General features: G+C 33.3%; 2 protein-coding genes and 1 long non-coding RNA gene across 11 annotated transcripts; 2 read left to right on the plus strand and 1 right to left on the minus strand.

Moving 5' to 3' along the window:
* Positions 1-9,749: 9,749 nt before the first annotated feature.
* Positions 9,750-24,134, plus strand: LOC18443910 (cyclin-A2-1). Of its 9 annotated transcripts, none has more exons than XR_016051323.1 (12): positions 9,750-10,014; positions 18,108-18,534; positions 18,979-19,366; positions 19,458-19,600; positions 19,744-19,878; positions 20,029-20,162; positions 20,317-20,392; positions 20,659-20,735; positions 20,841-20,874; positions 22,734-22,886; positions 23,115-23,249; positions 23,543-24,134. XR_016051323.1 is itself a non-coding variant. In XM_020673372.2 (12 exons), exons 2-12 carry the CDS (start codon positions 18,139-18,141, stop codon positions 23,597-23,599), a joined length of 1,686 nt encoding a protein of 561 aa, XP_020529031.1. In that variant the 5' UTR covers positions 9,750-10,014; positions 18,108-18,138; the 3' UTR covers positions 23,600-24,134. The 9 variants fall into 9 exon arrangements, 3 of the variants coding, with proteins under 3 accessions (XP_020529031.1, XP_020529032.1, XP_088717046.1); XR_016051324.1 differs by having other exon boundaries at positions 23,549-24,134; XM_020673372.2 differs by having other exon boundaries at positions 19,744-19,836.
* Positions 24,135-43,361: 19,227 nt separating this feature from the next.
* Positions 43,362-45,918, minus strand: LOC148782904 (uncharacterized). The gene is made up of 2 exons (XR_016052567.1): positions 45,656-45,918; positions 43,362-43,752 (listed from the first exon to the last, which is right to left on the minus strand). It is a non-coding gene; the product is annotated as an uncharacterized LOC148782904 (long non-coding RNA).
* Positions 45,919-49,046: 3,128 nt separating this feature from the next.
* On the plus strand, positions 49,047-52,425 carry LOC18443909 (transcription factor EAT1). The gene is made up of 4 exons (XM_088860921.1): positions 49,047-49,171; positions 50,207-51,143; positions 51,562-51,990; positions 52,175-52,425. Exons 2-4 carry the CDS (start codon positions 50,238-50,240, stop codon positions 52,268-52,270), a joined length of 1,431 nt encoding a protein of 476 aa, XP_088717047.1. The 5' UTR covers positions 49,047-49,171; positions 50,207-50,237; the 3' UTR covers positions 52,271-52,425.
* Positions 52,426-69,712: the final 17,287 nt, after the last annotated feature.

Genomic DNA, 69,712 nt, shown 5'->3' on the forward strand with positions numbered 1-69,712 from the left:
GATCTGTGCCAAATTTAATAGTGATCCTTTTGTGTCCTATACACATGGGTGTGGAAGGGTCTCATAGGATCATTACTATATATATATATATATATATATATATATATATATATAGGTGACACTTATAATGAATAGTAATATAAGTGAAATATCAGTCGTTAGATCTTCTTCTAGTGGTTCAAAATACATATCACTATCTGAATTTTAATCATTTTTCTATAAATAAGATCGAGATGAAATTTTGGGTGTGTATACTTGACACTAACATGCACCATACTTTCAAGAATTTAATATGACCAAATCACCCAAGCTATATATATATATATAACTGGGCACTTTTGACATTTTTCCACAAATTGTTGAAATCTATGTGGAGAGGTGCATACTATACCAATTTTACCTAAACTACTAGATATTGCAAAGCATTGATATGCTTATCGCTTGCTTAAGTTTAGATCAATCTTTGTTGGTGCTTAAGCACCCTACATATATAGAATAAAGAAAAGAGTGCTTTGGGCCCTAATTTGGTCTGCTCCAACCTTCACATGCTTAACTCTTCTTTCATGATCCCTTTATTTAGACGACACCCACAAATACAAACTGACATTAGCAAGGTCAATAGAAAGAGCTCATTCTTCCTCCATTCATTATAGGAAAATATATAATGAGGTCATTTATCTTTGGTACAGGGTGGTCATAATTAATTTTGACCAATGGATGTAAAATGATTGCATTTATTCCATTGACCAAACTCAAACTTCAAAATAAATTTTCTTAAACTTTGTGTTATACTCATGCTATCAAATTTAAAATTTTATAGTTATAACTAATTGTAACCTCCTTATACCAAAGATAAATAATCTCATTGTATATAATCCTATTCATTATTAACACTAAGAATAAATACCTCCTACTAATGAATAGGAGGCGCATGCAAATGGGGCTTTAGCATGTAGCCAAATAGAGATGAGGCAACTAAATGCTTTAATTTTATTGCAAAATCGTGCTCATTAATGTCGTAGCCAACTGGAGTTTAAATCAACATATATTTTTTTAATGTCTAAGAGCTTGCCAGCATATGCATGGGCACACATTTGAAGATGGAAATCAGTTTTTTAACAAACGAAAGTTATTCATCAACATCAAAATATTTAATCAAGCCTTTTCCATTAAATTGTTTCCTTTATATGCACAAACCTTTTAAGAACTAAGTGGGAATCCTTTTTATTCTTGAGGCAGATTAACATGGTTCTTGATACATAATTCTTTCTTGGAGGTTCCCTAAGGGAAACATTTGGAAATTTTATAAAGTCTCAAGTTGTAAGAAAACAATTCATTTTATGTGAACAAAATCTTTAGAATTATAATTGAACAAGAATGACAAAGAAAAATATTTTCACTGCACATGTCATCATCATCAGATCTTTTTTCTACTTAATTGAAGTCAGCTACACAAATCCTGGTCCGCTATTCTGCTACGCTAAGGGCCGTACCATTAGTATGTATTCTAAAGGAGACGGTTTAAGGTACATCAAGTTATAATCAATGGTAGGACATGTGTCATTCGACTAAAAAGAAACCCTACCGAGAGAGTTGGTTTAAGGTAGTACATCTACTAAGAAGGGAAAGAGTTAAGTTTTAAGTTTTTATAATGATATGATATTAGGAGCTTGAGAATAATGATAACTATAATTGTAGTCCTAGTATGAAAAATCTATTTCTTCGATAAGTTGTTTATTTTATTTATTTTCATTTGTCATGTTTTTTCTTTGAGGGGGCCACTGGAATATGAAAATGAGAAGGGGGGTCACCGTCAAAATAATATTGTGAAGAATGAGAAGGGGGGTCACCGTCAAAATAATAATGTGGTGTGGCGTGGGAATTTAGTACTTGCTATTTAGATGAATAATAATATAGATCTCATTGAGAAACGATCCCGAGCTTATTTAATTAGTGCTTGACAATTTGCAATGGTGCATCCTAGGTCTCCCAAGGTAAGGGCCCTCTCCCCATCGTCTCACATTTCAAAAAAAAAGAAGAGAAGATCTCATGCCTATTGTAACACGCATCAATTTCTAAATAAATTTAAACATTATTCTTCATATACGTTAATGGTTCTCTTTACATTTCACAATCGTTTTTTCACATTCCACAACGGTTTTTCCTTCCCTATATCTTCTCTCTACTATAGGTCTCATTCTTATTCTGATATATATAATTCTGATTTAGATAATTTCCAATTATTTTTCCTTTATTAGATTTTTCTCTTTGCACTCCAATATGGTTTTGTTCTTTATGTACCCTCTCTCCTAATTAAATATATTTCTTGCATAATCCATCCATCTTTAAAAAAACTAAACAAGAAAATAGTTTATATAAAGGGAACAATTTATATAGAGTGTGGCTCTAAACAATCAAATTAGAGTGTACATCAAAAATTTCACTAAAAGAGGTTGTTTTGATTCCCAAATGTCTTCAAATTGATCATCTCAACCTCAAGATGCATGGACATGAAAAAAAAATGGATTTTAAGTTTTGAAAATAGTGCATCTTGTACCACAGGTTTATATTGTCAATTTTCAAGATTTTCAAGTTTTCATAGATCTGTTCGATCTATACTATGTTTTAAGCTTTAAATTTTATAATTAGAAATAGAAATATATTTTAAGGCTATCACAAAGATTTTGAGTATTGAAACCACGTTTCTCAACACGATTTGAAGATTGCACCCTTATATAAAATATTAATATTATATCATGGGAGATTATCCATCTTTAAGAACCTAAACAAGGAAAAAAATGATATAAAATGTCAACCTTATACAAAGGGAGTGAGGTGCACCTAAATAACCCACGGGAAAGGGTTGTTCTAACCCAAAATACCCACCAATAAATTATCTTGGCATTGGATGTAGAGATCTGAAAAAGAAAAAAGGTTTTCAAGTCTTAAAATCAATGGATCTTGTAATACATTACCATTTCAAGATTTTCAAGTGATTATAGCACCACCTCGATCTACACCATTTTAAAGCTTGAAATTTCGTAATTAGGATAGAAATATATTTCCAGGCCACCGTTCCTACATGATTCGGATGTGTGCCGTACTTTGATTGTTTAAGGTGAGCGCCTTATATAAACCCCACCCATTAAACAAATGTTTAAAACACCATCAAGGCAAATTTACATATTTAACACTTAATCTTCTTTTTTATTTATTTATTAATAATTATTCTCCTCCTATATTTTCCTTGGGTACTAAAGAAGATGTATCCCGTATACATGATGGCTGGATAAAAGAGATAGCAGAGAGCTTGGTAAAGTCCCTATTATGAATGGAGGATTTGATTTCATAATACTCCCTTGAAATAAACACTTAATTTACTTTATCTTTTGTATGAATAAGTGACAATTCCATAGGATAAAGAGTAATTTAAAAAATTACGTATATTTTAACGGATTGTAATATGACACATGATAGAAATGATTCAATTATTTTTGCAGAGTCTATAGTCATAGCATTGCTCTGTGGTTTTGATGGCATGTCTGTTCAGCGTGCAGCTTCGGTTACACTCCAAGGAGTGTGGTGGTGACCTCCTACTTTATTTTTCTTTTTACAAGGTCAAATAACTTTTATTGATTGGAGTTATAATAATATAGAAGGATGTGGTTTCTATTTTTCTTTTTACAAGGTCAAATAACTTTTATTGATTGGAGTTATAATAATATAGAAGGGTGTGGTTTCTAGAACGTTGTAACTTTAAACAATCCAATTAAGACGCACCTCCAAAATTTATCATAACATGTAATTTTGATATAAAAAATTCTTACGATTATCTGAAAATCTATTTTTATATCTAATTATAAAATTTTAAACTCGAAAAAAAGTTAAAATCAAGTAGATCTATAAATATATGAAAATCTTGAAAATTGACGGTCTAGATAATGTGTTGTAGGATGCACTATTTATGGGACTCAAAATCCTTTCTTTTTTCTTCATATTCATACATCTTGATGTTGAGATAATCAATTAAAGGATTTTTCAACATTAAAGAAACATTTTTGATGGATTTTTGAGGTGCATTGATAATTCTAAGGACCCTTTGCTCCCTTTTACACCATTTAATGGCCTTGAGAGAGTCTCCTTCTACTAAGATAGCCCCCATTACACCTTTACTCTAAATGATATCTAGGCCTTGTAAGTGAGAACTCAATTCTGCATAATTTGCGGTTGCAATCTTGCAAGGACTAGCACATAAGTATAAGAAATGTTGTCATGATTCCTGAAAATCCCCATTATACTAGCTCTCTTTGTTCCAAGAGAGCTTCTATCAAAGTTGAGTTTTAAATAACCTTATAGTGGTAGTGTTTAACTACCACCATGTCTTTTCTTGTGAGCACCGTCGATGGCCTAGTTGTACGATGTTCGATACAAATCGAGCGACGTTGTATGTACTAACATGCTACACTACATAAAGTGTGTGAAACTTAATTTTTTTGGTGTTTTTAAATGGGTGTGATTTATATAAGGAAAAAGTTTATATAGAGTCTAGGCTTTAAACAATCAAATCAGAGCCTACCAAAAAAATTTCCTTAGAAGAGGTTGTTTTGATGTTCAAATTCCCTCAAATTGATCATCTTGACATCAAGATGCATGGACATTAAAAAAAATGGATTTCAAGTTTTGGAAATCATACATCTTGTAATGCATTTTGAGACTGTCAACTTTCAAGATTTTCAAGTTTTTATGGATCGGCTCGTAAGCTTTAAATTTTATAATTAGAGATGAAAATATATTTTGAGGCTATCATAAAGATTTCAAGTATTGAAACCATATTTCTCGATACTATTTGAAGGTGGGCTCTACTTTGATTGTTTAGAGCCTCGGCTCTACACAAACTGCACCTTTTATATAATGTGTGACGCTAAACAATCAAAGTAATTTATACCTTCAAATCTTGTTCGAATATATAATTTTGATGCATGAAATCTAATTTGCTTTTAATTATGAAATTTAAAATATCTAAAAATAGTGCAGATCAAGCAAGATTCGTTAAAATCTTGAAAATAAATGACCTAGATAATATCTTAGGACTTGTAATCTATATAATTGTTTGTCCATTTTCATACATCTAAGTCGAGATGCTTAATTGAAAAGTTTTCCAACATTGAAACAATCGTTTTTTATGAGAGTTTTTTAGGTGCACCTTACTTCTATATTATAAGTCTGATGCCTTCTAAAATATATTTGTCCTTCTCATTTTATCGCGACATGAGAAGTTGATTACTATTTTTTTTTTTTTTTGTAAAAGTTCATATTTATTGCTTACCCTCCAAGCACATTTTATACTTCGAGAGTGTACACTATGCTCCCGTAGGAGCAAACTGTGAATATGCTCCCTCGCCCAAAACACCTACATAGGCTAAAAAAAAATTTAGCCTCAAATTTTGGGAACTACATGAGAGTTACTCGATGATTTCGAAAAAACTTAAATTTTGAGTTTCGTGACACCTGGATCTAGCCCTTTAAAAATTTGACAATCTCTATTCAATTTTGAGGCATTGATTTTTTCTAGTATATAGAGTTTACTCTACAAGTTGTAGATATTCATCCCTAAAGTTTGAGACCTAAAAAGTGTGCATAGCATGTGTTTTGTAAGAGGGACAAAATAGATTACATACTTCTGTGTTAATGGGAAATCTTTTCGATTATACTTTTATTCATTATCATTTCAATTTTATGTTATATATAGTTGATGACTAGCATATATTTGTAAATGGGATTGTATACAATGAGACTATTTGAAATTTTGGGTTTATTAATAAATAAAATCTAAAAATAAGGAATATGGAGATATTTTCCCTTAAAAATTCATTAATCTTTATCAAAAACATTCAAATTTTATAAAAAAACAATTACGCAATAATATCATAATTTTTACCTTTCTATGGGGGATTTTTTATTTTTTTATGTAGAGCCAAAATTTTCTTGAAATTCATCCCAGACACCACTATAGTAGGCAAGCTTATCTCGCAGTTATTGATTTCTTTGAATTCTCACAGCCTTTTTGTAAATTTTGATAAACGGTTATAACCGGTTTCAAATAATTAACACGATATCACAGGATTTTCAAATCAATTCACTGTGAGTATCAATAGAGAGAGATCTATATGCAAGGAAATTACTAATGAATTCAAATTACTAATTATTTCTTTTGGGTCATTACTGATATTAGTTTGCTCTCGAATTATCATGGATACAAATTCAACCATTGTTGAGTGACCACTTGAATAATGTGATTTCTTTTGTTTTGCAGTATCTGCTCTAGTGTCCATCATATACCATTTTGTACATTTCTTTGTTTTTTTTTGTGTGTGGGGTTTTTTTTAGGGTTGCAACCTTAAACAATCCAGTTAAGGTGCACCTCCAAATTTTATCATTATATGTAATTCTGATGTAAAAACTTATTAGGATTATCTGAAATCTATTTTCATTCTCTAATTATAAAATCTTAAACTCCATAAATGGCTAAAATCAATCTATAAATATATGAAAATCTTGAAAACAGATGGTCTTGATATTGTATTGCAAGATGCATTATTTTTGGGACTCAAAATCTTTTTTTTTTTTCATAATCATGCATCTCAATATCGAGATGGTCAATTAGAGGGTTTTTCAAGATTAAAACAACCTTTTCCAATTGAATTTTGAGGTGCAACATTAATTCCACATTTTAGGATTGCAACCTTTTATATATATATATATATATATATATTGGCCATATCACTTGCTATAATACGTACAGGCAAAGATTTCATGCAACCGTTGGATAGTAATATGATGCAACAACTTTAAAAAACCATCTTATGGCCATTTTTTTTATCCAAATTTTGAAATATACACTATTTGAATTCTAATGAACAATCACAAAAAAAGAAAAAAATTGAAAATACAACCTAGAAAGTACTTTTTAGCCCAATTAACATAGGCCGTTCATTTTGGTGAGATGCTTAGATCTACGACTTAGAAAGGTTTTTTCATTTCAAAATTTTTTAAATGGCTTTATTATTAATACATGAACAATGTTAAAAAAATAACTAAATGATTTTAAGTGTATAAAGGCTAAGATATTGAAATTCTCAAAATGAATGGTCTAGATTCGTTTTTGGATGGGACTCATTTTGATCAAATCTACGGTTCAAATTAAACTTTTTCTTTTTGAGAGGATTGGTTATTGAGATGAAGAGAGTGTTTGTGCAAAATTTGGGGTCATACAAATACCACAAACATGATTTTTTAGAAATGTCGTTATATTATACTATGATACAACCGTTGCATTTTATCATTGCTCAATACATATTTCTTGAAGAGATAGAGAGAGAAAGAAAGTTATAGTTGCCCCAAAAATCTTGGTTCATAAGATAACGAGTCTCATTCCTAAATTTTTGCAATATAGATAAAGAGCTGATATTGTAAAACTTATAATACAACATATTTTTCTATATATATATATATATATAGAGAGAGATAGATAGAGAGAGAGATTCATTGTAGGATAAGGGAATTAGAGAAATGGACTTTGGTAGGGACCTTTAGTCGTCCTGATCGTGAGTTCTGTAGTCCAACTCCGGTGAGTTAAAAGTCAAGCCATTGAACTTTTAAAAATAAATTAAAACGAAAAGCAAAGAAAAAAGGTGAGTTTTGACATCTTTTTGTTTTTATTAGAGGTGCATGGCATTAAGTAGAGGTGGTAAGAATGGTGGGTGCCGCATCTGGAAAATACTTCAATGGCTCTTGATTTGATTTGGGTGAGTCCCAGATCAGGCCTGTAGATTTTTTTATGGCTGTTTGGTAATTTGGTAGAAAGACGACGAAATGATTAAGAGGAAGTTAGATAATTTTTTTAAAGGATTGTCCACAAATAGACCATTTATTTTTGATATATGAATGTTATAATCATTTTTGTCCTTTAAATTTCAAAATGGGGGGTGTAAAAATGTCATGGAATAGACATAAAGTTCTAAAAAAAAAAAAAAATTCTTGGACTTTAAGACTCACCCCAAGCCATCCAATTTTAAACCTATTGAGTAAGAATGCTTGTGACTTTCATGTACAAACGATAAATGATCTATTTATAAACAATCCCTTTTGTTAATTAGCTACTATTTTATAAGCAATAAAAATAGACCCCAGTATAGAGAATGAGACAAGATGGGAGAGAGCCCTCTAAAGACAGTATAACAAGACAAAGGCAGAGATCCAAGGAAATAAACACTTGGGGCAAGTTTGTTGGTCAATTCATCTTCCCCAAACTGTAGAACTCCTCCATTTATCATTCAGGAGTGGAATATTTATTTGGAAGTCGCTGCTTCCAACATCGCTAAAATACAACATCAATTGATGTTTTCCATGGAGGATAACAATTCCATGATAACCTAAGGATGCTGCGGCTTCCAAACTTTAGAGGAAAGTCCACGAAACAAACACACCCTAGTATTTTCACAAATTGTCGTGAAGTTCGAGCACCAACCTTATGGAAGTCCACAAAACAAACAGGCCCTTATATTTACCCAAACTGTGGCGAAACTCCACCACTAACCTTGGGGAACACCCATAGAGATAGCTCAAGAGAGAAGCCATAACAGAAATAGACCTCCTCTCCCTCTTTAAATGGCACCCACGTCACACAATCGTGCAAATGAGTTGGGTCAACTTGCCTATGTGGTGGGTCCACTGGATCAAGGTTTGGGTTTGGATCCAGGTCTCGAATCCAGGTCAAGTCCAAGTCCATCTAATTTGCATACTTCCCTTGATAGATCTAAATTTGGATACATCCTGGATTTTACTGGTTCAAATTTAATCCACGCGACCTCATATATATATATATATATATATATAATTTAAAAAATTAATAAAATATGCTTAGGAGATAAACAATTTAACATTTTATCTTGCCTTTTTTCAATAATCCCATCAATATACATACGATTATGAGTAAGAATAATTTTGAAAAATAAAATGTTAAATTTTGGCAATATAAAATATGTATAACAAAACAAAAAGTATATAAAAAGATCATTCATTTTTTTTACAAGAAGATCACAATCACGTCCATTGAATTTCAAATCAAGTGATTGTGAATATGCCATTGACTAGACAAAAAAATTTAAAAAAATCTTGAAATTTGTGTCGTTGTTCAAACCATCTAATTTGACATCTGACCGAGAAACACAAATAACAAATAAAAGAACATTTTAAACACCATACACCTCAACCATTTTGAACCTATCCCCATTAGAGAGAGAGTGTTTCTCACTCTAAACCTCACCTCTTTCCTCCTTTTTCTCTCCTTTTATTACCCTCTTTCCTCCTTTCTCGCTCTAGAAGTCGTTCTTTTATTACCCACTTTCCTCCTTTCTCTCTTTAGAAGTCGTCATTTTTTTTGAATTTAGTACAGACCATAAGAGAGAGAGTACTCTCTCTCTCAACAACACCCCTACCCACCCTCTCTCTCTCTCTCTAGGTAGTGCAATGGCTGGTATTTGAATTTTAAGACACTTTCTCACTCTAACTTTGGAGGACCTCACCCATGTGCCATACATCCATCACAACGGCACCACAAACACGCATTCAAATTCCATTCATTTTTATCAAATAAAGTGAGCACCTGTCAGTGCCACGTGGCTCTATTATTAAATTTGCCCCTCAGCATTTTCTCTATCTAAAAAAATGTAAAAGCTGGAAATCTTAGTGAGGGAAAATTTTATTACAAAACTCACGTGAGAGAAAGTAGGCATTAAAAAAAGAAGAGAGAGAAATAAAATGAAGAAACACCCACCCCGTTTCTTTGCAACTTTCAAACAGCCACCCTCCCGCTCACTCCCACCTCTCTCTGTATATATTTCGGGGGGCTCTCTCTTTCTCTCTCATCCCCTTTTTCATGGTTGTTGGCTGGAGGCCCCACTCTCCAGCCATTGTTGGCCTTGGAGCAGAGAATGCAAAGAATCTCAATGCCAGGTCCATCTCCATTATCTTTCCATTTTCAGGAATTTTTCTTCTTGCAGTTTCTTCTTGATTTCCTGTCTGTTTTGATTTCTGGGTTTTTGGATGAATGGGTGAAATGGGTTTGTAGTATTCATGGCTGTAGGCTTTAATATTGTGTTTGGTTACGTTTTTCTTTTCTTTTGGGTGTGTGTGTCTCTCTCTCTCTCACTCTCTGTGGGTCTTGCATTTGTTGTGGTTTCCCCCTCTCTTGAATTTTTGTTATATCCCTATTTCATTGTCACGCTTTCTCCTCTTTTAGCCATTTGGGTGTTATTTTTTGGTTATGAACATGGATTTTAGTACGAGTTTGAGTCTGATTATTTATGTACATATTTTTTGACTCTTGGGTTGTTTAATGGATATGGATCTGACTATCTTTTTTTTCCTTTAATTTCTCTCTCTCTCTCTCTCTTCTCTCTCTCTCTCTCTCGGGTTTTATTCCGTAGGATTTGAACCCAAAATCTGATGGTTGAATGGATATCTTCATATCAATTGTCAAGGGCAAATTCCAAACTGAGCAACTTGTTACATATTTATTTACTTATTTTGATTTTCTTCTTTTGTTGTTTATGGGGTTTAAGTAACTGTTTACTGGGGTTTATCAATTGGCGACATTATTAGTTTAGTCCACTGATCTTATTTGTTACGGGTTCCGGCTCTCTGGTCTGTTGTTTCTTTCCTGCACTCTTTCTGTATGATATTTTCTTATGCAAATTTGAATTTGAAGTAGCCATCAATGAGATATGCATTTGATGTTACACTCTATAAATACGTTAGATATTTATATTTATGTATTTCTACTTCACATTTCTGGATTTGATTCTTGATTTTCGATTGCGTTGATTATAATTTCTTTTTAATATGTTTTTTTGAAACCAATAATTTCTTTTTAATATGTTGTTTCCATATTCAAATTTGATTTTCCATTTTAGGTTGGCTAAGTTGGATTTTGGACCTTGGTCATTATTTCCATAGCCCTAGGCCCTTAACCAATCCAAGGGGTTGATTCCTTTGATGTGTTGTTTTTATGGCCTGCTTTTGAAATTTGGTTGTTTACTTGTCCATATCTATTCAATTTTGGAAAACCAGATATTTTAATTCTTGCTTACATTTAATGCTCTAAATATGTCATTATTACCGTTCTGCATTTTTCATTTTCTTTTTGAGGGATCTTTTATTTATTTATTTGTATATCTAGTTGAAAAAAGTTTTCAAGCTCATAATCTTGACTGGAAGGTGCTTCTTGTTTCAACCTTTGAGATTGTAAGGTTGAACCCAGCTTACCTACCAAAAAGAAGCCTGTTTTTTTGTTTTTTCCAGTTTTGCTTTCTCTGTCTTCGTTGTTGTTGTTCCTTTTTTTTTTCTTTCTTTAATGTGATTTCTATGTTGTTTTTCCAATTATCTTGCTTGATGTTCTAGGTTTTAGGTATGAAGTGGATGTTTGCTTAGCGGATAATTAAACTTTGGGTCGGTAATTGATAGTTTTTTAATTTGTTGGACATGCTTTCTAATTTGTTGCATTATGCTTTTCCTTTTTAAGCATTTCATATAAGAATGTTGCAACAGGTTGAGTGGTGGTTTATTTGTATATAGCAGGCAACTTGCTTTGTAGAAGTCCAGGGTTATGGTTACCAGGACCATTTATCTATATATTATGTTTCTTTTCTCTTCAATATTTTCATTTCATGTTATCCATTTGTTAAATGGATTTTATTTATTTATTATGAGATAAAATTTACTTTGATGACTGAGCGAATGTGAAAGATTGTGAGTGCATTAAGATGTGATAACAGTGCCATAGTGTTAATTGTAAGAAAAAGATTAGAGGGTAACCGAATTTTTGATCCATTTGAATGATTGATTCTAGACAAAATAATTACGAATACGTCTTCCATTACTGAAGTTCAAGTAGGTTGCCTAAAGTGATCTAAGAAGCTGTGTTTTGCTTTTCTATGGAAAAGTGATTCCAACTTTTGCTGTAACGCCATTCCTTTTGGGATCTACATTTGGAGATTGGATTAATTGGCAATAGTATAAATCAGTGCTTTCAAACTCAGACATGCGATTCGAACTGGATGGGCCGAGCCGCTGAGCCTGAAACTGAGCCAAGTCCAATTTGGACTCGGCGAATGTTTTAAAAAAATGACAAAGAAACCTTGGGAGCCTGTGAGACTCAGCTGGTTCTGAGGCTTCTCCATTTGGATCTGGGTTTAAGTAAAAGGGCATCGTCTTAGTTGAACTCAGCGAGCTTTAAGAACTGGTATGAAGTAAGTCAAGCTATGATTTTAACTAAAGGCTGTTCACTGTAGTGATTTTGACCTCATGAAAGTTTCGATTGTTGGAATGGACATTCCCTTTGTCATTCCTTTCGCTACTCATGGTTTGGGGAGGATAGTAGTCTTGTCCAATGCATTATCGTAACTATTTTGGTTTCAATCCTAGAATCTTGCGTGGAGTTCAATAGTTTTGGTTTCTAGAATCGTAACTATTTTGGTTCCAACTCGTTCTGTTAGCAAGCCGATACTTTTTTCCGTAACTCTACTCTATCGACATAGGGGGCGAGGTGAGATAGACAGATCCTATCTTGACTTGGGTAGGACTTCCCCTGCTACGACGGGCTGAAGAAGGCTCATCATCGTCTCCGGTCAATGAAGATGCGCGTTAGCACAATAGCTTTTGCGCTAGCCATTGCTTCTTGCTTTCGAACCGTAGTTTGTTGGGCATGCTAGCTGTAAAGAAAACTATAGTGCACTAGCGTACACGTAGGCTTTCGAGCCAACGAATACAAGCAAGAACATGGAGTTGAAAAACAACAGAACAGTGAAAATAAAGCTAATTTTTTTTTTTGTGAAGTTTATCCTTTGACCTATTCAGATACACTAAGCCTAAGTGCACATGAGAGAGTAGGCTTTAAGCCTATGATTGTGTCGTCGGTGGAAGTGAGTTTGGTTCTCACAGCAGCCCTTTGAATTGGTTCGCCTCCAACGCTTTAGAGAGAAGACGGTGGGTAAATTTGGATACAAATTCAATGTAATTCACTTATTTGCTTTTGATTGAAATTCAATGTGGATTTCCTCATTCGTTAGGAATGTTATAACAAGGTTAGGGGTATTATGGTTATTAAAAAAGGTATTTGAAAAATAAATAAAAAAATGGTGAAAAGAGACCTATGCCAACACATATGAAAGCTATATAGACTTTTTGCTAGTTAAGGAGACAATGATCATCATGTAAAGACTGTATGGTTATCCCAAGAGAGAGTTTCACAATGCAACACAAACTCATGGTTATGGATGTTTGCATTTAGAGATGGAAGAGAAGGAGGAACATTAGTAAGTGTGCAAGAACTAGGTGGTAGAACGTAAAAAGGGAGAAAATAGACTTATTTATAAATAAATTGATGAAAAATAGAAAGCAGAATACTGGGGGACCATATTACATATTATATGGAATGAGATGACTAATTGTACTAAGAAAGTGTCAAACAAAGTTTTAGGAGAATCTAGAGGGAAATACCTTCAGATAAAGAAACTTGGTGGTAGAATGATGAGCTTCAAAAGACTATTAGAGAAAAAAAATCATGTTACAAAGTTTTGCAGGGGAATAGAAGTGATTGAATTTCGAAGAATATAGAAATGCCAAGAGGAATGCTAAGAAAATAATGAGTCTAAGCTTAAGAGATATGATGGTCCATACAATAAATTGAGAACAAAGAAGGTGAGAAAGATGTCTTCAAACTAACAGAAATGAGAAAGAGGAAGTGTAGGGACCTAGATTATGCTAAATGCATTAAGAGTGAGGATCTGAGGGTATTGGTGAAGGATGATGAGGTCAATGAAAGGTATTGAATCTATTTTAAAAAATTGTTAAATGACGACTACTCTAAAGCCCAATGTTGCGAGAAACTATTGACACAAACGAGGTTGGAGGTCAGATATTTTCACAGAATTAGGATATCTAAATTGAAATAAGCTTTGAGAAATATGAAGATAGGAGAGGCTTTAGTACCAGATGGTATACCAATAGAGGTTTGGAAAAGCATAAGAGAGATTAGCGTATTCTGATTAACAAGTTGTTCAACAAGATTTTAAGAACAAAGAAAATGGGAGATGAATGGAGGAAAAGTTTTATGGTACGGATTTTCAAGAACAAATGGGACATACAAAGTTGTACAAATTATTGAGGGATTAGACTTATGTGTCGCAATATAAAGTTGTTGGAGAAAGTGATTGAGCAATGACTAAGATATGAAATGAGTGTATTAAAAAATCAGTTCAGATTTATACCAAGGATGTCAACCATTGAGGCAATTTTCTTACTTCGGCACTTGATTGATAGGTTTAGGGAGAAGAAATGGGACCTCGATATAGTCTTTATTGACTTAAAGAAAGCATATGATAAGGTACCTAGAGCGATAATTTGGTGGGCTGGTGGGCACTAAAAAGGAACGGAGTCTCAAGGGTATATAATGACATGGTTAGGGATAGGTATGAGGGAGTACTAACTAATGTGATAACAACTAGTAGAGAGACAAGTGAGTATTTAGTAACAGTAGGCCCATATCTTTTTACTTGGTTATGGACGAGTTACAGGATGAGGAGTCAAAAGTAAAAAGGGGAAATCAATCAAAGAAGATAAAATAGAGAAAAATAAAAGGAAGTTACTAGAGTAGTAAGAGAGAGAGGAGGAAGAGAGACAAAAAGAGATAAAGTGACATGAGAAAGCGTGAGGAAGAGAGGAGAGAAGAGGAGAGAGAGAGAGTGGTGCGATAGGTCAAGTGACCATCACACACCCCTTTTTGTCTTAATAAAAAATATTAAATACAATATCCCCCATAAGAAGTGAAATATGACATGTAAGTCCTAAAAAACAATAAAAAGACATTCATACCCCAAACATAAAAATAATCAATTATTTCCATTACTCCCCCTCAAACTAATGCATAGATATCAATCATGCCCAACTTGCTTGTGATATCTTGTAATCTTCTCCCGTCCAACAACTTTAGTGAAGATATATGTAAGTTGATCTTTACACTTTACAACAACCTTGAATGATCTTGACAACATCCTTCTCTCTGATGAAGTCAGAATCTACGCTAATGTGGTTTGTCCTTTTAGGAAATATAGGATTCTCAGAGATATGAACGGTAGCTTCATTGTCACAGTAGAAAGTCATGTGAAAGTTAACCTTAACCCTCAAATCAGACAGACATTTTTGCCCGTATCGCTTCATATGTAGCATGAGCTTGTTGTGCTTTGATACCACTTCTTGTGCACGGAAGTTGTAAACCCGACGGGTTTATTTTTGGCAAATAAAGTATGAGAAATAAAACATGAAATACACACCACAAAAACACAAAGATTTATGTGGTTCACCTAAGAAGGCTACATCCACGGGCACGACAAACGGAAATCTACTATACCAATGAAAGTTACATCAAAGATTTTGGAACAAACCTCGATAAAAACACAGTCGAGCAAACCCTTTAAGCTTGCTCTCCCAAACGGCACCATGTCGATCTCTTATCTCTATTCCATAACTAGACCACTGTCTAGGAAGAGAACAACTTTGAGAGAAAACGAGACTTTATCTCATTAACAGGGGAAACAAACCAAAATCTCTATGGGAACTGCTTCTCTAGAAGAAACCAACTTTTCATTCTACAGGAGTCTTCAAGAGGCATCATCAATGTTTCTCTTCATAAGAAACTCTCTTCTCTCTAAGAGGAAATTACATCTTATGCACAGGAGGCTCTATCTCCCCCTCTCTCTAGAGGAACTGCCATTCCCATATGGTGACCCAAATACGGCACACCAATTCTCCACACTTTCATCCCATTATATAAAAAAAAGAGACTCACCAAAAAAGGCTCACGTGATAACGAACTCCAAATCCAAATAGAACTTATCCCAATAACCAACTCCTAAAGATTATCTAATTGGTTAATAGCAATCCCACATAATATGGATCAATCTCAATCAATCCCACAAAATATGGGATTTCCATATGTGGGTGATTATGGATAGCACCAAATCCAACAGAGCCATAGCCCTGTATTCAGCTTCTACAGTTGATCTTGTTACCACATTTTTTTTCTTGCTTTTCTAAGAATCTCGATTTCCTGAAATAAAGGTGCAATAACCGGTTGTGGATCTTCTAGAAGTTTGGCATCTAGCGCATTCAATATCAGTGTAAATGGTGGCATCATAATGCCCTTAATTGGAGAAAAATATCCCTTTACCTAGAGTAGACTTGAGATATCTCATTATCCGATACACTCTATCAAGATGTTTATGTGAAGAATATGACATATTAACTACAAAAATTTCTAGTTGTTTAACTGTGAAGAATATAAGCTTGCCCACTATTTGTTGATACTGGTTGGATTTTCATGTAACTCTCCCCTATCTCCCTTAAATTTATGATTAACTTTTATCGGAGTATTAGCTGGTCTAGCTCTTAACTAAAAGGTGGACTATGTGAACAGGCAAATCAATACCAATTAAAATTTTCTACATTTTTCTTATTGTATTACCACCCAAGTCACTTACAAAGTTTACAAATACAATATAAGTCGAATAAGATTGTCAAGAACTCTCACTTGCTTGCCATTAAAACAAAAATACAGATCTGAAAATAAAAGATGCAATGGAATAAAGAGAGTATAAACCAAGAGAATACCTTATACCTTGCTTCAGGTTACTCCCAAAGACTTCGTACACCCAACAACGGGTCTCCTCCACCACTGGCACATGGGATCTTGGTTCAAGATCTCATCTCACAACTTGGGAAGCCTAGGCAAAAACCACCAAAGAGCTTAACAAATTTTCCATGTTTACCATTTGACTTGGAGTGTGGACAAAACCAATTGGTAGTAAAACTTTAGATCTTTTGTCTTTTCAGAAAGCATGGGAAAGCAATAGTTTCATGACTAGTAGTCATTTCTTGCAACTGCATGATTGTTTCATTGTCTCTAAAATTTCAAATACCATAACTGAGCCTCTTTGGGAATTGGAGGTCGTTGGTGATCTGGCTGCATTACCTTTAATGATTATGGTTGGCGTCTAAGGTTATGGTCCTAGCAAGAGACATGCAAGATGTTTACAAATAGATGTTTTCATTCTGGACAGGCTAGAACGTAGCCTAACCTAGAAAGGACTGAATTATAGTCCTCTCCTGACCATGTCTATTTGGCTCTCCAGGGAATAAAGCTCACAAGTGTATATTAGTTGAAATCATTCAATGGAATTCAACATGCTTGTGGAGAGGATACTCTTCTCCTTATTAAGAACCTTGTCATGTTATTCTGAAAGCTTTTCAATTGCTTTATTTTCATAAGGAATAACATTGTTATTATAAAAGTTACCCAGCACATGAATTTGTTAGGTTTACTTAAATCATGAAAATGACCTGCACATTCAATTATTCCACTATTTATTTTGTTATAATGCTTTGCGAAAGAAGAAATATTTGGTGATCATGTGCATAGGGATTCTTTTCTAAATGTCATGACTAGAAAGCACAAAACTTGTGATGTGTACTTTCTACATATGATTACTAAGCACAAAATTTGCAATATATGTGCTGTGATGCATTGCATTGACAACTTATAATGGTCATAGCATGAACTTAATTATTTACGCCTTTTTGTTTGGGAACTCAATGGGATAAGTCTCTACTAACTAGGCCCATCTATAGTCAGTTAGTTATTTTGGGAATGGTTAAAAAAAAGAAATGGCTATTGTTTGTACCATCCCTTTCCAGATCCTCCAACAGTTAGGGTTTATCATTTGAAGGAGAGTTTTTAGATTAATATACAGAAAATGCTCATCTGGATCATTGTTTATGAAGCTTTATAGCAACTCATACATACATGTTGGTCATATAGAAAAGGAAGCATAGAAGCCTAAGATATTCTTGAATCCCTTGCATCTCCAATGCTAATGAGTTCCCTGTTCCACATCATATTTGTAATAAGTCGAAGTCAGAGCTCTTAGTAAAAAGTTTATGGCAATCTGCTAATGGTTGGTTTGCATCAGTCTGATGAACTGAACTTTGTGCAGGAGCCTTACTTTTGTTCCTCTCTAAGGCCATATGATTGTGGTCATGAAGGAGAATTCAGTAATGGCTGGAAATCGGGAGCCTATGGGAAGAATAACTCGTGCTCGTGCCTCAGCATCAGGTTTGAATAGCGGGCCATTACTCTCAGAGTCCCCAAATGTACAAAAAGAAAATAGAAAGGGCCTCAGAGGAACTTCAAAGAAAGCAACCTTGGATGAGAACAGCAATGTTTTTCCTTCCAAACCCAATTTGCGACATGACAAGAAATGGGATCTGAGGGGAACATCAAAAAGATCAGCTTTGGATGAGAATCATGTGGGTCCTTCCAATCCAAGCTTGCAGTATAAGAGACGGGCTGTTCTCAGGGATGTGTCCAATATTTGTTGTGAGAGTAGATATATGAAGTGCATGACTGCAGCCAAACCTCAGGTTGGAGTGCATTCTCATTCTTGCATGTCCTTGAATTTGAAATATTTTGTGCTAGGAAGGCATCCCAAAATTTGCATTTCAGATAACTTGCAGTCAAATTCTTTCAAGAAATTTTTTAGAATATATATATGCTTGAGATCCAGATTTACTGCTGAGTTTTAAAGAGTTTAATCAAACTCATTTTTTCTTTGAAAATTGGCACCACGCTTTCCAGATAAATAATACTCTGTATGTTTGAACCTGCTGAAATTATTTGAATCTGTTGATCCTCCCAGATATTGGTCTAAATTTCACCATTTGGTAGAAATTATAGGTTATTCTCGTCCTTGCTCTTTTAACCTGGGCCAAGGCCAGAGACTAAGGTTTTGGCCAAAATCCAATCAAATTAGTTGAATTTTCAAAAATGACCTGAGCTGTGTTTTTTCAAAATTGTTTGGATTTCAGATTGTGAATCGTAAGGAAAAGACTAGAGTACCACCCACCAAGGGAAGGAAGATATCAAATGCTGCAAAAAGCTTACCACCAAGCAAGGGAAGGAAGATATCAAACGCTTCCAAAAGCCAGCTGCAAGTTGTTCCTGTTAGTTCCCATGTCTCTGATAATCGTGCTGAAGAACTGAAAGAAGTGCAGGATGATTTGAGATCTCATATGGCCATAAAGGATTATAAATCCAAGCTGCCTGAGAAGCATGAGAGCACTTGTGCTTCACATATTACACTGACCAAGCAATTGGCAGGGTGTATGGAAATCGGCGAGAGCATACCAGCTAATGGTGGTTCTGGAGATTCTTTAGTTGAGAATCTGGAGGAGAGAGAGATCTCTTCAAAACATTGTTAGTTGGTTTCTTTTGTTTTTTTTAGCAAATTTAACTGTATTTTTTAGTTTACCTGATTAATGTTTTAACTTGAGTTTTGGATTACCAGGTAACACTGCCAAGGGTAATCTTTATGAGGATTCAGGAAGTTTGCATAGTCGAGGCATCACAGAGATTGATTGCGACTGTAATGATCCTTCTATGTGTTGCATGTATGCTCCTGATATATATAATTATCTACGTGTTGCTGAGGTATGGTGAATTGTTCACCCAAGAAAACTACCATCTCTCCCTCTCGTCGCCCCCCCCCCCAAACAAAAATCACTTCTCTTCCTCTATTTCTGGTAGTCTAGGGGTGGGCGAACTTGAATTTGAAATTTATGCAAACTTTTCAGCGGAACCGAAGACCAACATCAAATTTCATGGAGACTGTGCAGAGAGATATCACTCAAAACATGCGTGGAATACTTATTGATTGGCTTGTTGAGGTCTGAGGGATTCTTTGTATATTCATCGCTCTTTCTGTTTTGGTAAATCAGTCATTTAAAGACTTTTATTTGAGGAGATGATGTTGGCCTTTTATAGATTCATGTCTCCTTTCTTTGCTATGTTGGTGTCTTTTTTATGGATAAAATTGCTATTCGGGTGACTTGGTCACTTAGAAACATGAATTTTTGCAGGTTGCCGAGGAGTATAAGCTTGTCCCAGATACTCTGTACCTCACTGTGTACCTTATTGATCGATTTCTTTCTGGGAATCTAGTGGAGAGACAGAAATTACAGCTTCTTGGCGTAACCTGCATGCTTCTTGCGTCGTATGTCCTTGATTCCATTGAAGACCCATCCTATCATGTTTATTAAGATCTATCAATATTTAAATTTTGATTTTTTGCATTATAAAGACGACATATTAGAAAAGAAAAATTGGTCTATGAATATAAATGATTTTTTACTTTTGGTATTTTGCAGTAAATATGAAGAGATTTGTGCCCCTAGTGTTGCAGACTTCTGCTACACCACTGACAATACTTACTCTAAAGAAGAGGTACAGAAGCAGCTATGTGTTTTAACATGTGATATCGAATGTTAACAAATTGAGAATGTCTATAAGCTGACCCTAGTTTTAGTGTAGCCTGGAAATAAAAATGGGTGCAGTGGGATGGAAGAAATGCTTGCTCATACTATTCCTTTTCTGATAAATAAAAAGTTCCACTTAATGTTAGCCAAAAAGTATACGAAAGTTGATTGATCTGCCACCTGACTATGAATCGATGTTCATTAGAAGAGCTCATTATGAGGACATTGTAACAGGTGTTGAATATGGAGACCAGAATCCTTAACTATTTAAAATTTCAACTGACTGTTCCCACCACAAAAACTTTTCTCAGGTGAGTGAATTTCAGATGCTGTTCTTGCATTAATGGGGTTTCTCATTTGTTTTGACCTTTGGAAGTATAAGTTCTCTTATCCACCATGTCTTCAATTGATGGCAGGAGATTTCTTCGAGCTTCACAGGGTACCTTTAAGGTACAAAGTTGCCTATTGTATGTTTTTACCGAGATAAATTTGCGTAGTTTATGTTTGTGTGTGATTGTCTGTGAAGGGCCTAAGGGCTAGTGACCATTGCGGTTATAACTGGGACATTTGAACCATAGTTAGCAAGTCTCTATTTAAAATATGATTTTTTTTTTTTAATTTCCGATTCTTTAAAATTTGTTAAGAATTCCTAGTTTTTCAAAAGATCTTCAAAAAATCATGTTTTTTTAATGGAACAGATGTAAACCCGTATTTATCTTTTTTCAAAAGAACTTTGCAAAAAAATTGTTCCCTATAACTTTATTTCTTTATTAACTTAGTATTATTGAATTTTAATTTAAAGATAAGCCCATTAATAGTGGGATTAAATTAAGAATCTCGACTTAAAGTAAAATTCCATAAAAAAATTTACTAATAAATTCCCCTAAAAAAGTATATAAAAAAATACAAGCAATATATTCCCCAAAAAATAAGATATCAGAACAATCGTATATCTGAAAATAATAGGATGACTTGGAAGAGTAACCCTATGAAACTTTTTTTCTTTTTTTTTAAACTTTGAGCGTCCCTATAAAGAGCAAGAGAGATTCAATGATACTAAATATTTAAGCAGCTAGGAATTCAGTGTGAGATTTGAATTTGCTTAAGCATTTTGTTGCTTTCTTTATGCAGAGAGAAGTTTGATTAATTGTATATTTTTATTTTTTATTTTTTTTAATTTCATTGGGGTATACAACATAGCTTTTTGGATGGACCTCTATTTTACAAATTTGAGTTTTTGTGTTTTGTTTTAGTTAACTGCATTCTTATATTGAGGGATTTTTTTTTTGTCTTTTTTTTCTTTGAACAATAATCCTTTACCTTGGTTTACAATTCTTGTTATTTACTAATGTAATTCTTGTAGTAAGTATTACTGTTGTTGTTTCATTTTATGCTCCATCATGTTGTGACAACTGAGTAAGCCCTGTTGTTGGATTTATTGAAAGTGTAGACAATAAATTGTCAAGTATTACTCTAACGATACTAGGCAAGGCCATAAAATTATTGTTCAATGGCTTTAATGTATATGTACAATAATTGCAAATCATAATCCTCTATTAGTCATCTTTACGTATCTGATTTTTCACTCCATTTTTTTGAGACAAATCCGAAATATTCACAATTTTATAACTTACCTTATATTTTGGCGATCTGTATTTTTGACCGATTTTTTCCTCTGACTTTTTGAAACAAAACTGATTCATTACGTATGTTTTGGTTGTCCGATATATTATTATTCGCTAACTTGCTAACTATGGTTTAAACTACATAATTCAATGAAATTGATTATTAAAAATAGGAAGGATATTACGGAACAAAGAGATCCATGGAACAAAGACTAATAAGCTCCAAGACAAATTGTCAAGAATGTACTCCAACGAAAAATTATCAGAGTTATTCAGTAACGAGATTTATAATAGTCTGTTTAATTTGAAAAATAATGTGTTTTGGTTCATTTCGTATATTAGGTAAGTCAATTGATTTTAGAAAGATCAATTTGGTATTTGGAAAGATTCCAAATAGTTGAAATAAGGCTTGGATGATGATGATGACGAATTGATTTTAAAAAGATCAAACTAGGATGTCTACAAATTGAGGAACACTAAAGGTACTCTAGAATCCAGTCTTTCACTTCTAGGAGAAAACTTGCAAGTGCATGGGATACGTGGCAGAAAAAAAAAATATTAATAAATGCTTTTCTGGAATTTTACCCTAAATATAAAACCATTTCATATTACAGAGGTTTTGGGAAGGTCATCTTCATCTTTCTGCTATTCATCTAACTAATGTGTTGGATTCGTTGATTTCAGGAGGTTTCCTCTCTCTCACTGGAGTTCCTGGCAAACTACTTGGCAGAGCTGACACTAATTGAATATAGCTTTCTGACGTTCCTTCCTTCTCTCATTGCTGCAGCAGCTGTGTTCCTTGCCAGATGGATGCTTGATCCATCAAGGCATCCCTGGGTTTGCGTTCTGCTCCTTCTCATTTAACCCATAGATTTTGAACACACTATGTTCTTTTTTTCTGGGTTATCTTATAAACATGGTACCCCTCAATGGATTTATAATTCCAAAGATATAGTTTGTAAAGAAGTTGGAATATTTTAACACAATCAATCTTTATGATCAGTGTAATACGCATCCTTAATTAGATTTATTATCTGTGGTTTGAGTTTTTTATATGATTTGCAGAATCGAACTTTGGAGCATTATACTGGATATAAGGCATTGAATTTGAAAACCATGGTTTTCGCATTACATGATCTGCAAATTAATCGTAAAGGCTGCACTCTAAATGCTATCAGAGAGAAGTATCGTCAGAGCAAGGTAATTTGTCTATTTCCTCCTTTCATTTAATTTTGTGCTGTAGTTTGGAAAGGTGGGATATGAGTCCATAAGACAGAATACTGAGAGATGGGATATGAGTCCATAAGACCGAATACAGAGAGAGAGAGAGAGAGAGAGCTCTTTGAATGACAGCATTGTTATTTCATGAGAAAGAGACGCACTTTAAATCACACCCATGTTTTTCTATCAGGATATGCCTAAGGTTGTCCTGTTCTCTCTCTCATGCATAGCCTTGTTATGCATATGTTGATATTGCTGCTCTTTGTTTATAGTTTCAGTGCGTGGCCAATCTTCCTTCGCCAGAACTTCTTCAAACCCTCTTCTCATGACACTAAATATCACTGACTCTAAAGCGACTCTTCAGTCTTTACCTCATTTGAATGAATCAAGAAGCAGGCCATGTTAAAGATTTCATAATGACTTCTTTGGGTTGAAAGTTGAAGATTAATTTGATCTTCAGTGTACTGATTACACTTGTCTATTTTCCTCCCTCTAAACTTGTCCATTTACACTAGACAAACTCACCATAGGAAAGACTTCAAAGGTGATTTTCAATTTCTAATTCCTGAAGGGTTATTTATTCAAGCCCTTTAGCTGATACAAGTTCTTGCGAAGCAGCAAAGAAATGTCACATTTGGTGGTTCTCTGAATAACTGTAACTATGGATAGGTCTCTATTTTCAGTTATTGGGTCCTGAGTTGTCAAATTATGCAGTTTCAGTGGTGCAAGCCCATCAAGATAATGCTGTAACTTCAAGGCTCTGTTAGTATATTCTACTGTTTATAATATTGGCATTTCTTATTGCATTTCATGAATGACTCATGATATTCGGAAGTTTAAATTGGATCTGAAATTAAACCCAAATTTTGGGTGAAGTTCCATTGCCCTTTTATTTTTTTGTGAATGAAGGAGCACAAGTAATGCTGCCAATTCGATCTGCAATTCAAAATTTTGGTTTCTGTACCCCTTTGTAGACAGAGCCTGAATTCTGAAGGGAAACCTTCTGAATTATACGTCACCTCAGAATTCAGGCTCTGTCTACAAAGGGACGGCTAATAAGCGGAATTCTGAATTATACGTCACCCCACGTCCCACTTATTCAATCTAAATGGACGGCTAGGAATGCCCTTGTCACTGTCACAACAAAACATTGTTTGATTTTAGTTTTTTTTTTTTTCTACAAAAACCTTTTTGAGTAAAATTTGGGGTGTTCCATCTTATTGGGGCTCACCTAGCAAAACAAAAAAAATATTTCTCATGAAAATAAATGGCCAAAATGCCCCCAAAATTTCAGGGGTATTTTGGTAATTTTCCATCAAAAAAAAAAAAAAAATATATATATATATATATATATATATATAATTTTTATTGTGTGAAACCCTGTTAGATGGGTTTAGACTAATGCCAAAATGGGAGCTTTGTATGTGGGTGGGTTCACATGTATGTGGGTGGTGGGTTCACATGTACAGCTTTAGACTAAGCCAAAATAGGAGAAAGGGTCTAATCGCTTGTTCAAATGTTTACTTTGTCATGTAACTTTTCATTGTTTATCATGTTTCTTGGTTGACTATGAAATCTTTAATCCTAGAAATTGTTTGTGCTTTTCTTTGGGTTCTAGATAGAGGCTTCCCACAATGAAGCTAATTGGGAGAGGCTATGAAACAAGTTTATTCTTGTCACTAGAATTATTTCGTCCTGTAATTTTGTTGTGTTTTGGATGAGTGTAGTTGAGATGAAGGTGTTATAGATGGATGAGTGGGGAGACAATAATAGATAGAATTCGAAATGAATGCACTAAGATAACTTATGTGTTGCTGCGATAGGTGATAAGATGAGATAAAGTAGATTTAAGTTGGTTGGCCATGTGCAGTGCATATCCAGTACAATTTCTATTAGGAGGTACGAGTTGATTCAAGTGGAAGGATAAAAAATGGCAAGGGGTAGGCTCAAAAAGACATGGTTGGAAGTAGTGAGAAAAAATATGATGACTTATAGACTCACTGAAGTTATGGCCCTTAATAGAGCCTCTGTTGATGATGAATTTTATGGTGTATTTTGTTTATAACATTTTAACGAGGAGGCTAACTAGGAAATGTCATGGAATGATTAAATTCCCTTGCCATGTGATCCACTTGTAATATATGCATTATATGTTGGGCTATTATCCATCTATTCAAAGATTGATCCTTATGTCATGTGTCTTTTGTGATGACTTCCTTCAAGTTCACTTGGGATATATTCGATTGAATCAATGTCTAAACTTGGGACTGATTGAAGGAAAAATATACAAAGAGACCATTTGCTTTTAGCACAACGAGGTCACAATGACTTTCGTCCATTAGATTTTAAATTGGGTGGTAGTATATGTATCATTGACTAGACTTAGAGTTAAAAAAAAAACAAAAACCATTTACTTTTAGCACAACGAGGTCACAATGACTTTCGTCCATTAAATTTTAAATTGGGTAGTAGTATATGTGTCATTGACTAGGCTTAGATTTAAAAAAAAAAGAAAAAATCTCAAACATCATAACATACCCCAAGCCATCCAATTTGATATCTAATGGCTAAGAGTGAATGTGATCTTCTTGTAACAATAGTAAATGGTCTCATAGTATACAATCACCTCTTTAAAGTATCTTCAAAACAATTCCATAAATTTTTTGACACCAAAGCCAACTTCGAAGTCATTGCGCACAGTTGCACGATGTTCATACTAGCTCAGATTAGGAAGTAACTACTTGGGTTGGTTTGTTAGGGGGTTTCCACCATTCCTACTAGTTTGATATCCAAACAACAACAAGAGGTTAATAGAAGTCATCGCTTGAAGATTCTTATCTGTTGTTGCAACAGGTAAATGGTCACGCAAAGTCCACATAATCTCTCTCTCAAAGTTCATATAATTTCTCTCTCTCTCACTCTCTCTCCACTTCATTCAACAATGACCATGAGTAATGCTATTACAAGAGAAATTATCAAAATTCAAAACTATCTTTTTATTTTAGGTTCTTGGAAAAACATCCCAAATTTTCTAAAACCCCATTCATACACCTTTTCATCACGGTTAGCAATTTTGTGACCAAAATATCCTAATGTATGTACTAAATAAAGAAACCATCACAATAGTGTTTGGGCTATGACATAGTATCACAATTGTGCTACTATCGCGATGCTTGCATTTAAGAATCACAATTGAGTTAGAACACAATACCCATAACTTATTTAAACCTTTGAGAATAAAACATTTAATTTTTCAAAAGATATTTTTCAGAAAAAAAAACAGACCCTTAGAGAGGTTGAACCAGAAGGAGGAGTTTAAGGCAGAAAGCGATCTAATGGTTCTAACATCGGACCGCATGTTCACTTAAAAAATTCAACGGAATGTGATCAGATGGTTCTAACATCGGGCCGCTTGTTTCATAAAAAAATACAAAAGAGTGCAGTCCGATGGTTCGAACATTAGACTGCTTCGTTTACATGAAAACTATAGGGGTTATCAAGTGGTCCAGTATTTACAACATTGGACTGGGGGCAAACTTGTAAAAAAAAATAAAAAAATTTGAAAATCCGCTTTCCAAGTAATAACAACGTATTTTTGGGTCATTTCATTATAACGGTAAAAATACATGGCCCCAACATAAATTTCCCTATTAAAAAACTCAAAATTTAAAGTATTAAAATCAGTTTTTGAAAATTCAGTGGATTGGAAATCATGCTTTTCGTTTTGGATCGTGTACTCGATCATGATCAGGCCATGTCCCCCCTTTTATGCCCCTTTGAACTGGGTGGTCCAGATCGTTCCTCACTGGTTCTCTCATAGAAGTGGCCAGCTCTATCTGATTCTATTAGAGAAGCAGTTTAATTAATTTTTAATTTTTAATTTACTATTATTTGTTTAACTTTTTATTTGTAAGCTCATTTTTAAATATTTTTAAAGTTCTTTAGTACCGGTCATATGAGAAGCAGCTGGCTCTATCTGATTACTCTATTTGATTCTGCAAAAGAAGCAGTTTAATTAATTTTAAATTTTTTTATTTACTATTATTTGTTTAAATATTTATTTGTAAGCTCATTTTTAAATATTTTTAAATTTCTTTAGTACCGCCGGCTCTATCGGATTATGTCAGAGAACCAATTTAATTAATCTTTAGTTGTTTTAATTACTATTATTTGTTTAATTTTTTATTTGTAAGCTCATTTTTTAACATTTTGCAATTTTTTAAAAATGAAGGGCGGTGGCCCACATCATATTTTTTTAAAAGTCTTATAAAAAAACCTCTAGATACTAGTAAGCCCTACCTGCTCTCAAGTCAGCACCAGTGTTCACAAAACTGGCCGATCTAACCGCTAACCGTGCGGTTAAATTGAAACTGGATGGTTTCTGTTTTGGATGGTTTTGGTGATCAACCGGTATTTAAAAATATATATATAAATTCTCAAAAATAAGGAATTTGATTTGTAATGTACCTTTAAATATTATTTACATTATGGTAAAGATTACTTTTTTTTTGGTCATTAATACTCACTTTTTATATTTTCTCATATTTTTAAAAAAATTAAAAAAATAGCCCTAAAAAAATATAAAATGGGTTAAAATCTATTTTTTGTCATTAATTTTTAAAGGGAAAAGTTTATATAGGGTTGCAACCTTAAAATGTAGAATCACAGATGCACCTAAAAAATCTATCTGAAATGTTGTTTTAATGTTGAAAAATCCTTCTAATCAATCATTTCAGCATCGAGATGTATAAATATAAAAAAAAAAAAAAATTTGAGTCTAAAAAATAGTGCATCTTGCAACACATTATCTAGACCATCCATTTTCAAGATTTTCATATATTTATAGATCAACTTGATTTTAACTATATTTTAAATTTTAAATTTTCTAATTAGGTATGAAAATAAATTGTAAAACAATACTAAAAAAATTACATATTATGATAAAATTTTAAGGTGCGCCTTTATTGGATTGTTTACCGTTGCAACCGTATAAAAACTGCACCCATTTTCAAATGAATGGGTTTTGTTTTAAAAAAATTAAAATTTTCAGTACTTTTTTGAGTCTCCAAGGCTTCCTCGGTTAACTCGCCTAGGGCCATGTCTGATTGACCGGACCGGTTTGATTTTGTAAAAATCGGTGAGCACACATGATGGATGAGCACGTACAAAACGAGACACCTTAAGGGCGGAGTCTGAGGGTTTTATGGAAGGTCTTCCTCCTTTGTTTTATGGATAAATAGGTCCCGCTTCTCTTCCCCTTCTCTCGTTCTCCCTTTCTCTCTTTTCTTTCTCTCTCTCACTATAAAGTTTGTTCCACTAATAATTTTATTTTTCTATTAAGTAATATAAACAAATAATCTCAACTAAATTCTCTCTATATCTAGTAAAAGCTTATTCTATTAAATTTGCTTCATATGACTTCTTTCAAAAATCAAAACTATTAATTTAATGCAACAATTAAATAGATAAATTGAGTTAGAGAAATTCATTTTATGGTCATGCTGTATTTTAAACATTATTTTGATTATAAAATAAATATAATAGACAACAAACACTCAACATGAGATATGTTCTCAGTATTTACATATTTTTGACATAATAATAAAATGTCATATTGCATTTTGAACATTATTTTGATTATAAAATAAATTTAATAGACAACAAACACTTAATAAGAGATAGGTCCTCAGTATTTATATATTTTGACACTAATGAAAAACCATAGTAGAACTGTCACTATTTCTTGTAAAACGATAAAAATAGGTTTTTGAGAAATTATATTGTTGTTTTTTTTAAAAAATAAAATTAGGCCGAATCTCTTATTTGAATTGCTGATCCACCGATCCAACACGGTTTTTAGGGTGGCCGATCCAGGTCACCGATATGTTTTTTTTTAAAACGGATCGGTGACCCGGATCGTCCGCACCCGTACCCGTGTCGGATCAGTGGATCAATATGTCAAATCAGAGAATCAGTCAAATCGACAAGTTTTGTCCCCAAAGTTTTTAAAAAAATCACTATAAATCTCTAAAAATAGTGTTCTTTTAGCTTCTAAAAGAAATTAGGAGTGGTGCATTATCTACTTCTACTACTTTGTAAAAATAGGTGAATACTGAGACATGGTTTTTTTTGTTTGGATGTCTGTATAATTATTAATTATAATATTGCATCAAAATAATTTAAAAAAGAATCAATTTGAAATTTATCTTATAATACTATCTAATTTAAAAATCTAATTTACAACTATAAGAAAAAATAATATCATCTAATTTGAATTGCTTGAATTTATAATAAACGTAATTGGTTCAAAAAATACTTTAGATTGTTAGTATATTTTGAAAGCAATATTTGGGTTGCTAGTATACTTTAAAAAACAAGCAGTATTCTTACATATATATTTTGCCGCCCAAAATATATTTTTCTCAAATTAGTCTTGTATTTGAGTGAGTACGTGACCGTAGAATCACACTTGGGTTGAAAACAAGAGAAATAGCTAATGGTTGGGTGCATTTCCGCCATTAATAATAAAGACTAAAGGTATTCACATCATTTTTAGAAAAGTGAAAAAATAATAATATTTGGGTTGAGCGGATGCTTTTGTCCCTTTGTAGTTTAAACGCATAAAGGCAGTGAGAAAATTGTCCCACATCGACAATTTTGGAGAGACTTCACTTGTATAAAATGCTTAAGCTCATGTTTTAAATTGCGTAGCTAGTTAATATGAGTTGCCGGCTCGTTCTTGTTTTGTCACAAGACTCGCCTCGGAAAAATTCAGTTATTTTTTTCTAAAGGGAAAATGATTTGATTTCTAAAAGGAAAAAAAAGAAAAATGTTTTGATAGGGCTGATATAGAGGGATTCTTCGACTATTCATTTCTAAATACTATGGGAAAATATTTTGATAGGATTGCGGCGCTATCAAAAAAGTTAAAGGCTCACCTCGAAATTCACATAAATTTGAAGTTCTAACGCTTGAAAACCTTTGAATCGAACATTTCGACTTTGATCTTATGGCTATGAAAAAAATATTAGAATATCAAGTCTTAAAAATAATATATATTATAAAACATTATCCGAACCGTCCATTTTGCCCAAAACGATAAGTGTTCATGACCCGCAAGATTTGTAGCGTGCCTTCCCCGAGCCTTCTTCCTTTCTTTTCTCTATGCACTGCGCTTCCTTCTGGTCCTTACTGGGTAATACTACAACACGTGCAAAATAATAAGTTACAAGGTCAACTAGCTTTTCTTTTAGTGTTTTTCACTTTTCAGGTTCATCTTCTATATCTGGATTCGGCTACTTCTTAATTCGTTTTTTTGTTTAGTTTTTGGTATTTTCTTCTTTCTGTTTTTGTTTTCTACACATTTGTAAAATTTTGAGATGTTACAAGAAAGCTTGATTTTATTGGGATTTTGGTATTTTTAGGCTGCATATAAGATGACAAAATTGTTTTTTGTATGGAGCACAGTGGCTCTATTGGAAAATGAATAAAACAAAGAATACCACAAGAATTCCTAACTTTTTTTACTTTTTTTAGGGAAAATATATCGGAACACTCTTTTTAGGTTTCATTTTTCAATAGATCCAAGGTTTTAAAAATAACTGGCGGCATAGAAATCCCATATATTATCTCTCCTCTCCTAGACCAACTTTACCCCATCTTTTTAGCCCAAACAAAAGTTCAAAAGACATTATTTTTTCTATGTCTTTCTAAACCCCCTTTTCTGTTTCTCTCCAAAACTCTCCCTTTTTTTTAATATTAAAAAAATATATATATATTTTTTCCAAAGATATTTTTTCAATATTAAAAAAAGAGAGAGGTTTGGAGTGAAACATGTGAAGAGAGGAAATAAGGTTTATAATAGAAAAAACATGTATTTTGAATTTTTGTTTGGGCTAAAAAGATGAGGTAAAGTTAGTTCAGGGGGTTAAAAAATATAATATATGAAATCTCTATGCCACCAGATATATGTTGAAAGCTTAGGTATGTGAAAATAAAACAAAAAAGACGGTGTGCGGAGAAATTTTCCTATCCTTTTTATTCTTTAATGATACTTGAATCCACTTTATTTTTTGTTTTCTGCTTGAATTCTCTTTGGTGCTTGATGATTCTGTTGGGTTTATGTGGCCTTTAAAGGCCCAATGAGAGCTTGTATGAGCATTTATATAATCAAACATAAATTCAGTGGAAGTGTGGTCATCTTGTGGATCATACTAGACAAATGTGATTTGTCGATACTCGGATAAGACTCGACATGCTAGGCCAGCCGAGTTTGGAAAAACCCAAGATACATGGGCATGATCTACTGAGAAGGGTTTAGTAAGTTATCCCTTGATGAGGTCAAAGTATACCAAGATAAGAGTCCTCGTCGAAGTACGCCCAGATGAGAGCTGAGGGACTATGTAGCCATTGCGTGATGAATAGCCTTAGGAAATATGGCTAAAACCTCATTGTTATATCATCACATGATATGTACATAGATAGTCATTTTGATATTCGCCAATAAGGGTGAAGTGTCTACATGTGGGAGAGATTACCCATATGCACCATAGAGTCATGGTTGTATCATGGTCTAGAGGACCATGATTTTTTTGTCTCTTGGGGAGAACTGGAAATTCATAAACTGGGATTGCGTCTCTTAGTCTATTAGCTGACTTTGGTGGTCCAATCATAACTCCTGCAGTGGACTGTGGGTCATGGGAATTGATAAGTCAGTTTGAGAAAGTTAAGTCTATTGGCTGACTTTGGTAGTCCAATCATAAGCGCCTGCAGTGGACTGTAGGTCATGGGAACTGTTGGGTCAGTTTCAGAAAGCTAGGTGGATCGTGGTCCACAGTTGAAGGTGGAGTGCTCCGGTATATTAATAAATTCCTAGATTTAAGGAATTCGATTCCGATCAAAATTAATTAGTTTTAATTAAATTTATGATATATGATTTTTGGAATGTTTATTTGAATTTTTGTGAATATTTTGATATTTTATTTTTGTCATTTGAATTTATAAAAAAAAAAATTTATTTTTTCACTGTTTTAAATAAAATATAAGATTTAAAAATTCTAAATACAAAATAAAATATTTTCTAAAATTATATGGGACCCTCCATACATATGGGGGCCCAATTTAGAATACGTGGGATTGGGTGGGGCCCACGTGTTGCCACCAAAGGGTAGCATGCCCCACCTATAGGGACTAACTTGTTTTCCAAGATTAGGTGATAGTTTTCCCATTGTTTATTCGCTTATCTTTTGGGTATAACCAACTTAGGTTGAATATTTGAATTATTTAGTAAATCTTTGATTCAAGATTGCTTGATCCAATGATTAGATATATTAAAATAGAAAGTAACATATATATTTTTTTTATTTAAAGATTTGATGATAATAGATCTAGAAAAGGGATGATAAGGCTTTAGCTCATCTCTTTTAATCTTGATGGTGGATTAAAGAGATAAATGATTCAAATATTTCACCCCACAAGTCTCATTAGATCGACGATCAAGACCTTACGAATTAAGGCAAACCCCAAGGCAAAGAAAATCTATATAAAGAGGCTTTCGCACCTCATAAAATCCTTACAAGTATTTTCTCTTCTCTCTCTAAGGATTTATTTCACTCTCACAAATATCTCTCTATAGGTGGCACGCCCCACCTAAGGCTTCAAGATCTCTCCCAAGTTTTTTTAAGGGTACGCTCCAACCACACTCAGCTAAGGTTAGCTTGTTGTGGTTTGATTTTTGGAGCTAAAGTTAGCTTGTGGTGGTTTGATTTTTTGGTAGCTAAAGTTAGCTTGTGGTGGTTTGATTTTTGGGTAGTTAAGGTTAACTTGTGATGATTTGGTTTTTGGGTTGGAAAGTAGAGGATCCTCTTGCTAGTAGATATCTTCCTCTGTTTGATCTATCTCTTATCACTCCAAAGATCAAGACGAGCAATACTAAGGCATCGAGGCCTTAGGTATTTGATTTGAGATTGATATCCATGCCTCCAAAGATCAAGCCAAATGGGCTTGGGCAAGGGTAAGTCATTGAGGTTTTAAGTTGGTTTTAGATCAAGATCTATATGACATTGAGAGGGTTTTGCCATATGTATGAGAATCAAGAGACCGATCATAGATCCCGAGCACCATCAGAGGGATAGATCAAGATCTACATGACATTGAGAGGGTTTTGCCATATGTAGAAAAATCAAGAGACCGATGATCCCGAGCACCGTCGGAGGGAGGAGACTCGGTGTGGGGTGTACTGAGCCCAATCGAGGTAATCTCTAGCACTCTCTTTTTGTTTCTTGCCAAATTGTGGATATTATCTTTTGTTTAAAGAAAATTGGTCTTTGAAGCAAAAATTAATGTGATAAGACTACTTGTAAGTGATCTTTGCCAAAAGAAAAGAAAATATGTGAATATATATATATATATATATATATATATATATATATATATATATATATATATTCCCTGGCAAGATATACATTAGTTTTTCTTTCATATTCTTATGGTATTCTTTAGATTTTTATATTAAAAGCTTGTCAGGTTCAATCATGATAATAATCATTTTCTTACGAGATAAATTTTTTTTTTTCGGATAGTTCAATGGGAAAAGGTTCCCCTATCTATCTCAAGTATGATTTTTCTTTAAAGCAACAAGTTCCTCTTTCATAATAGTTCTCTTTGAATTAGCTTCCTTGAAGCTAGCGGGTTCTTTAGTTGGGAAAATTTTGGTAAAAAAACATTATATTTAGGGGATAATTTCTTAAAATCCATCTGTTTTTCAATGGGATAACGAATTTTGTTATGATTGCTTTCCTTGACATGGCATGTATAGTAATCCTTCAAACCATGAGGAGGTTGACTATACGACCAGATCGTCTTGGCTGAAAGCCTTGAAGAATTATTTCCCCTTAATATTCATTTGATTGAACCTCCACATTGGAGTCTTGTGGTGTTTCAAGAATGGACTCTTGAGGTATTTCTTGATGGGAAAAGTTTAAATAGAGCCGAGGTTCTAAACAATCAAATTTGAGCCTACCTAAAAAATTTCACTAGTGATGCCCAAATATCCTCAAAGTGATCATCTCGACATCAAGATGCATGGACATCAGAAAAAAATGGATTTCAAGTTCTGGAAATAGTGTATTTTGTAACGCATTTTTTTACCATCAATTTTCAAGATTTTTCAAGTTTTCATAGATATGTTGATCCACACTATTTTTGAAGCTTTAAACTTTATAAATAAATATAAAAATATATTTTAAAGTTATCACAAAGATTTCCAGTATTGAAACTACATTTCTCGACACCATTTGAAGGTAGGCTCTAATTTGAGTGTTTGGCGCCTAGGCTCTATACAAACTGTACCCTTTCTTAATTAGGCATAGTATTCTTGATGCTTTCGACTCTAGAATTAAGACCATCCATTTCTGAGAGATCTTCTGTAGAGCTTGTCTTGCTAATCTCCCTTTGAGGCTTATCAGTTTGAGAATAAGGAATTTGTTTATTGAATTCAACATTATGTGAGACATACATTCGCTTGTTTTTCTGATCATAGTATTTGTAACCCTTTTTAGTAGGTGAATATCCGAGTAATATAAATTTAATGGATCGCTTAGTAAGTTTGTCTTTATGATTTTATGATAAATGCACAAAGCATTCACATCCAAATATCTTCAAATGATGAAGAGTAGGAGGGCAACCATGCAACATTTCATAAGGGCCTCTATTATCCAAGATTCTACTCGGCAGTCGATTTATAAGATGGTAAGCCGTAAGAATACCCTCAGACCAGTATGATTTTGGCACATTTATTGGAAAAAGTGAGGCACGTGTTACTTCAAGGAGATGTCTGTTTTTCCTCTCAGCAATTCCATTTTGCTGAGGAGTTTCCGCGCATGACATTTGATGAATGATCCCATGATCTATCAAATACGAAGAAAAAGATTTATTCGTATATTCTGTGCCATTATGAATTCTGAAAATTTTTACCTTAGCAGCAAATTGATTTTTTATCATGGCATGAAATTTTTTAAAGGCAATGAAAACATCACTTTTAAACTTCAATAGATAAATCAAAACATAACAAGTTCTATCATCGATAAAGGAAATCACATATCTAAAACCAAAAAAATAATCCACTGGAGTATGTCCCTATAAGTTTGAATGAATCATATCAAAGTTAGTTTTATTGATTCTATCAGAATTTTGAAATAGAATTGTGGTTTGTTTAGCATATCGACAGACCTCACACGTTACAAAGGATGCATCAATAATAGAAAACAACCTTGTCAACAGATAAAATTGCAAAACAATTATAGGCTTTTGTGATTTGACTAACTGACAAAAGATTCGAAGGGAAAGAAAGAATATATAAAAATTTAAATGGCTTATCATTAAAAAAATATTAATATTTTTTACTCCACAAACTGGTACCATAGTCACATTGGCAAATAACACATGGCTCCTTCAGGCGTATGTTCAAACCCTTTGAGTCCTTCACAATGACCAGTCATATGATCTGTAGCTCCAATATCAACACTCCAAGTATGACAATTAGTAAAGGATAGGTGAGCAGAAAAATTACCTCAGCATCTCAAAAGAGGAAGCAATGTTCGCCTTCCTAACTTATTGACCGGAATTTCGATCCCCATTTTAGAAGGAAAGGGTTAGACATTAGCTAATTTAAGGCAAAGAAAATAGACTGCAGCTGTGAACAGCAAGATCCGTGAACAAAAAATCTCTTTGATGCACCTGGGGGCAATTGTGGACATGACACCTTTTGCTATTTGCTCAAGAAGACCGCACAAACTTGTGCATAAAACCGCAGTCACAGACTGCACTTAAAAAACTTGTAAAAACTCGTGAAAGATGAGGCAAAAAGACAGCAACAGAGATATTTCAGTACAGAGATAAAGAGTAGCAGCAGAGATTTGGATTATCTCAAGAAATTTGGATTATCTCTCAGAGATGGAGATTTTGCTATTTGCTTATCTCCAAGATTTATGGAAATGTGGATCATCTCAAGAGTTGAAAACGTGCTCACCCAGGACTCACCCAAGGCTCAAGAATGGCATATACCTCAAGAGTTGAATAGCAAGAATCAAGAATTTAAAAAGTACTTCGACCTTCCGGTTCTTCTCTTCGATTGCAGGTACTTTTTACTTTGTAAGGATTTAAAAACGCTAAGCAAGATGCCGAACGAGGAAGGGCAAAACATGGATCTCAACATTCCGAGAAAATGCTCGACTACAAATAAACTTATCACCTCGAAAGACCATGCATCGGTCCAAATTAACTCCACCTAGATGAGGATGGGATTTACAAAGGTCAATTCACCACCTTTGCCCTTTGTCCATGCACAGGGTAATGAGATTAGCGAGTTGGATAATGAGGGCTATATTGTCATGTCTATTATTTCATTCATCTGAGTATTAGATAGAAAATATAAGATAAACACTAAAGAGAAATTGATGTACTACTAAAACGAATTGATATACCCCAAATATCTCCTAAATATATCATAATGATATTCTTCACATCTAGTTACCCAAAATATGGGATTGGGGTAACTCTATCGGGTAAGCTCTCCATGCTTCCCCTACAACATAAAACTTATATACTTCTCCTTATCCAACCGTCCATTCTGAATGGAGGGCTAAGATTGCCCCAATCACAATGTCACGTCTCTACACTATTTTATTTTTATTTCTTTTTCTATAAACTATTTTAACACCAAATTTTATACGTTCAATCCTCTATTAAACTCGCACTAGCAAAAAATACATAAAAAAAATGTTTTTAATAATATAAAATGACCAAAATACCCCTGAAAGTTTCAAGAAGTATTTTGGTTATTATATTTTATTGAAAAACTATTTTTAATATTTTTTATATATGTGCCCCAATGAGAAGATGGCACGTACCAAATTTTATATTCATACAATTTGTATAAAAAAACTAAAAATAAAATAATTTGAGACATTGGATCTAAGATCAAACAGTGAGTGGTTCTCTTGATCAAAATTGGACGGCTGGAAGGTAAGGGAAGTATAGATCTTCTATATTGTAGGGCAATGGTTTAAAAAATGGATCGGTGACCCCGATCGGGCTTCCAAAAAACCGATCCGGATCGGCGAATCGACGATCCGGATCAAGAATCGGGTGAATCGGTAAGAATAAAGCTTAAAAAAAATCCGAAAAATTATTAAAATTCATTATAAATATTGTTTTTTAAGAATTCAATAAGAAATGAGGGTACTCCATTAAGAATTTTCATGTTTTTGAATGAATATGCGAATATTGATATGTTCTTTCCCTGCATGAACCGCCATTCAGCATTTAATTTACATCACACAAAAGGATAAACATATAATTATCATGGAATAAGTATATCAACATACATGGACTACAATAAAGCATAAAATTAGTAACATATGATCTAAAAATAAAATGATAGACGACGTTATTGTTCTTCTTGGTCACGCTGGTGCCATTGATTGAATTCGTTTAACAATTCATTGATTCAATCTAAAAACGAATCATCGATATTAGCAGGCGTCTGACTATTCCCAAATCCCTGAGTGTTAGTGTTTTGTTGTGTTCCCAATCTAAAATCCCCGAAGATTGTCCATCCTTCATGCTCACCTGCACTGTCGTGCTCATCCCTACACTGTTGCTGTTGGGACTCGATATGTGAATAATATGGCTGGGATAGGGTGGCCTCAGAATCATCATCTCTCTCATTTTCTCTTTGAATAATATGGATTAAAAAAAAAAAAACAAATTTTCAAAAAAATCGATCATGGATTAAAAAAAAAAATCACAAATTTTCAAAAAATTCTATCATGGATTACAAAAAAAAATTCGATCATAGATTAAAAAAAAAAAATCACAAATTTTCAAAAAAATCTATCATGGATTACAAAAAAAAAATTCGATCATGGATTAAAAAAAAAAAATCACAAATTTTCAAAAAATTCAATCATGGATTACAAAAAATTCGATCATGGATTACATAAAATTCGATCATGGATTACATAAAATTCGATCATGGATTACAAAAAAAAACAAACAAACAAAAAAAAAATTCAATCGTGGATTACAAAAAAAGAAAAAAACAATTCGATCATGGATTACAAAAAATTCAATCATGAATTACAAAAAACTCTATCATGGGTTACAAAAAAAGCCAAAAACAAAAAATTCGATCATGGATTACAAAAAAAAAAACAAACATTTCGATCATGGATTACAAAAAAAAAACAAACATTTTGATCATGTATTACAAAACATTCGATCATGGATTACAAAAAATTCTATCATGGGTTACACAAAAAAAAAAAAAAACAAAAAATTCGATCATGGATTACAAGAAAAAAAAACAAACATTTCGATCATGGATTACAAAAAATTCGATCATGGATTACAAAAAATTCTATCATGGGTTACAAAAAAAAAAAAAAAAAAAAAATTCGATCATGGATTACAAAAAAAAAAAAGCAATTCGATCATGGATTACAAAAAAATCGATCAAGTATTAAAAAAAAATCTATCATGGATTACAAAAAAAAAAAAAAAAAATTCCGTACGGGACTCGCCGATTCACTGTAGAGACTCGCGCGATTTCCGTACAGTGAATCGGCGAGTCACTGTACAGAATCGTCCGGTTCTCTCTAGAACTGGACGATTCCCGTTTTTTTTGCCGATTCGATCCGTCTATGGCGATTCCCGAGTCCGGTTCGACTCGGCGTTTTTTTAAACACTATTGTAGGGGAAGTATAGAAACCTTTCCCAACTATATCATCTGTATATCATATTTCAGTAGTTATTTGTACGCAGATATATTTCAACACAGTTGCTTCTTTTGCTTGGACTGGTCTCCTTCTATTTTCCAATTTACCTTGGCATTTTTACCAAAATACCAAATGTATTTTAAAGTCCAAGAGGCAGATCAACAAAATGCATCTAGGATTTCAAATGATGCACTTAATATGATGCACTTACTTAAATACCTATGTTTAGCTGAATTCAAAACAATTTTATCAGGAGCCATTATAGAACTAGTGAGGAATTTGGTATAGTAAAAATCGGTTCGGCCGATAATCGTATATGTAGAAATGGATTTTTTTAAAAAAATAAAAAATGAAAATAATAGTCTACAAACTAAGTATATGTTACAAAAAAATGTTAGACTTTGTTTAACTAGTTCAATTAGTCAAAATTGGTCAGTTCAACATGTCAAAACCAGTCAATTGGACTAGTTTTTAACTAGACTCAATTATTGCATTGGATGAAACCAATGGTTTAAAAAACGGATCGGTGACCCGGATCGGGCTTCCAAAAAACCGATCCGGATCGGCGAATTGGCGATCGGGATCGGGAATCTGGTGAATCGGTCAGAATAAAGCTTAAAAAAAAATCGAAAAAATTATTAAAATTCATTATAAATATTGTTTTTTAGGAATTCAATAAAAAATGAAGATACTCCATTAAGAATTTTCATGTTTTTGAATGAATATGCGAATATTGATATGTTCTTTCCCTGCATGAACCGCCATTCAGCATTTAATTTACAGTATTTCGTGCTCATCCCTACACTGTTGCTGTTGGGACTCGATATGTGAATAATATGGCTGGGATAGGGTGGCATCAGAATCATCATCTCTCTCATTTTCTCTTTGAATAATATGGACTAAAAAAAAATAACAAATTTTCAAAAAAATCGATCATGGATTAAAAAAAAAATCACAAATTTTCAAAAAATTCTATCATGGATTACAAAAAAAAATTCGACCATGGATTAAAAAAAAAATCACAAATTTTCAAAAAATTCTATCATGGATTACAAAAAAAAATTCGATCATGGATTAAAAAAAAAAAATCACAAATTTTCAAAAAATTCAATCATGGATTACATAAAATTCGATCATGGATTATATAAAATTCGATCATGGATTACATAAAATTCGATCATGGATTACATAAAATTCGATCATGGATTACAAAAAAAAACAAACAAAAAAAAACAAAAAATTCAATTGTGGATTACAAAAAAAGAAAAACACAATTCGATCATGGATTACAAAAAATTCAATCATGGATTACAAAAAACTCTATCATGGGTTACAAAAAAAGCAAAAAACAAAAAAATAAATCATGGATTACAAAAAAAAAAACAAAAATTTCGATCATGGATTACAAAAAAAAAACAAACATTTCGATCATGTATTACAAAACATTCGATCATGGATTACAAAAAATTCTATCATGGGTTACAAAAAAAAAAAAAAAAAAAAAAAAAAACGATCATGGATTACAAGAAAAGAAAACAAACATTTCGATCATGGATTACAAAAAATTCTATTATGGGTTACAAAAAACCAAAAAATTCGATCATGGATTACAAAAAAACAAAAACAATTCGATCATGGATTACAAAAAAATCTATCAAGTATTACAAAAAAATCTATCATGGATTACAAACAAAAAAAAAAAAAAAATCCGTACGGACTCGTCGATTAACTGTTCGGACTCGCCGATTCCGTACAGTGAATCGGCGAGTCACTGTGCGGAATCTTCCGGTTCTCTCTAGAACCGGACGATTTCCGATTTTTCAACCGATCCGGTCCCTTTTCGCGAATTTCGAGTCGAACCGGGCGAGTCCGGTTCGACTCGACGTTTTTTAAAACGCTGGATGAAACCAATCAAGGCATTGGTTGGTAGACTGACCGATTAGAGTCGTTGGTCCACTCCGAACTTGATAGATGACAACTTTGGTTTGAAATACTAATTTATAGCTATATTTCTTTTTTAACCATTTGCCTTTCTTTGAACATTTTACCAAAATGCCCAATGTTTAAAGGGTGTGGTTTCTATAAGGTTGCAACCTTAAACAATCCAATTAAGGCACACCTCCAAATTTTATCATAATATGTGATTTTGGTATAAAAAAATCTTAGATTATTTGAAACCTATGTTTATATCTACTTATAAAATTTTAAACTCCAAAAATGATTAAAATCAAGTAGATCTATAAATATATGAAAATCTTGAAAATAGACGGTCTAGATAATGTGTTGCAAGATGCACTATGTCTAGGATTCAAAATCTTATATATATATATATATATATATATATATATATATATATATATATATATATATATATATATATATATATATATATATATATATATATATATATATATATATATATATATATATATATATATATATATATATTCATATAGCTCTATGTCGAGATGGTCAATTAGAGAGTTTTTCAACATTAAAACAACCTTTTGTGATGGAATTTTGAGATGCATATGTGATTCTACATTTTAAGGTTGCAACCTTATGTAAACTTTTTTCATGTTTAAAAGAAAGAATTTCGATAAGCATAATGGTAAAGTAACAAGCACCACATATTCCATACATTTTACCAAAAATTCCCTATTACTAAATCTTCCTTAATGGTCAGGTACTTCAAAATTATAAATTCAATTATTACAAAGAGAAAGATTAGAAAATATTTCGAGACACTTCCCTAAGAAAGATTTATTTCCCTCAGGCGCCTCTTCAAATTATTTTTAAAAAATATATATCAAAATACATTAAAGAGATAAACGATTTAATATTTTACCCATATCTTTTGATTCAATTTCAAAATACCCATCAAAATACATGTCACCAAAACTTGGAATAATTGAAAAGGGACAAACTATTAAATTGCTGAAAAAATAAGAATATTTTGATAAATTTCCCAATTATTTTATTAAAAATTAACCAAAGTGACCATATTTTTGGGTTTGAAAACCTGAAACACTAGGAGTAATTTGGTAATTTAGTCAATGCCACAAGTCAAGCAAATATACGAAAGTGGTCTTCCTTGTTCAATGTTCCAAACCTAGAGTTTGTGTTAGCTTCACTAAAATCACTTGTTCTAAATTTCCCAACTTGAAAAAAAATAAAAATAAAAATAGAAAAATAGAGGTACTTTTGTCATTTGGCTCTAGCCACTCAAGTTGAGCAACGTAGATATCCTTGTTCATTCTGAGTTCTAACCTTGGAATAAGAGATGTCAACCAAATAAAACTTTTTGTTCAAAGTCTAGAACAAGAAGGCATTTACATCATTCAGCTCAAGCTAATCAAGTGAGGCTAAATTATCAAAAATTTGTTCAAAGTCCTAAACAAATTTGTTCAATGGGTTTCTAACTGAGATCAAGGGCCTTTTAAAGGAAAAAGTTTTTATAAGGTTGAGGCTCCAAACAATCAAATTAAGGCGCACCTCAATCATTAGAAGAGGTTGTTTCGATATCGAAAAACCTTTAAATGAATCATCTCGACATTAAGATGCATAAAAGTGAAAGAAAATGAATTTTATGTTTAGAAAATATTGTAATGCATTATATAATCAATCAATTTTCACTATTTTCAAGTGTTTATAGATCTACTCGATCTCCACTTTTTTTTGAAGCTTCAACTTTCACAATTAGATATAAAAATAAAATTTTAGGCCATCACAAAAATTTCTGCTACTAAAAAATTATCTTTAGACAATATTAGATGTATGCTTTTCTTTGATTGTTTAAAGCCTCCGCCTTATACAAACTCGACCCCATTTTAAATATTCATTACTAAAGTAGTTAATGAAGCACTTAAGCGATCTTTTCAAGATAACCACTTTTTTCATAAACAAGGGCTGTCGAGGCGTCCACCTTGCATGGCGCCTAGGCGGGACGCCTTCGTATGCCCACCTAGAGCCTACCGCCTAGGCTACGTCTAGGCGGTTTAGCTACCACGCCACCAGAGCGAATTTTTTAACCTTGTTGATAAATTGGTAGATTCGACCGTCTCAGTGACCTTTCGAATTGGTTTGACCATTTTGAATTGGGGTGCAGTTGGCATATAAACGCCTCCGCTGGTGTAGAGGTACGGTGCCCTTCAAATTTTATCATGGTATATAATTTTGATATAAAATGTTATTAGCATTATCTAAAAATCTATTTTTATATCTAATTATAAAATTTTAAATTTAAAAAATGGCTAAAAACAAGTAAATCTATAAATATATGAAAATCTTGAAAATGGACGGTGTAGATAATATATTGTAAAATGCACCATTTTTTAGACTTAAAATCTTTTTATTTTTCATAGTCAAACATCTCGATGTCGAGATGATCAATCAAAGGGTTTTTCAACATTAAAACTTCCTTTTCCAATGGATTTTTGAGGGGCATCCGTAGTTCTACATTATAAGGTGGCATCCTTATCTAATCTTTTTTCATTGAATTGTATATCCCAAAAAGAAAAACCAAATTCTCTTTCGTCCATCCTTGTCTCGCTTTCATTCCGCAAGTTACAACCAAAGAAGCCCTGACCACCAAATCCTGCTCTCATCTGTTGCCTCAGGGAATGGGAATGCATCAGTTGCCTCAAGGAATGCATCTTCCCCACATATCAAGAGTTCATGCAACATCAACTTTCCCATCAGGTCTCCTAAAAAAAACGACACAACTATCTTAGTCCATAATCATTGATACAATTGCCTAATCCGTGGTTAATTATGTAGTTTGTGTACAAGCATTCAGTTTTAAAATTTGGTATAATTTCTCTTTCTAAAAATTTTAAGATAATTTATCTCGCTAAAAAAATTTAAAATATTTTTTTTCTCTAAAATTTTAATAGAATTTTTCTCTCTAAAATTTAAAATTTCAAATAGTTTCTCTCTCTAAAAATTTGAAAGATCTCTTTCTTTACAGCCAATCTCGACAATATTCGGATGAGAATATCCTGTGCGCCAAACTTCATTTGGATAGTCCATGGTCAAAGCAAGGTTGTTCCAACCTAATGATTACTCCTAGAGCATCAGCTTCTTTGCAATGTTTTAAGAGACCCCAACTCAATGACATGTCCCTTAATTTCCTCATACTCTCCTGGGAGAACTAGAAATGTTTCATTGATAGTTCACCCCTAGAAGTGAAACTCCAATAGTTTTAATAATATTAAAAATCACACTTTTGTAACTGAAAATTTTAATTATTCCCATATATAATGAATGGAATGGTGGGGTGTAATTTGTCTTAGGCAAATGTTTGGTTACCACTCAATCTCTTGTTTGAGTGGTAAAAAGGTTAACCCTAGTTTTTTTTTTTTTTTTTGGGGAAAATAGGTTACCTCTAGTTCTTGGTATACAATATAGGGCTATTGGTATTCTTAGGACAAAAATGAATCTAAAGCCTTCACCTTAAAAGTTTTTAGAGAGTGGTTTGTACAAGGCTTAGGTTTTAACAATCAGAGTAACACACACCTTCAAATTGTGCTGAAATATTTTGTATTAGAAATCTATATGATAGCCTGAATTTATTTTCATCTCTAAACATAAAATTTAAAGATTAAAAAATAGTGTAGATTGGGCAGATTTATGATCACCTGAAAATCTTGAAATAGTCTAAAAAATGCATTATAAGATGCACTATTATCAAAACGTGAAATCTATTTTTTCTCATGTCCGTGCATCTTGAGATCGAGATGATCAAATTGAGGGGTTTTTAGCATCAAAACATCCTTCTTTAGTAAAATTTTGAAGTGCGACTTAATTTCATTGTTTAGGGTCAAACTTTTTCCGTACTTAAAAACCTTTTCCTTCAAACAAATATATAATATATGCTATATAAGAAGGCTTACACATGATAAGCACTAAAAGTGATCTAAAGATAATGTTCATCATTAATAATTAGTAAAATCCCGTTTGAATCAGTATATACATTTATTTTAACGTTGTTTTCCACATTTACTGCTTAAGTGGTTTGCCCGTTGAAAGGGAGGCTCAGGTCGTGATGGTAGTATCACTGCGCCCCATTTAAAAATCACAACCTCCATTCTCATTAACGCATTTAAAAAATTTCTACTATTTTCAAAACAAGCCGGGGCTTATAATCCCCACTGATCTACCTAAACAAAAAAAAAGATAGTTTACCGTAGTTTCATACAGTAGACGTTTGACTGCCAAGCTCATCACACACCAAAACTGCAAATTTTCAAATGTGTTATGGATACCTCAAATAACCTAATCTAGCGGTCTCCATGATGGTCTAAGCGCTCCACTCAAGAATGATGCAACAATGTACATTCTTCCTATAATCTATCAATCCTTATAATAATTTTAAGAGCCATCAATTCTTATAATAATTTTAAGAGAATGTATACAATGAGATCATTTACCTTTCGATCACAATTATTCATAACCATTCAATATGTCAATGCTAAGTTTACTTCTACTCACTCAATCAAATGAGCTACTTTGGAAGATTTTTCAATATGGAATTTTGGTAACCACTTTAGAATCACTAGATAACTGTTTTCAAACAAAAATTTCAGTTTTCTAACACTTAGATTTTACCTTTAAAAATTTGGACGATTTCTATTCAATCTTGAGGCATTATATTTTTCCAAGTGCCTAGAGGCTGCCATTAAGAAATTTTTGAGTAAGGTTAATTTATATGTTAAAGAGGTTATATCCCCAAAATTTGGGGTCCTAAATCTAATCCACCAGGAGTAAATAGACATTATACTCCACAGGGGTATAATATCTTTTGGCATAATTTTAAAATCCTTGTGGTTTTAGCCTGGCTCTCTCTCTCATTTGTGTGTGTTTCCACCCACTTGTGAATGTTTGCTCTTTTTTTAAATGGCAGGGTGGTGAGAGGCATGATATGCATTGTTCAACTTCCCCAATTGAGGAATAACAGCAAGGTGGTAAGTATAAAGAGCATGGTCATATATTCTACTCAGTTAAAACTATGTGATATTCCTTACCCCTATTTGATTAGGATTAATTACCAGTTAATATAAAAAAGAAAAATCACAATTACTAAATAATAGCTAGAAAGATCCCATTAGTCTAAGTCTAGGAGAGCTAATTTAGCACTCTATGGTGGGCTTTGAGATTAAAAAAATATTTTTCAGGTGATCATTCTCTTTATGTGATCAAAACAAACTTGCTTTGCCCTTTTTTTTTTGCTTAACTCATGATTATTATGATGGAAATGACTAAAGTAACCCTTCTAGTTCATGTAATTTCCTAATTATTGTTATGCAATAATTTCGTCGAGATTGTATACAATAAGTCTTCTTATTTTTGATGCAAGACATTGTAATTGATCTTAGTTGTTAAATGTAAAATTTGGGAGGCTAAGAATATATTTTATGGTTTGAGAAATTTTTTTAACTTGGAACAAGGTCAATGACACTACCTCATCCCCTTGATTTCACATCAAACGGCTATTAGTGATTGTGACTTTCTTATACCAAAAAATAAATGATAATATAATATACTTTTTGTTTTGGGGATAATGTTGATGACATTAAAACAAAATAAAAAAGGAATTGTTGGAGATTTTACACTCTTCTTTTCTAGTTTTAGAAGCGACAATGACACCCAAATTTTCACAGGAATAGACCCGGTAAGAAATGGCAAAGATGTCATTTTAAACAACTGAGATTTTATAATTTAATATCGTTATTCTTTGGTGTAAGAATATCACAATCTTTACTCATGAAAAATTATGCAGTATCCTAAAGTTTTAGAAATTTTCATAAAGCACATTTCAGATATCGAATTTCATATATGATAGCTAATAATAAAACGACTATAATTTAGGATAACCTATCCCATTCTATGCTTCCTCATTCTTTATCAATTCATAACAATCATAACAAATTAGTCCACATATGTTAAATTTTTTAACCTCATACATGTGGTGGGGAACTTTCTCATATATCAATAGTTTCAAGAGTTATCTCTTTCTGAGCCATCCGATATGATTGGACAATTGAGATATATTAAGGTAAATATCAAAAGTAAGCTTATGATCATTTGATCTTGATTTCATTTTTAATAGGTTTTTTACGAATCATGTGAACATGAACATAATAATGGTTTCATCCTTTTCATAGGGGCACATGTCCGGTAAAACTCTCAACTCTCAGGGTAATTTAGTCGGTCATTTATTGTAATAAATATTTTTTAGGCATAACCTCATGAGAGGATAACACGCCGTAAGTTTGGTGTCAATAAATTTTGTAAAAATAAAATAAAATTTAGGCATGATATTGAGAACAAACCCATCTCAATCGTCCAATCAAATCGGACGGTTGGGAGAGGGGGGTGAGTCTGCTATACATTGTGCGGAATTTGGTGATTTGGGAAAAGGGTTAGGGCTGGTTTGGAATTGAGTAAATTGTTAGGGGCGGTCGAGGAAATACGGGAAGGTGGAGGGGTACAATAGTAAAATACGGTTTCTAATAATGATGGGAGAATGAGCATAAGTGGATAAAATATCACGCGCCGTATCAGAATACGGAGATTCATGTGGGCCCCACGCTGGGAATCTCAGTAACTGCCGCCAATCGCCTTTCAGTTCCTGTAACCTTCTTTGCCAACACCCTCTGTTCCTCTCTTTCTCTCTCCTCTTTCTCTCTCTCTCTACATTACGCTTTTTTTTTCTCTCTCTTCAACCAACTCCTCTCTCTCTCTCTCTCTCTCTAAAACATATGCATATTAAAAGAATACGTCTCTCTCTAAACTGCAACCAGCAGGTTTAAAATAGAAGCCTGAGTAGTAGGTACCGAGAAGCCTTTCGCTTTCTCTCTCTAGATAACTATCCTCTCTCACTATCTCTTTCTCTCTCACCTTCTGCAACAAACCAGAGCTTGATTGGTGGCAGCCATGGATTGAAAAATATGTAATCTTTTCTTTCTTCTTTTGTTAACAATCCTCCCTGCACACTCCCCATCAAAGTTGCCACCTTCTCATATCTTTCCTCACAAGTAGCTTCTTTCTCTCTCTTTAGGGGCAGTTATGGGTTGAAAGGCCTAGGCCATTGTTCTTCTGTTCATGTTCTTTATTGCACCGTTAAACTTAACACTGTCCTTTTGATCGATCTCGATCTCGATCTCTCTCTCTAAGTTTTATGCATTAAATGATGGGCTACAAATGAATCGAGTGGAGATCCAAAGCATGCCATGAATTGAAAGACAGGAGTTTTTTTTACTTTTTGCTTTTCTTGTTTCCACTGCACCATTTAATGCACCAACGTACTCGTGGTTCTTAGTCTGAATCTCTTTTGGATATCTAGCTTTGTGATGAATTCAAACCCCCGCCCTCTCTCTCTCTCCATTTAAATTTCTGTTGGGTCGGTTGGATATCAAGTTTTCTGTTGAATTTAGTCTCTCTTCTGAATCTCTCTTGGTCTTTTGGATGTCAATTTTTTGTTGAATTCAACTCCTCTTTCTCTCTCTCTCTCTATATATATATATATATATCTTCTATTGAATTCAGCTCTTTTCTCTCTCTTTCTTCTCTCTCTTCTGTTGAATTCAGCTCCTCCCTCTCTCTTCTGTTGAAGTCAGCTCTTCTCTCTCTTTTCAGTTGAATTCAGCTCCTCTCTCTCTCTATCTTCTATTGAATTCAGTTCTCTCTTTCTCTGCTGTTGAATTCAGCTCCTCTCTCTCTCTCTCTCTCTTCCGTAGAATTCGGCTCTTCTCTCTCTCTTCTGTTGAATTCAGCTCTCTCTCTTTTCTGTTGAAGTATATTTCCTGAAGCAATTTTCAAAAGGTGAAAGCCAAAACGTTGACAGAGACTAATCTGTTTTTTTGCCTGACCATTTTGGGTCTCCTGCTTCCTCTTTTCTCTCTGCATTTTAAAGAAAAATTCCCTAACTTTGACCGGATATCAAAAACCCAAAGCATGGACCCTTTAAAACTCCCAGCTCTCTCTCTCTGTCTAAAAATTGGTGACAATCTCTTCATTACTTCCTGGGTTTCAGTTATTTTCTCTTCTGAAGTTTGGTACAAGTCAGTTGATATTTTATCACTTGAATTTCGAACTTGGAAAAGGATTTCTTAAGAAGTTCAGGTGAATTTTGCAGACTACTTCATGGGGCTCTTGTTCTTTCTATTTTCTTGTTTCTCTCTCTGTGCATAAAACAAGTAGAATTTCCCTTTTTCAGATTGTTGGTGTTGGGCGCCATGTTTCTTCTCGGTTTGGACTTTTCTTCCATTAATTAGAGAGAAGATTTCAATTTCCCAACACTCTTTCTCAAATTCAATTTGCTATAAAACACCAACCGAGGAAATTGAAAGAGATGAGGTTGATTTCTCTTTTCTTTTCTCTTATTCGCTATACCATTAAAGTTCCCAACATGTTGCTGCTTCTTTTCTGTTTTTCATCTCAATTTAATATTTTCGGTTCTAAAATCAGTGCTTCCTCAGAAAATTTAATGAATTATCGAAGTGGGTTTGTTTTTTGTTCTACATCTTTAGGTTTCCTACCCCCCATCTCTCTTACTCTCTCACACACACAGACGTGACAAAATCATGCATTTTTTTCCTTAGATTTTCACTGTTATACTTATAGTTATGCATCCCCCTTAATCAAAATTTGTTCATTTTTTTTTTTGTAGAAAATTGGGATAGTTTCGCATATCACTGTGCAGTCTTTCTCTTGCTAGAACTTGGATGAACTTATTGGAGCTCTTGTTCCTCCGTGCTCTCTTCTATCACTTCGTCAAACGTTCCATTACATTCTCAGAGAGGGTATTTTCAAAATTCAAGGTATTTGTAAGAAAATCCTCTCTCTCTCTCTCTCTCTCTCTCTCTCTCTCTCGGTATAACTGTTTTAAAGTGAAAAATAATATGAAACTTGATTTCACCTACCACTCAAAAAAGGGTTTTCTGTTTTCATTGTTTCTTATGCTTGGATGACTTAAGTTTGATCAATATTTTGATGCTTTCTACTATCGTTGCATCCATATTTCCGCAAAATTTTGGGGTAACTAACAATAATTACAATAAAAAATTTAAAAGTAAGATGGATTTGGAGAATCAGGATACTGTGTAAGTACTGTATCCCCTTTACTACACCAAATCTGACTCTCTTTGACCATTGCAGCCCAAAGACTCCAAGAAGAAGAAGAAAGATAATGTACGAGAATAAGTTCCTTGAGACCCAAGAGCCTCCTCCTCCACATTCCACACAAGAAACTGAAGACTCTTGCCCCACCCCAAACAGTGCACCAAATTTAGTGATGGGAAGCCTAGAGGAATCCCTTAGACTACTGAATTTCTCTTTAGAAGACCTCCCCCAAAACAACGTGAACGATGAAGCAGCCCTAAGAATGGGGATTCAAGAGCAAATTGGCTTCGAATTAGATCAAGAAATCAACAGCCAAATCATCCATGAGGTCTTGCAAGAAAACAATGCAACCCAATTGGAGCACCACCATCACAACCATTGGGATGATGCCAATGTCCATGACATGGGTCTTCACCACCATCATCATGACCATCTTCACCACCACCATCAAGAACACCAAGATCATCAGCAGCTCCCATGCTTCAATCCAAATTCATTTAGCAACACTCCATATAATGCACCTGACCTTTTAAATTTATTGCATTTGCCAAAGTGCTCATCTATGCCATTCAACAACAGCAATCTCAAGAGGAGCAGTTTAGATATATTTGGTGAGATCCCTTCCAATGATGCTATATCAACAAGTTCAAGCATGTTATATGACCCATTGCATATCACTTTTCCCCCACAGCCCCCTCTACTTAGGGATCTATTCACCACATTGCCCCACAATTACCACATGCCAAGCCCTAAGGGCAATGGGTATTTTGGGGTTGATGAAAAGGAGGGAACAATGTATCAAGAGGGTGGGGTTGAGGGGAGGCAGTATGGGAACACAGTGTTGGAGTTTGGGAGGAAGAATTCTAAAGGGAAAGGAAGGGGGACCAAGCCCTTCACTACTGAGAGGGATAGGAGGGAGTACCTAAATAAAAAGTTCAGTACTCTCAGATCCCTTGTTCCTAACCCAACAAAGGTATTATCCTATGAAACACTTTTCTCTCTCTCTCTCTCTCTCTCTCTCTCTCTCTCTCTAACAAAGGTATAATTGGATGGAACACTACTCTCTCTCTACCCATCAAAGGTGAGAGAGCGAGAGAGAGATTTGAGCTTTGATGATAATCAAAATTTGGTGTTCTACAGAGGAAAAGAAACATATTATACCACTTCAAAGTGTCATTTGATTCAACTCACAATCATTATCTTATCCATATGATGACACAGAACTAAGGGATAATCTTCTTTGCAGAATGAGTTAAACAAGAATACAGAAAAAAATGCATAAAATGAACATTACCCATTTCTGATAACAACTATTTCATCCCCACTCATTTATCCTCTCTCTCTCTCTCTCTCTGTAACCTTTATCTGACTTTGTAATCTTGGTCATTCAGGCTGATAGGGCCTCTATAGTGGGCGACGCTACTGAGTATATAAAAGAGCTCCTGAGAACCGTTGATGAGCTGAAAATACTAGTAGAGAAGAAGAGGTGTGGAGGTGATAGAAGCAAGAAGGTCAAGACGGATGGCGAAAGTTGTGTAAACATTGAAAACTCTTCTTCGAAGAACCCGGACGATCAAACTGATAGAGAGAGGAAGTTTAATGGGTCACTTAGGAGTTCGTGGTTACAAAGGACATCGAAAGAGGGGACTCTGGTTGATGTGAGGATTGTGGATGATGAAGCTAACATAAAGCTCACACAGAGAAAGAGAAGGAATTGCTTGCTCTATGTATCCAAGATCCTTGATGAGCTTCAGCTTGAGATAATCCATGTCACTGGTGCAAACATTGGAGACAACTACATCTTCATGTTCAATACCAAGGTATGCCAAAACTAAGAGTTTTTCTTTTCTTTTCTTTTTTGCCTATTTAAGCATATTTATTTGTGACTTTATTTGTTATTTTTAATTGGGTAAAAAGAAATAACTTTTTTTTTTGAGGGGGGTGTTGGGGAAAGAGAGAGAGGCGACAAAAATAATTTAGGTTGTTTCTTTGTCAATGATGCAGATCCATGAAGGTTCTTGTGTGTATGCAAGTGCAATTGCCAGTAAACTCATGGAAGTTGTCGATAGACAGTACCCACCCTTTTCTCCCCCATTCTAGTGAAATCAACAATCATTCTGTGATTTCCATCATTTGAGCTTCATTGGGGTTTCCTCTTTCTTCTGAAGCTTTGAAGAAAATAATTTGTGAATATGAACAAGTGTGTTTATGACTATGGTAGTGTGGAATATGAAATTAAAAGGATCCCCTAAAAATGTTTTTTCTCTGGAAGGAAAATACTTTCATATGGCTGAACCTCTGTGTGCGCGTATTTGTATTTGGTTGTTTTGAGATGATTAAAAATATTTACGTTTTGGGTCTGTTTGGATGACAATTAGTTTTGTTAGGAACATATTATTTTATCGGAAATTAATATCCTTTGAATAATGTGATTTTGTTTGTTGTTTGGTATGTATCTTGCATTACGTAATATTATTTAGATATTTAAATTTTCAGCTATTTTTAGCTATTTTTAGACGTGAAAATTTAGTGTTCAGAAAATTATTTTGAATAAAATAAAAATATCTGTTCAAAAAGATAAATTTATATGTAAGTACCTATAAATTTGTCTCAAATAACTCTATAATGACACAACAAAACGACAGGTGACTCATTATCAAAATTAATTTTATTAAAAAAATTAATTATCAGTAATAACGCGTACATAGAAACATACTCTTTATCCAACAATCAAAAGAATAAGAACATTACATGTAGATGCTGGCATGAATACTTTGCTTTGGTTCGTGAGTATATTAACGCAGGTAAACACACACATCAATTCCGAAACATCCACTTGAACTTTGCCATTTCCATCCGATATATTTATCTCATGTATTCGGATTTCCTGTTCGTGTTGTTTTCTTGTTCATTGGTGGAAGACTAGGCTTTGAGAAGTCATGGTCATAAGAACTTTATAGTGTAGTAGTACATATTCCATTCTCATACTCATTCATACTCTTTTTTTACTTATCCATCTAACAAGGTTGTATAAATTTAAAAATTAAAAACCATAATTCATATTTTCTCTTTCGCCTTGGCCCAATGGAATGATTCACTGGCCGAGTCAGCTCGGCTAGTTCTCCAGGTTTATTCTGTTTGTTTTCATGGCATTTTTTGATTCCTATGGCCGTGATTCAACAAGGTCTAAAGATGGAGGACGATTCAGAGGAGCCAGGATGAGCTATTCTTATTACTGGGTCTTATGAAAATTATAGGCACCAGTTGTAAGGAAAAATATTTGATTTTCATGGACAATTGAGATCCCTGAATAAAACATTTCATTGATTTTCTTGAAAGTTCCATTTTTCAGGTTGGGAACTTCAGTGAGGAACTTCTTGTTCTTAAATCGAAAGACCAGGCATAGAATTGCCTAGATTTTTATTACTTGTGTACTTTGCCATAGAGGGTTGTTTCACTGACGGACCGTTTGTACAATTATCATTTTTCACTGACTTATTTATTTTTAGCTGATTTTTCATGGATGGGTTATCTGTGTGATTTCAATAAGATTGCAATCTTAAACAACCCCTTTAAGGTGTCCTATAAATTTTATTTTAAATATAATTTTAGTATAAAAATTTCTTTGGGTAGCTTGTAAATCTATTTTCATATCTAATTAAATTATAAAATTCAAACTCTAAAAATAGTTCAAATCATAAATATATAAACATATGAAAATCTTGAAAATGAATGGTGCAGATAATCTGTTGCAAGATATATTATTTCTCGGGCTCGAAATTTTTTTTTTTATTATTTCATACATTTCGATGTCGAGATCATCAATTAGAAGGTTTTAAATCATCAAAACAACTTGTTATGGTAGATTTTTCGAGGTGCACCTTTAATTCAACATTTTAAGGTTGCAACCTCATATAAACTTTTTCCTTACATATATTAAGCTGCAGTTAAGTGGTAGAGGCCTGGTTAAACAAAAGAATACCCTATCGACAGAGAGATTGTAAGAATATTCCAAAAGATAGGTGTGACTTGGAGATGCCACCCATACCATTAGAGATTGTAGGGAAGGTTTGATAATTGAAAGTTCCAGCTCGAAAGGCTAGAAATTCTAGTTTACCAGGGCACTTCCTGAAAAAGGAAAGTGCCACAGGAAACTAGAAGTTATAAGTTCTCAAAAAATGAGCACATGTTGCTCCCATCCACTGTAGAAATCTGCTTATCCTGTTTATCCAGAAATTTCTCTCTTAATGTTTTTTTCTAGCCATGTCCTCCTCTCTCTCTCTCTCTCAGTTCTTTCTCTATCACTAAGTCCTTTTCTCTCTCTAAATCCTATCTTTCTAACTATGCCTTAGTTATCTATAACTTCTCTCTATCTGTGTTCTTTTTCTCTAACTCTTTTCTCCCTGGAAACACGTCATGTATTTCTCCAATTTCAGTTTCATCCCAACTTTTCTCTCTCTATTCTCCAATGTCAGTTTCATTCTAACTTTTCTCTCTCCAACCGTCTACTTTCTCTCTCTAACGACGCTCTTTCTCTCGCTTGTTGTGCCCTTTGTTAATGGAAAAAGTTTATATAAGGTTGCATCGTTAAAATGTAGCATCATAGATACACTTCAAAACTCTATTGGAAATATTGTTTTAATGTTGAAAAAACCCATTAATTGGTCATTTGGACATCGAGATGATCGAATATGAAAAAAAAAAAAAAAAAATTTGAGTTTCAAAAATAGTTCATCTTGCAACACATTATTTAGACCGTTTATTTTCAAGATTTTCATATATTTACTTGATTTTAACTATTTTTGTAATTTAAATTTTTTTAATTAAATAAAAAAATAAATTTTAAAATAATACTAAAAAATTTTTACAATAAAATTACAAGATATGATAAAATTTTAAAATACACTTTAGATTGTTTAAGATTGCAACCTTATAGAAACCGCACCCTTCGTTAAAAGATAATTTGTCACCTCTGCACCGTCATTCTATTATTCTCTCTCTCTAAGTAGACCTTTGTGTTGTAGAATAGAAAGTCCGTACAATTGGCGGTACAAGTAGTTGCTTTATTACAAAATAACTTTAAAATTCAAAATCACAAGAACGCATTTTTTTATATATTTTAAAATATTTGAATTGATTTCGATGGTATCATTGCAAAAATAAACTATAGATTTATAAATTTAAGGACCTGAAAAATATGATAATTTTTTTTGGATCGTTGTTCATGATTACCGAAAAACAAGAATAAAACAATAGACATAAACATACTTTATGTGATTCGACAATAAAAGAAAACGATTTCTTGTTTGATATCTGAAGGGGTGGACTGGCATTCACCTCTTTTTCCCTCTAAGCTTGATGGGAAGCTTTTTTATGGAAATTGCGTAAGAGCTGAGATAATCACCTTATATCTTTTCCTTATTATGTTTCTTTCTTTTATCCTAACCCATCATAGGTAGTTATTTTTAAGAGAGAGTGGGTGAGATGATTATCAATAATCTTTATCTTAATATTAGATAATCGACTCACTTAAATTGTGGATAATTTTATCCTTATATAATTGTCGTTAAACCATAAATTGGAGATATTTTCTAACAATGAGAAATAATTTTAATGCTGAATTGGGTTTTTATTGGCACATATTTCTTTATCCATTTAGATCGTGGTTTAAAAAAAGGGTGTGGTTTCTATAAGGTTGCAACCTTAAACAATCCAATTAAGGCACACCTCCAATTTGTATTATAACATGTAATTTTGGCTTAAAAAATTATTAGTATTATTTAAAAATATATTCTCACATCTAATTATAAAATTTTAAACTCCAAAAATGGTTAAAATCAAGTGGATCTATAAACATATGAAAATCTTGAAAATGGACGGCTTAGATAATGTGTTGGAAGATGCACTATTTATGGGACTCAAATTTTTTATTTTTTTTCATATTCATACATCTAGATGTAGAGAGAGGGTTTCTCAACATTAAAACCATTTTTTCGATAGATTTTTGAGGTGCATCTATACTTCTACATTTTATGGTTGCAACCTTATATAAATTTTATCCTTAAAAAAAATAAATTGTAATAATTTTGAATAAATAAAATAAATTAATAAATATTTGATACTTTGATGTGATATTATTTCACTCTATATGGGAAATTATTGTTTTTAATATTATAATATGGAAGTATTTTCAAATCCTTTAAAATTATTTTGATGCAATATTATAATACTATATTATAATTAATAATTATACAAACATCCAGACAGGAAAATAATATCTCAATATTTACCTATTTTTATGAAGTAACGAAAGTACATAATGCACTACACCTAATTTAGAAACTAAAAGAATACTATTTTTATATATTTATATTGATTTTTTGAAAATATTTTGGGATGAAACTTGCCGATTAGGCCGATTATCCGATCTGACACGTCGATCCACCAATCTGATACGGTTTTCAAGTTGTACAATCCAGGTCGCCGATTCATTTTTCTAAACCTTGGTTAAAATAAGGCACGAGTAAGAAATGTACGAATCACAACAAGACAAATAGAAAATACGCTCAAGTTCAATGCTTAGAGAGAGACTGGAGGTTGAGTGGTACATTAGGGGAGAGAGAGAGACAAACTTTGTGGGAAACCTAAAAAAATATAGGGGAATGATGTGTTGTTTCGTGGGTTTGAGCACGAAAATTTCTGGATTATCAAAAACCGAAAACTCATATTTTTCAGTTTTTGAAACTGTTAAATTTAGATTTTCAAAATCCAAAAATCTATTACTTTTTAGTTCTTCAAAAACAGAAAAAATCTGAGTTTTCAGTTTTAGAAAAATAAAAAAGGGCAGTTCCGTCTTTTTTAAAAAAAGAATTAAATCATATGACAGTTCCGTATTTTTTAAACTTTTGTAAATTTTACAATAAAAGAACTAGTGATGAGAGAGAAAAAAACCAACAAGACATATATGTGGTTCGACAATAGTGCGTACGTCCACAAAAGGTAAACAAATATCTCATTCATAAGGATTACTTTGGTTTACTAGATAGTTATAGAGTTACAATTCTTGTCTTTTAGGAAACAAAATCTCATTATAAATGTAATCTCACAACATAGGAAACTTAATATAGGAAAATAAATGTCAAGATCGGAAACTTTATATCTTGCTGCTATAACGGTCAACACTCTCTCTTAAGTTGGTGCGTAGATATCTATGGAGCCCAACTTGGATAATATTTTATAGAACTTTACCTTTACAAAACATGTATGCAAGTTGTTCTTCACTTCGAACATAAGGAGTACTAATAATTTTGTACTGAAGCTTTTCTCTCACAAAGTGACAATCAACTTCTACATGCTTGATTTTTTAATGAAAAACTAGATTGAAGGCTATATGCATAGCGGTTTGATTATTACATAATATCTCCATTATATTTGACCGTTGGGAACCCCATATCTCAAAATAGTGATTTTAGCCATATCAATTCATTTTTAGTTGAAGTCATAGTTCTATATTCAGCCTCTGCACTGATCGAGTAACTATATTTTTTTTTTTGCTTTTCCAAGTAAATAAGTTTCCTCTAATCAATGTATAATAGCCAGTAGTGGACCTCTAGTCAATTTGACTATATGCCCAGTCGGCATCAGAATAACCAATAATATTAGTGTGACTATTCTGTTTCATCCAAATACCTCTGCCGGGTGACAACTTAAGATATCTGAGAATCCTAGTGACAGCCTCCATATGACATGGTCAAGGAACATGCATAAATCAACTCACAAGGCTAACCGTATACATTATATCTAGTCGTATCAGAGTCAGATAAATTAATCTTCCCACAAGTTTCTGAAAGCGACCCACATCTTCAAAAGGTTTTCCATTTATTGAATTAAATTTGTAATTAATATCAACAGGGGTGTCAATAGGGTTGACTCACAGTTTTCCAGTTTCTTTCAACAGGTCTAAAACATATTTCCTTTGAAAAGTGAAGAGTTTTTTTTTTTTAATGTGTTACTTCAATGTTGAGAAAATATCTTAATTTATCAAGGTCCTTGGTGTCAAATTTCTTGTGAAGATAATTTTTAAGCTTCACGATTCTTTTTTAATCATTACCTGATATGATAATATCATTTGCCTCAGTCGCGGCTCAAGGGCATAGAGGCCTTTCAAATTTCAAATGAGCTAGAAGCCTGCTTTTCTTAACTATGTAGGCTACTACAAAGGACTCCTGAGATAGGTGCACGCAGCTAGAGGCCATAGATTTAGTCTCTTCCTGCTTTCAGTAATTGAACAAATATAAATGAGTACAATTGTTGTACCTGAAGTTTTTATTTTCATGAATATTGAATAATCAGTTGAACTTCTAAAAAACCCGAAGCTGAGCTAAGTTTGGCATATCATGCACGAGGTGATTGTTTAAATCCATATAATGCATTCTTTAATTTACATACAAGGTCTTTCTCATTTTCTTTTGAATGACTTGGTGGAAGACTCATATAGACTTCTTATTCAAGGTCACCATGTAAGAAGGCATTATTAACATCTATATCATGCAGAGGCCACCCACAATTAATTACGACAGACGAAGAATATGAACAATGTTCATCATGGCAACTAATATAAAAGTATCTTTATAGTCGACTTTATAAGTTTGGGTAAATCCTTTGGCCATCCACCTCGTCTTATATCTCTCAACAGACCCATCACTATTATATTTGATTTTAAAAATCCATCTATATCCAACTGTTTTATTCCCTTTAGGTAACTTGATAATGTACCAAGTATGATTCTTGTCAATTGCCTGAAGTTCTTCTTTCATGGTCTTCATCCACACAGGTTGAGAAATAACGTTTTGAAAATTGGTTGGCTCATAATTATTAGAAATGAAACTCAAAAAAGAAAAATAAACAGGAGAGACATTTTCATAGGAAATATAGTTTTGAACATGATAAGAAACTGCATGTAAGTATAAAAATCGTGAAGTCTAAAGGAATATTTAGAAATACTAGAAGACCTGAGCAAGGGGTGATCAGCTGAAGCCGTGATAGAGTTTCATTCTTCTAAACCATTTTGGTGAGTTTCAGAGGTATTTTCAATTTCAGCTAGATCATGATGACTTGTTCCGGGTGTGTTACACACATCACTGGTATTAATATTAGGCAAGGGCAAACAATCTCTTGAACACTCCCCCTAAATCCTATTTTCCAACAAACTCTCCAAAGTGTCGTAGAAATAATCAACAAATTGAACACCTCGAGAAATATACATCTTTTCTGGTTGAGGGATCATAACATTTGTATCCCTTTTTTAGTAGAGTATTATCTAAGAAAGATACATGTCATGTAATGTTTATCAAGTTTATCCCTTTTGTACCCTGCCACATGAATATAAGACATGCTCCAAATACAAGCAAATGAGACAAATCAAATTTTTTATTTTTCAAAATTTCAAGGGGAGATTTATCTTTAAGAATTTTAATTGGAAGTCTGTTAAATCAGATAATAACCAGTTAAAATAACTTTAGACCAATAAACTTTTGGAACATGTATCTGAAAATCAAAAACCTTGTAGCTTCCAAAAGATGTCTATTTTTCCTATCAGCAACTCCATTCTGCTGAGGTGTTCTGACACACGATGTTTGATGTATAATACCAAAACTACATAAATGCTAAAAAAAAAAGCTTAGTTTACATACTTTGTGTCATTATCAGTTCGCAAAATTCTAATCTTGCCATTATATTGTGTGGAAATTAGTTTAGAAAATTCTTTTAATACAGGAAACACTTTGGTTTTTTATTTCAATAAATATACCAAAGTAGCACGAGACAAATCATCAATAAAAGTAATAAAATATTTAAAGCCAACATAAGAATCAACTAGAGCTGGTCCCCACATATTAGAATGTATCAAATAAAAGGGTTCTTTTGAAACATCTTTAAAACATACATAGATGATTGAAAAGGAAGTCTTGTATGTTTTAAGAATTTACAAACTTCACAAGAATTAGATTTTTAAGATATACAGGGCATTAAGATTTTCAAAATTTTATCTGAAAGGTGTATAAATCTCCAATGCCATAATTTATTAATATCAAAATTATTTTGACTGGCAACCAAAGCCTTATTCTCCTGATTAAATAAATATAGCCCATGAGACAGTTTTTCCTCACAAATCTTCCTCACCGTGGCCCGGTCCTAGAAAGTCATATAATACCCAACACCTATCCTTCACATGTCTTATATTGTTGTACTGATCATATCTAAGACGCTCTCTATTACTACAACATTATCTTTCATCATGATAAATATTAGGGCCTCTACCTCCACCATTATTTTGAGGCATTTTGTTTCATATCTCTCATTATTAACATCCATAAAAGATTTTTCAATCCTTTCTTCAAAGATTTTGAAATCAAAATTCATGATTTTCTTTCTAGTTATATATCCAAGTTTAGATTTTTCAAAAAGTGAACGACCAACAACTTTCTACTAAACAAGATAATTAAATCCATTCAAAAGAAGTATAGTAACTTTTAAGCTGCAGTTATTTTCTGAATCTGTAATAATAAAGAGATAATAGGAACCGAAAGACTAACCAAATCAGAATGAATGGCAAATAAATAATAGAAGACACGACAATCAAAATCAACCAAAGGTCTCAATAAATATTATGATTTCTTTCTCTAAAAATCGCGGATGTGCATACAACTACCTATGAATAAAATACTTACAATGGCAATAACAATTTGCTTTCTTTTTTGTTATATTGGTCACTTTATCATAGGTTTGCCTGGCATTTCAAGGGAAGAGAGACGGTGATGTCAGATGGACGGAAAGGCTTCAAGCGCATCATGTGACAGAGTTTGCAGAGAAGTTCAAGACTGTTGATTCATGACATAACTTTTAGCAATGCTTTGCTTCCCAAATCTTTTGGAAGGCCATTCCAAGATAAATCGTGGTCTAAAAGTTGCAAAGCCTTTTGCACCAGCTTGCAAAACTTTCATTCCAAGGCCAAAGCAAAAGTCATAATCAAAGAAAAACTCATGGAACAAGCAAAACTCACAGAATAAGCACCATGACCTTGATGCAATAGGATTTGTTTGGCCACTAAACCCTCGGCTTCAACTTTGTTTGGCCACTAAACCCTCGGCTTCAACTCGTTTTAGGACTAACCCAGAAGATGTGGACCACAATCAAGAGTGACAAAGCTGTCCCCGATGAGCAATGGATCGCTATAAATAGATCAACCTGATTCTGATACCATATAGAATTTACAATTAAGGAAATAATGATGAGAAGGAGAGAGAAACCAACAAAAATATATGTGGTTCGGCAATCGTGCTTACGTCCAAAGAGAGTAAACTAGTATTTCATTCATAGGGATTATTCTGGTTTAAAGATTTATAGAATTACAATTTCTATCTTTTAGGAAATAACAACTCATTATATCTATAATCCCACAAAATCGAAAACTTAATATAAGAAACTCAATATCTTGTAATCCACAAAATAGGAAACTTTGTATCTTATACGAATCCATAATAATGCTAAATATAATAATATATACTTTATTTTCTCAAAAAACAAAACTACCACCTTTTTATAGGCCTGACTATTAGTCTCTTACATAAAGGGGCACTGGCTCTCGACTCGTACCATGCAAGAGGCTGCATGTTTGCATTTCTGTATTATGAGAGGAGAGAGAGACCGATTGGGCAAATAGATAGTGAAAAGAACTATAGCATCTAACCCAATGTTATTAAATTTGATTCACTTCGGTTGAAGCCTTCAAGCTGAAGTGAAGAGAAGTGTGGTGTTGCTCCTTCAGTCAGGTTTGAGTTGCTTAGGGCTGTTTCGGTCCGCTTCGGTTCTGCTTCGATCGAAGATTCGGGTAGCTTCGGTCAGAAAAGAAATACTTATATATATATATATATATATATATATATATATATTCCTATTATTTTTATATAAATATATTTTTTATTTATATTAAATTTTTTTAAAAAAAGTCTGATGTCTTCCCCCGAAGCATCGAATTGCTTCTTTTTTCTCACCAAAACGAAGGGTCCTCCGAAGCGAATATAATGACATTGATCTGGACCTTAAGTGGGAAAGTCGGATGTCTAATGGAAGTCATAGACTTTAAAAATCTAAATAGAAAATTCGCGCTCTAAAGCAATATTTATTTCTTAATGCTGTCAATATTTTTATTATTGTAACGGACTTAAATTGGAAGAGAAATATTTTAGGAATTTACGACTTCGTGAGGTTGTTGATAAAGTGCACTGAGAATGTGCAGTAGAATATGTGTGGTCGAACACAAATTTTAAAAAAAAAGAAAAAGAACTCGTATAATTGTAGCTCTTTATAATTTATATAAGGGACGTCAAAAAGAAAAAGAGGAGCTTCACTCTTAAAAGGGATTTATGAGATCATTTATCTTTGATACAAAGCGGTCACAATTACTTTTAGCTCTTAGATATCGAATTAGATAGCTTATGGTGTGTCAAGAAGTTCGAGATTTTCTAATCCACAGGCCATAGTGGCAGAGACTTATGAATTCATTGGAGAGCTAGTACTTTGGAACATCAACTCCCTTATAACAGAATACCGGATGATGTTATGTCTCAGTTGATTTCTTTGTTGGTTTAGTTAGAAGAAGTGTACATTGCTCGTGGAATAGAATGATTTGGTTTGTGATATTGAACACGAGGACATGTTTTCAGTGAAGTCTATGTATGTACTAATGATTAGTATACCATAAGGTTCAATGTTTCATTTGGTTAGCGGGACATAACAAGATTTTGACGATCGATAATCTAACGAAAAGGGGGAAAATACATCCAAATATTTGCTAGATGTGTAAGAATGATGGAGAGTCAATAACACATCTTTTTGTTCACTGTAGTTTTGTCTCAAAATTTTGGGGTTTTTTTTTTAGTCTCTTAGGATTGAGAGCAACACTTCCTCAATACTTTTTGGGTATTATTACTTAGCTGGTTTTTCCTTTGTTACCTAAATTTGGGAATATTATTTGGAAGATCATTAAGAGGTTGTCATTTGGGATGTTTGGAAAGAACACAATATAAGAACTTTTGAGAGTAAGTTCCTACCTTTTGATATTGTCTTAAATAAAATTATCCAATTGGAGCTGGCTTTCGGTTACTAAAGAGGAGTGTGGAATCTTGTTAACTTAACATTTTCCCATTATGCTAAGAGTAGGCTAATTGGTTGTTGGACTCCCCTATTTTAGGGATGCTTCGTGTTAATTTTGATAGAAGTTGATTGGGTAACCCAAGAGACGCAGGTATTGGTGGTCTGATGAGATATTGGAATAGAGAGGTAATTTTTAGTTCTGCAGGTCCGATTGGTATGGCAACAACTAACTTTGTTGAATTCATGGCCTTATTTCATGGTCTTAGATTTTTTATTTCAAAAAATCTAGGGACGAATTATATGGTGGGGGGGGGATTTATTGAAAGTGATCAAATGGTGTAAGAAGAAACAACGTATCCTTTGGAAATTTCATTTCTTATGGTGCCAGATTGTGGATGTCGTTGGTTGTTTGACAGTATCTTTCCACCATATATATAAGGGCGGCTAACTCTTTTGCTGACGGGCTTGCCAAAAAAGGTGTTACCCGTGATTCTATTTTAATTTTAGATGATGTAGATATTTTGTAATCTCATTTTTTTAGCAATAAAATTTTGATAACATTTGTCAAAAAAAAAAAAAAGTTCAAAATTTTTTTTTTTTTATTAAACTTTGAGTCTAGCTAATGACACTCTTATAGCTACCCGATTTGAAATCTGACGAACAAGAGTGATTGTATCTTTGTAACAAATGTAAATAGTATATTTGTATACTTTTTCTTTTTCTTTGTTATTTCCTATAAAATCCAATGACAAAAGTTTGCCTTCAAAAAAAAATTTACTTTTACTTAAAAAGATCTTATATTTATTACCCAAATCCAGCCACGATCTGGAGATAAAAAATAGGAGCAAGAGATATAGGCTTACCTTCTATGTTTTAATATATTGAACCTGCGCCCATCAAATCAACTTTGAAGTTGGAATTAGGATTTTTATCAAAGTTAGAACTTATATAACTCATTAATACGAATCGCTATTTCTGACAAACAAATATACATGATAGAAACTAGTTAGAATTAAATAAAAAGGAATTGTTGTACCGTTGCAGTTAGTTAATAATAATGTCACATATTAGACCAGATAACAATGATTAAAAAAAGTAGAGAAAAGTTTATATAAGGTTGCAACTTTAAAATGTAGAATCACATATGCACCTAAAAAATATATGGGAAATATTGTTTTAATTTTGAAAAACCCTCTAATTGATCATCTCGACCTCGAGATATATAGATATGAAAAAAGTAGTTTTTGTATCCCAGAAATAGTGTATCTTACACCACATTATCTAAACTGTCTATTTTCAAGATTTTCATACATTTATAGATCTACTTGATTTTAAAAATTTTTAGAATTTAAATTTTTCTAATTAGATATAAAAATAGATTTTAAGATAATTCTAAAAAAAATTACAATAAAATTACATGTTGTGATAAAATTTGGTGATGCATCTTAATTGGATTGTTTAAGGTTGCAATCTTATAGAAACCACTCCCAAAAACGTATATGAGAGCGAGAAATATTTAGAATGTATACAAAGAGTAAAATGAGGTCATTTCTTGATTGTGGAGCGTTCTGATGGAAAGATGACATATTAATCAGGAAACCACACCTATTCTTTTCCATGGCTCCACACTCACTGTTAGAAGTCACACTTTAGAATGCCTGTGAAGGGTTTGCTTAGCCCTTTAAACAATAGGTCTAGACCTAGGTAGTCAGGTTGTAGTTCCCCAACATGACATCAGCGATTCCTTTTCTACCAATTAATATTTCAAAAAAACAAAAAAGTGCTTACTTCAGTTTCAACAGGAAAAGCACACCACAAAAAGGAAAACAATACATTTTCCCCGCAAACAAACATGGAAAAAGCCTTGTAGCACGGAAACTGCAGTTATAAACATGACGTGCTAACCAATTTAGAAATAAATAGAGAAAGAGAGAAAGCATGGCATTTGCCAAGAATTGGGGCTCGGAATTGAAGCCTCGGTTTGGCATTTGAAGCATTCGCACAGTGTCATATGTCCATGTCCATATGCTTGTAATAAGGGAAATTATAAAAAATACGTCTTTTTTGGGATTTGTCCCAAATTATCAAAAGTCTCACAGTCATGTGATAACTTTTCTAAGGATCTGTCCCAAATTTAATGGTGATCATTTGAGGTCCTACACACATGGGTGGGGGAGGGTCCTATAGGATCATTACTATTTATGATATCACAAAATATGATAAATATATTATATAATGTATAATACAATATATTATATATAAGAGTAATGATCCCATACCCATGTGTGCAGGACCCCAAAGGATCACCATTCAATTTGGTACATATCTCTAAAAAAGTTATCACATGGGCGTGAGACTTGATTTTTCTAGAGATCTGTGCCAAATTTAATGGTGATCCTCTGAGGTCTTACGCACATAGATGTAGGAGGGTCTTATAGGATCATTACTAATATCATAAATATATATTACATTTATAAAATATATATATAATATAATATAATGTTATATTATATAATATTATGTTATAGTAATATTATATCATATTAATAACACTAAATTATGTATAGTGAAACAAAAAGGTTCTAAAGATTAAGTTCCTAGTGTTTCACTTTTTAACAAAGGAATGAGAATTTTGTTGAAATATTAATTTATGAACTTTTCATGAAAAATGTGAAACAAATGTGGAACTTTTTCAAAATATGAAAGAATACAAACACACCCTGATAATTTCATAAAATACATCACGAAAGAGCATAGCACACTTTAGCTTGTGATAATTTCACAAGAAATTTGCATGTTGATGTTGTTGAATATTCATACCAGGTGAAATTCAGTGTATAGAAAGCCGAACAGTAATAGAGCTGCAATGCAGCAAAATTTCGACTGAAAATTCAGATATTATTTCGGGACGCGCTTCAAAAGTTCTTCTGATAAACAAAACGAGGCAAAAATTTGCCGAAGTATGCAAAAAATTCGAAATCTTTATCGACGTTGTCTTTATCGGCATTATCTTTATCGATGTATTGGTGAAGCAAAATCTCGTTAAAGACCAAACAACCGACATTCATCAAAGTCTGAATGGTGGCAGCAGAGTCGGACCACCAAAAATATTCATCGCAATTTTGGAGAAAATTGAAACTCCACTTGGGGATAGAAAACACATGCTTGCTTTAATGACAAAGTTCTAAAAGAAAGGTCTGGAAAGGCCTAATGCAGGAGAAATTCACCGAAATTCCGGCGGAATCTTCTTAGCTCCTCCTAAAGGGAAACCCGCATGAAGGGTGAAATTCACTAAAATTTATTCTAAAAATCGGAATCTCTCTTGGAGAGGTTGAACCAGAGGGAGGAGTTGGAGCCACAAAGTAATATGACGGTTCTAACATCGGACCACATGTTCTACATAAGAAAATAACATAAAGTGGTCCGATGGTTTTAACAATGGACCGCTTTGTTTACACAAAAACTGTGGGGGTTACCAAGCTGTCACGACCCCGCCCAGGGCCCGTGCCTAGCACGTCGGGGCTATGGGGCCGGATGGTCGAGATACTAGCAAGAACATACAAGAGCGCACAAGAAGAAAAGAAAAGAAATATATACATCTTATAGAGTCCAACTTATATACATAACGTTTAAGGTCCAATGGCCCAAAAGAAGAAAATTGAGTCAATCAGAAAAATAATATATATATATATATACACACACACACACAAACTATTTGGTGGTACTGGCACAACGCAAGCATAACAAAAAAACCAAGAAGACAGAGGCACGCCTCCCAAAAGCCACCACCTAGCACCGATACTCGTTACTCTTGGCTCTCAAACTATAGTGGTGAAACAACAGAATGAGCTACAAGGCCCAGTAAGCAGATTCGACGTATTGATTTCATGTATTCTAATACATGCTATTAGACAGATTCATTTTTAATCTTACACATATCATGTATTCCTTATTGGACAAATAAAATAAGCATGATACATAAAGCATATGCATCTGATTCATATCAAGATCAACAATAATCGAAATTTAGTAGTTTAAAACATTACTACAATTAAGTATAAGATATGATCAAATAATCATGCAACTTGCAGTAAAAACGCCACCACCGGGGTTGTCTGATGTGTAGCTCTCTTACCTTACGCCCTAGAGAGACGCCACCACCGGGGTAGCCTGATGCGTATCGCCTCACACACGCACACCACCCCAACGCGCTTGGGGTTTTTGATAGGTACTGGCCTTGCAAGACATGGTCATCCGATGTGCTCTTTTGACGAGAGAGCACTACACTACCAAAGGGGGCCCAATGAGTAGTGCCTCACATAAGTTTTTGGAGGTGCGACCACCCAAACACATACACTCCTAACTCTCATCCTATTATAGAGAGTAAGGATAAATCACAACTATCGGTACAATTATCTCATCAGATCATACCAGAGGCATGTCTTCATGCGCTCATATCTTATCGAAAACATTTTTTCATGTACACATATCTTATCAGAAGCATGTTACAATACACACATATCTTATCAGAAGCATGTTAACATGCATAGATCATATAACATAAGCATATCTACATGCATACATATCTTATCAAAAGCATGTTTCCATATACACATATCTTATCATAAACATATCATACATATAATCACAATAAACATCAACATGTCCAAAGCATACCACACATATAATCACAAGAAACACCATCATGTCCAGAGCATCCTATACATATAATTACAAGAGACATCACTATGTCGTATTATCATAAGTATCAATCCAAGAGACATTATCATGACAATAACATGTTATATAACAATGTAATAGACATTACTATGTCATTTTATCATGCTTATCAATTCAAGAGACATTATCATGTCAATAACATGCTACATATCAATACAATAAACATCACTATGTCATTTTATCATATTTATCAATTCCAGATACATTATTATGTCAATAGCATGCTACATATCGATGTATTGCATAACAAGCAATGGAATAACAATCATGAACTCATCTCATAACATGACGCGTGTCCTCAAGTTATACTCATGACTGAGTAAGTGATCAAGGTAGATAAATAAAGTATAGGCCACCGCTCAACAATACAAGTTCACGGATCGAGCCCGAGAGATTTTGCTCGATACGGGACAAGTTTAGAGTCCGAATACACTATTTTTCTACTGCGACATTTGCTCACTAAAATAAACTTAACTTCAAAAATACACAACATTAGGTCATGGGACATATTTTCAAAGAAGCTAGACCTAGGAATGCATAACTTTCATTTAGAAAGTGGTGCCAAATAAAGACCCAAGTTGGTCAACCTGCCTGATTTTTCAGGGGTAACTTCTGTTTTATGCAGCAGAAAGTACAGACTGATACTCCATTAGAAAAATGATTCTAACTTTTCAAACTATAGAGAATTTTTATCATGAACCCAAAACCAAATTTAAACTATACTTATTTTTCTGACATTATAAAGTGGTTTCATCTCGTTCTGAGGACTTTGGTCAGTCGAAAGCACCACGTAAAAACGTGTAAAATCTCTAAAATTAAATTCTCAAATCCATCATACTCTTATACAAGGTAAAAAGAACTCTAATGATTTATTCCATCTACTAAATAATTATGGAAATTCTCAGTCAAGATTGTGATGTTTGTAAAAAGGACTCTAATAATTCATTCCATATAGTAAAGAATTATAGAAATTACCAGTTAAGATTGTGATGTTTTTAACACTATCAATCATCAAATCAAAGTCGATATTTCTACTTACTTACGAAACAGACCGCTGAATACCGCCACGTGAGAACACCGTCCAAGGAAGAAGAGAAGTGAGCCAAGAGGATGAGAGGGGAGCCCAAGACAAATAAGGGGTGATCACCTAGTATACTAAGGGAGAGAGAATGAGCTAGCCAAGGCTCAAGGGTGAGGGAAATATGAAGCTAAATGAAAGGGTTTAAATACAATTGAAGATGACCGTGCCCATTTTTAAGGGAAAAAATGCTATATGTCAATCGTGCATATAGGGTAGTGTTTATGTGCTTGCACGTGTCTATAGCATGAACGAATGAGGGTTCATGTAAATATCCATGAAATGGGTATGCGGGTGCCACATGACACATATGCACATAGTGTGGAGATTTCATTATGTATGCGTGCATGTGGCCATGGGTATGTATGCATATGAACATCATTGTGCATGTGACTGTGTGTGGGTGCCACTGAGAGTAATGATGGTACATGGGTGTGTGCGCATTTAGTGTAATGATGGTACATAGGTATTGATTGACTAATCATAAGCACTGGAATGCGTTCCCCATGCTTAGGATGCGTGCTCGTATGACGCAGGGGTCGGAATTTCTGTTCGTAGGACCCGTGGGCTTA

This window comes from Amborella trichopoda, chromosome 3 (assembly GCF_054954075.1).
Source record: "Amborella trichopoda isolate Santa Cruz 75 chromosome 3, AtrichopodaSantaCruz75HAP2 v2.0, whole genome shotgun sequence".
In the NCBI taxonomy this organism is placed as follows: domain Eukaryota; kingdom Viridiplantae; phylum Streptophyta; class Magnoliopsida; order Amborellales; family Amborellaceae; genus Amborella; species Amborella trichopoda.

What these genes read in the sequence shown, in the direction of transcription:
- LOC18443910 (XM_020673372.2), top strand. Translation starts at nt 18,139, where the DNA reads ATGATTGTGGTCATGAAGGAGAATTCAGTAATGGCTGGAAATCGGGAG. An exon ending in ATTATCTACGTGTTGCTGAG is followed by an intron (nt 19,601 to 19,743) that starts GTATGGTGAATT and finishes CAAACTTTTCAG; the next exon opens with CGGAACCGAAGACCAACATC. An exon ending in ATACTTACTCTAAAGAAGAG is followed by an intron (nt 20,393 to 20,658) that starts GTACAGAAGCAG and finishes ACATTGTAACAG; the next exon opens with GTGTTGAATATGGAGACCAG.
- LOC18443909 (XM_088860921.1), top strand. Translation starts at nt 50,238, where the DNA reads ATGTACGAGAATAAGTTCCTTGAGACCCAAGAGCCTCCTCCTCCACAT. An exon ending in TTGTTCCTAACCCAACAAAG is followed by an intron (nt 51,144 to 51,561) that starts GTATTATCCTAT and finishes TTGGTCATTCAG; the next exon opens with GCTGATAGGGCCTCTATAGT. An exon ending in TCTTCATGTTCAATACCAAG is followed by an intron (nt 51,991 to 52,174) that starts GTATGCCAAAAC and finishes TCAATGATGCAG; the next exon opens with ATCCATGAAGGTTCTTGTGT.